The following is a 70,662-nucleotide window of genomic DNA, read 5'->3' as shown; positions in this document are numbered from 1 at the left end:
AAGTTGGGATTTAGGGAAGGGTAAGCTGATCCTAGACCTGTTTCTGAAAGCAACTTGTACCTGGAGTGACCCAGCTGACCACCAACAGCCAAATCCATCAACTGCATGGGCGGAAGTGGGCTACATACAGGTGTACATGAATAGCCAGTAACCATTAGCATAACAAGCAGACACTTTAACTGTTCTCAGCCCCGGTCTCCTCCTCACTCCCATATCAACCAGACAACGATATGTCAAGGTTCTGTCAACGGTAACTACATTTCCCTTTGTGATCCAGCCCTCTTCATCCCCTTTAGGGTGGTTACCCGTCGAGCCATGTGGCTGCGGGAACCTTAGATACACCGATAGAAGGCCCAGACACACACTCTCTCACGTACACACACACACACTGATAGTTGGCCCAGACACACACTCTCACGGACACACACACACTGATAGATGGCCCAGATATACACGCATGTGCATGAGCGCGCACACGCACACACACACACACCCTGACAGACAGGCTGAGAGGGGTGGGACAGACGGGGACACGCCACCTCAAACTGGCCAAAGATAGAGTGTCACCCACCCAGCCTCTATTCTCTCCCCTCTCTCCCCTCCTCGCTCTTCCACTTTCCTCACCCTGTCTCCCTCTCGTCTTCTCGCCCTCATCAATCGCTGCATATTGTGTTATGATATATGAAATATGAGCACCTAGATTTTCTGTGATGGCATTTTTTTGTGGCGCTGAGAGAAATATGGCTTCCAGTGTACAGTATCTCCGTATGAAGAGAGAATCATACGTTGTTCAAGTAACATGCTTTTCTTACTTTATTTAAAAAAATTAAAGATATATATATATTTTTTAAATGTATAAAGTAACACCATGCTCATGTCAGCAAATGGCTGATTATTTATATGCAAATATGACAGGTTCCCAACCACTATTCTGTGTTCTCAACGGGGATTCCGCACCACACGGTCATTAAGAAGGACAAAAGACGGAACGGAAAACCATCAGTGAGTACATTATGTACACGATGGTGTTGCATTACAGAAAACCCCATTTCATCACACTGTACAATGAATATCAAGATAGTTTGATCATAACAACAATAAAGACTGGAAAAAGCCTAAGCCGGTACTCACATGGTCGAGTTGCCTTACATAAAACAACGTCAGCGTTCTAAACATCAACACACCGTAGGCCTTTATCACTATAGCAACCATAACAATACATGACATTCCACAAACATTGCTGTAGCAAGATACTAGGCCTACTGTAGCAACTGCTCATCTGATCGGTAAGTAAGTACAAATAGTATGTTTGTGACATTCCGTGCACAGTACGGGGAAGTGTACAGTGCAATACAGAAGGCAACATTGCTGTGGCCGTATGAAGGACGGAGGAGAACAGGAGAGAGCTGGGGTGAATACTGGAGGCAGAGAGTCAAACCTGGGTTCAAAAATCATTTCAAATACTTTAGCTGGGCTTGATTGAGCTTGCCTGACACAATGGAACCAATAGAATAGTATCAGAACTTCAAAACCCCAAACATCGCCCCTCTGGCACTCAACACAGACTAGCTCAAACTAGCTTGAAAGATTTCAAATACTATTTAAACCCAGGTCTACTGAAGGCAGAGTGAATATGAGGGCTGTGCTAGGACTGGGATTGCTGCCTTGCCTGAGTGGAGCAGGCTGCCTGCAATTAAGGTGAAATCAGGGAGAAATCTGCACTGCCTTGATAATGAGCCTCGTCTGAATTATTAATGAGAAGCCGTTCCCCCGGGAACCAAACTCCCACTGAGCTCATCAGCCGCGCAGACGCATGCGAGCACTGCTATCTCTTCTCTCCCACACCACACACACACACACACACACACACACACCACACACACACACACAACACACACACACAACACACACACAACACACACACACCACACACACACACACACACACACACACACACACACACACACACACACACACACACACACACACACACAAAGGTATACAGTATGTGCACACACATATACATAATACACAGGAGGTTAGGTTGGTGGCACCTTAATTGGGAGGACGGGCTCGTGGTAACGCCTGGAGCGGAATAAGTGGAAAGATATCAAAACACATGGTTTCTATGTGTTGGATGCCATTCCATTTGTGCCGTTCCAAAAATTACTAAGAGCCATCCTCCCTTCAGCAGCCATCCACTGCATAATACACATTGACATGCACCCAAACAGACACACATGTACAGAGCCACACATGTATCCACAGACTCAAGCTCACCGACTCACTCATAGACAGACCAAGTTACTCCCAAGCACCGGCAACCTTTCATTGAACACAGTAGCAATATGTTACCAGCTGCTTCATGAGCCATTGTGATTTATCCATGTCATGAAAAGGGCTCTACAAATAAAATGTATTATTTTTCATGGTCAAGAAAGAATGGGAACAGACAGGCTTCACTATGTACCTATCCAAATGAACAGCTCCCAGACCAACCAACGCGCAAGCAAAAGGGATTGTACGTAAGCATTTCACGGTAAAGTCTACACCAGTTGTATTCTGCGCATGTGACAAATCAAATTTGATTTCAGCAGAAGCGAGCCTTGATGTGGAGCTTGAAATCGACTTGAAGGGACATCGTTGCTAATATCTGAGTCACTCCCATAGAGACTCATCTCCTACAGACAAACAAGATGGCTACCAATGTGCCTACATTTTCTGAACCGCATACAACGGAACTATAACCACAAATAAACGGGGGAAAAAATGTAATTAGACAGGACTCCGTATATCAGCGCAATGAGTTGTCTTACCGCCTTCACATTCACGTACATACACACACGCACACACACACACGCGCACACACACACATCTACATTCACCAAATCCTCCAAAACAAAGCCTTTTGGTGAGTGAACACAAGCCAAGTGGAAGGATAAATATTTGGTTTTGGATGAAAATAGAGCCTTAACCACGGGGACTGACCACATCCACATCCAGCTTTTATTGGGCACAATACAATACCACCGAAAGGACTAGCGCTCTCAGTGTCTCCTTTTTACTTGTTGTTTTCGTTGGAATATAGGCCTAGTTGCGGATGCCTGCCTATAACTCATTGTGCACCCAGTCAGTTAGCTGGATAGTTGTTGCTCTATAGAGAGAGCAACAGAAGCAGGCCTCCTACTCTTCCTCTTTACTTCCCCATCCGCTCCCCTCCTTCTGCCTTTGGACCCCCCCCCCATCCAACCCTGGCAGGGTGGAAAGAGATGTGCTTTCTCAGAGGATCCAACGTTGAGAACAGAACCCCCCCCCCCCCCCATCCTCCCTTCCTTCCCTTGACTGTGGACGTTCCAAACTCGTAAAGTTTCTCGGCACACCAAGTCCCAAGCTGTAAAAGGCGTCACCAAAAGCATTTGACTCTTACCCAAACAACGCCACACCTCCCCAAAGAGCCAATCCGCCCAAGTCCAGGAGTTTCAAAACAAAAGGCACGACCACATTTACATGACTTTCCCCTCTCATCATACCCCCACCCGCGGGCCTCACCACCAAGAACACAGTGTTCCTCCATGGGTGGTGCTCCAAGGCAAAGGGATAGTGTGTGTGTGGTTGGTAGGAGCCAGCCCAGTCACAGGGTGATGATGCGACGCTGCGGGAATGACGACCCACTTTGCCATATTTTCTATTTATTTTTTAAAAGAGCAGAGGCCACGTCCTAAAGGCCTAGCCTCACTCACAACACTGCCTTTACAACCTCTGCCTTGAGAAAATTAGAGAAAAGGTTGTTTCGTGTGGTAAGTCACTAGAGCTGCGTCCCAAATGGCATCCTATGCCCGACACAGTGTACTACTTTTGATCAGATCTCTATGGTACCGGGTCAAAAGTAGTGCACTAAATAGGGAATAAAGTGCCATTTCCAACATATTTCAAATGATACAGATACAGCTGGAGGGGGGAAATCCATGCAGTGTCATTATTGGTGAGATAAGGCCTGTGAGAGATGTGATGGCTGTAAGGAAACGCATGCTGCTTATGGCACTTTGGGTAACTGGCAGAGGCAGGAGACTCTAACGAGTAAGACATTTAACCTGAATTGGCCCGCGCTAGGATAAACCTGAGGGGAGACGTAGAGAAGGAACGAGAGAACATATTGAAATCGGCCAATAAAGAGTGTGGTATTATATCTGTGAGATAAGACAGTGGGAATATAATTGTGTAATTTCAGGGAAAGAGAAAACGCTATCACTTCACTTAGAACTGCTGCGCTGACTGCCTGAAGGTTGGTGGGAAGAGAGGGAGTCATCATCGCACCCTTAAGGTTAGGGATTAAGGTTAGGTTTAGCTGTGTGTGTGTGTGTGTGTGTGTGTGTGTGTGTGTGTGTGTGTGTGTGTGTGTGTGTGTGTGTGTGTGTGTGTGTGTGTGTGTGTGTGTGTGTGTGTGTGTGTGTGTGTGTGTGTGTGTGTGTGTGGTGTGGTGTGTGTGTGTGTGTGTGAGAGAGAGAGAGAGAGAGAGAGAGAGACAAACAGTTTGTCTTCAGTATTCAACGTTTGTCCTGGGGGGATAAATGTCAAATTTCGACGGTTAAGTTTAGGCATTTTTTTTATTTTTTTATTTCACCTTTATTTAACCAGGTAGGCTAGTTGAGAACAAGTTCTCATTTGCAACTGCGACCTGGCCCAGATAAAGCATAGCAGTGTGAACAGACAACACAGAGTTACACATGGAGTAAACAATAAACAAGTCAATAACATGGTAGAAAAAAAGAGAATCTATATACAATGTGTGCAAAAGGCATGAGGTAGGCAATAAATCGAATAATTACAATTTAGCAGATTAACACTGGAGTGATAAATCATCAGATGATCATGTGCAAGAAGAGATATTGGTACTGGTGTGCAAAAGAGCAGAAAAGTAAATAAAATAAAGCAGTATGGGGGTGAGGTAGGTAAATTGGGTGGGTAGTTTACAGATGGCTATGTACAGCTGCAGCGATCGGTTAGCTGCTCGGATAGCAGATTTTTAAAGTTGTTGAGGGAGATAAAAGTCTCCAACTTCAGAGATTTTTGCAATTCGTTCCAGTCGCAGGCAGCAGAGAACTGGAAGGAAAGGCGTCCAAATGAGGTTTTAGCTTTAGGGATGATCAGTGAGATACACCGCTGGAGCGCGTGCTGCGGGTGGGGTGTAGCCATCGTGACCAGTGAACTGAGATAAGGCGGCACTTTACCTAGCATAGTTTAGGCATTAAGGGGCCTCCCGAGTGGCGCAGCAGTCTAAGGCACCGCATCGCAGTGCTAGCTGCGTCACTACAGATCCTGGTTCGATACCGGACTGTGTCGCAGCCGGGAGCGACCGGAGAACCCATGATGCGGCGCACAATTGACCCAGCGTCGTTCGCGTTAGGGGAGTTGCAGCGCATGGACTGTAACTACCAATTGGATATCACGAAAATGGGGAGAAAAAATGTGTAAGAATCTTTTTTTTTAATTATTGTCATTATTTCCAAATGGTTAAGGTAAGAGTTAAGGTTTGGGATATTGTTTCAAATGAGTGCCTAGTACTGTGATTGAACACGCGGCCCTCGGCGCTCGCTAGCAAGCCGCAAGCCTACTTGATGGTGATAGCGCTCACCATGGTTTTGAAGGCATCTCCCGACATCCTGGGACCTGGACGAATGTCAAATATCGCCTTGGATCTGGAGTGACCTGGTGGAGTGTGCATGCATGTACATAACAGAGAGTGTGTGACAAGAGAGAGATACTGTATAAGGTGTTCATAATCAGACATCATAAATCTCTCCAGCTTGTATCATCTGTGCTCTCATTGTGTGCGTCTCTCTCAAATTACACCATTCCCCTGGGCCAAAAGAGAGGATAAAATATGAATCAGCTGATGGTTTCCAGTCTTGCACCCTCAGAATACCACCCTCAGCACACACCACACCACACACACACACACACACACACACACACACACACACACACACCACACACACACACACAGAGACACAGAGACAGCCACATATCCCTCTTATTTCCCAACTGGAGTGTTTATTCTCCTACGTTCTGCTAAGGCCTGTGTGTCCCAACAGTACTATGAGTGTCTGTGCATCTCTCCACAGAGGTTGGCACAGGTGTCAGTGTCACGTTTGTAGAAATCAATAACTAAACAGATATGATCCAATTGACTTCATCCCCTTCATGAGTAATGCCTGTATTGTAACACTGTAATAAGATTGTGTGATTGTCAGCGAGACCTGGGTCGTGTTCATTGGGGCAGGCAACGGAAAATGTTCTACAAACATTTTGCAACAGAATACAAAAATGAGTCCCTCCCTGTTTCAGTCCATTTTCTTTATTTGATGCCTAATGAACACAACCCTGTCATTACAAAATGTTACCCCCCCCCCCCGCATCCTCCTGACGCTTTCCATTTTGGCTGATTTCTGTCAGGCAGCTAGCTAGCTGCTGACCCTATCTATGCCTTCTTGGCCTGGACCGCCCGTTACCTAAAGACACGTTATAAATAACAGTCTCGTCACTTCAGATTAGAGCGTCTGTCTGACGCACCCGCTCCAACCTGACGCCAATCCCCTGGCATCTGACTGCCTGCAGCTCACACACACACACACACTGTGCGACCACACAAACATATACCTAAGTAGCACAGAGAACCACACACATTCAGAGACCAGACCCCCCCCCTCTCTCTCTCACACACACACACACACACACACACACACACACACACACACACACACACCACACACACACACACACACAACACACAGTTTGTACACACACACACACACACACACACACACACACACACACACACACAGAGGTCATTAAGAAATACTAATTCTCCTCCAAACAAAGGGGGAAAAACTAATTCCACATGCAGGCAACACACACACACAATCAACATCTTCATTAGCCCCTAACACAGGAGATTCCCTTGAACCAAATGAAGTTATAAGCCCCTGCAGGCATTACACACACAAGCACCGTTAAAACACACCGTTATAGACATTAGGAAGTCAGCGCCAAGGCTGTGCACCATTCTCTGCAGTGACACGCTGTCACACTAATCAGAGGGGCCCAAGACAACCCCTCCCCCTGCAGTATCCCCCACAAAGACACCCCACCACTCACTGTTGACCCTTTGTTGTGTGTTGTCAGCATCATGTGTATGTATGTTCTGTGTGTGCTTGCCCTCATACGTGTGTGTTCGTTTTTCTATGCCTGTGTGTTTGAGCACATGCATGTGCGTGTGGGCGCGGCCAACACCCCGAAGCACCACAAAGCCCACGCACTACAGTAGCCTCTCTAAGGAGATGATTAAGTTCAGGCCAGGGCCTCAGATTCCAGCCTTCCTAGAAGTTAGAAGAGCCGGTATTTATAGTCAGCTGTTGGTTGTTGTCAGTACTGTCTAGGACCAAGAGGTAATCCAGTGTCCATTCCAGACCAAGAGAGAGAGAGGAACTGGAAGCTGAAAAGACGACCTGCTATTGGACCAGATTAGAACTACTACATACAAACCCCTTTCGATAGCCGTCTGCCTGTGCCTCTCCTTTCAGCCGACCCCTCCCCCTCTCATCCTCCTCTGCAAACCATACCATTTCAGTTCGTTTCATCAGAGGCGTACCAATATTTTCGTCTTTTATCTTTTTTTTCTTCTCCCGCCAAAAAAAAAAAAAACTGTTCCCACATCAAACGCGTTTGCCTATTGATTGAAATGGGAATGCAGCGTATGATGCGGGCAATCTTATCCAACTCTCACACACACTCGCACGCACATTACGAATAATTAGGGTGCCTGATATGATTGTGTAAGTATGGGAATGTGTATGTGGAGGGGAGGGAGATAGCATCTACAAACAACTGACTCATAATTTGGACTGTGCTGCGAGTCTGCGACAGTATTTGCATCAAAGCAGTTGGTCAACAACTGGATGTTAAACCCCTGCACAGTCCATCATTTAAAAGTGATCATCGACTATACCATACGTTATTTATTACCTACAAATGGCTGCTGTACGGACGATGGGTTTGTGTCGCATTAAACACTGTCTCCTCAGGCCTGGGTATGCGAGTGCTTCCTCTAAGTGTATATTTACATTACCTACCACGTCTCTCAATGAAACCAGGCCAGGGCTATTACTGCAATTACGCCTTGCTTTAAAACAACTTTCCTAAACACCTTCATTACCTGGGATGGACCGCGCCTCTCGCCTCGCACCGTTCATAATAACCCTGGGTTCATAATAACCCTGGCCCTCAGACTTCCTCAATCTTCCATGGAGTAAAACCCCCTAATTTGCCTGTTTCGTAACTGTCGGGCTCGCTGACTGGGTGACACTAGTGCTAAAGATAGAGCTGGGCTGTCGCTTAGCGGTTAGAGTCTGTTAGCATGGTTAGCGTCTGTTAGCGGTGCCACTGCCGTCGAGGTACAGGGCAGGGATAACAAGGGCTAAGCCACCTGCAGACACACCTCAGCAGCGCTCACTTAAATGGGATGGACTTAAGAGTTAAGAGTCAGTCAGGCGCTTGGTGATTAAGGCTAAGCAGGCTAAAGGACTGAACTCGAACATACTCCTCAACTCGTGACTACCTAAGTGCACCCTACTCCCTATATAGTGCACTACTTTTGACTAGGGCCCTTATGGGATTGGGCGCCATTTGGGACACACAAAGGGCTCTTTTAGAAACATAGACTTCAACAGGTGTTTATGTGAAGACGACCGAACTCCACACAGGGAGACATACAGATCATGAAGACAGAGTCGCGTTTAAATGGAAAAGAAACACTTAAAACCCCAGGCCTCCAAGCATTTCTCACATGTACACCAATAAAGTGTTAGTTTCATTACTATGAGCCTGGTTGTGAAAGACTAAACTGACACTTGCCAAGCATGGAATACCTGGTAGGCGATGAACTGACGTGTGATTTTCACTCTTTTATGGGGTGGTATTAGTGCAGTTCTGAATCGTCTGTCTATGTGTTCTGGTGTTGATTACTAACTGTGGTCCTTCCAAAGCTGCTTTTTGGGCCGTGTTCCAATGTTAGCTTTGTTGAACATTGCAATGTCATGAATAGAGCCCACATTATTACTGATTCTACATGTCAGAGAGGCATGTTTGTTCTACGTAACACCTGAACGCTCCACAACGTTGTGCCCTGGTAAACATGCTCCCTGTGATACCCTGTACTAACCATGTCTATTCACAGTAAGTAGTGAGCAATCAAACTAGCCCTGACGATTTTCTCATGTTTTGGAGGATCTCACCGTTAAATTGTGAGGGTAAAACCATCACAACATAGCCTACATGTACAGTGGATGTGTTCATATGTAAACTCAGCAAAAAAAGAAACGTCCTCTCACTGGCATGGCCGATTAATTAGGGCTGATTTCAAGTTTTCATATCAATCGGTAATTGGCATTTTTGGACGCCAATTATGGCCGATTACATTGCAATCCACAAGGAGACTGTGTGGCAGGCTGACTACCTGTTATGCCAGTGCAGCAAGGAGCCAAGGTAAGGTGCTAGCTAGCATTAAACTTATCTTATAAAAAACAATCAATCTTAACATAATCACAAGTTAACTACACATGGTTGATGATATTACTAGTATAACTAGCTTGTCCTGCGTTGCATATAATCAATGCGGTGCCTGTTAATTTATCATCGAATCACAGCCTACTTCGCCAAACGGGTGATGATTTAACAAAAGCACATTCGCAAAAAAAGCACAATCGTAGCACCAATGTACCTAACCATGAACATCAATGCCTTTCTTAAAATCAATACACAAGTATATTTTTCAAACCTGCATATTTAGTTTAAAAGAAATTCATGATAGCAGGCAAGGGAAATTAACTAGGGAAATTGTGTCACTTCTCTTGCGTTCAGTGCAAGCAGAGGCAGGGTATATGCAGCAGTTTGGGCCGCCTGGCTTGTTGCGAACTGTTTCTCTTGCGAACCATTTCTTCCTAACAAAGACCGTAATTAATTTGCCAGAATTTTACATAATTATGACATAACATTGAAGGTTGTGCAATGTAACAGCAAAATTTAGACGTAGGGTTGCCACCTGTTCGATAAAATACGGAACGGTTCCGTATTTCACTGAAAGAATAAACGTTTTGTTCTCGAAATGATAGTTTCCGGATTTTACCATATTAATGACCTAAGGCTCGTATTTCTGTGTGTTTATTATATTATAATTAAGTCTATGATTTGATATTTGATAGAACAGTCTGACTGAGCGGTGGTAGGCAGCATCAGGCTCGTAAGCATTCATTCAAACAGCACTTTCCTGAGTTTGCCAGCAGCTCTTCGCAATGCTTGAAGCACAGCGCTGTTTATGACTTCAAGCCTATCATCTCCCGATATTAGGCTGACAATACAATAGTGCCTATAAAAACATCCAGTAGTCAAAGGTATATGAAATACAAATGGTATAGAGAGAAATAGTCCTAATAAATTCCTATAATAACTACAACCTAAAACTTCTTAACTGGGAATGTTGAAGACTCATGTTAAAATGAACCACCAGCTTTAATATGTTCTCATGTTCTGAGCAAAGAACTTAAACGTAAGCTTTTTTACATGGCACATATTGCACTTTTACTTTCTTCTCCAACACTGTGTTTTTGCATTATTTAAACCAAATTGAACATGTTCCATTATTTATTTGAGACTAAATTGATTTTATTTATGTATTATATTAAGTTAAAATAAAAGTGTTAATTCAGAATTGTTGTAATTGTCATTATTACAAATATATATATAAAAATCGTCCAATAATGTGTCCCTGAACAAGGGGGGGTCAAAATCAAAAGTAACAGTCAGTATCTGGTGTGGCCACCAGCTGCATTAAGTACTGCAGTGCAACTCCTCCTCATGGACTGCACCAGATTTGCCAGTTCTTGCTGTGAGACGTTACCCATCTCTTCCACCAAGGCACCTGCAAGTTCCCAGACATTTCTGGGGGGAATGGCCCTAGCCCTCACCCTCTGATCCAACAGGTCCCAGACGTGCTCAATGGGATTGAGATCCGGGCTCTTCGCTGGCCATGGCAGAACACTGACATTCCTATCTTGCAGGAAATCACGCACAGTACGAGCAGTATGGCTGGTGGCATTGTCATGCTGGAGGGTCATGTCAGGATGAGCCTGCAGGAAGAGTACACATGAGGGAGGAGGATGTCTTCCCAGTAAAGCACAGTGTTGAGATTGCCTACAATGACAACAAGCTCAGTCCAATGATGCTGTGACACAACGCCCCAGACCATGACGGACCCTCCACCTCCAAATCGTTCCCGCTCCAGAGTACAGGCCTCGGTGTAACACTCATTCCTTCAACGATAAACGCGAATCCGACCATCACCCCTGGTGAGACAAAACCGCAACTTGTCAGTGAAGAGCACTTTTTGCCAGTCCTGTCTGGTCCAGCGACGGTGGGTTTGTGCCCATAGGTGACGTTGTTGCTGGTAATGTCTGGTGAGGACCTGCCTTACAACGGGCCTACTAGCCCTCAGTCCAGCCTCTCTCAGCCTATTGCGGACAGTCTGAGCACTGATGGAGGGATTGTGCGTTCCTGGTGTAACTCTGGCAGTTGTTGTTGCCATCCTGTACCTGTCCCGCAGGTGTGATGTTCGGATGTACCGATCCTGTGCAGGTGTTGTTACATGTGGTCTGCCATTGCGAGTACGATCAGCTGTCCGTCCTGTCTCCCTGTAGCGCTGTCTTAGGCGTCTCACAGTACAGACATTGCAATTTATTACCCTGGCCACATCTGCAGTCCTCATGCCTCCTTGCAGCATGCCTAAGGCACGTTCACGCAGATGAGCAGGGACCATGGGCATCTTTCTTTTGGTGTTTTTCAGAGTCCGTAGAAAGGCCTCTTTAGTGTCCTAAGTTTCCATAACTGTGACCTTAATTGCCTACCGTCTGTAAGCTGTTAGTGTCTTAACAACCGTTCCACAGGTGCATGTTCATTAATTGTTTGCATGGTAAACAGTTTTTAAAACCTTCACAATGAAAATCTGTGAAGTTGTTTGGATTTTTACAAATTATCTTTGAAAGACAGGGTTCTGAAAAAGGGGCGTTTCTTTTTTTGCTGAGTTTATATACTGTATACACCTTTTCTATTCATATACTGTTCATAATGTCTATACACACCATCATATACATGTACACTGAGTGGACAAACCATTAGGAACACCATCCTAATATTGATTGCACCCTCTTTTGCCCTCATAACAGCCTCAATTCGTCAGGTCATGGACTCTACAAGGTGTCGAAAGTGTTCCACAGGGATGCAGGCCCATGTTGACTCCAATGCTTCCCACAGTTGTGTGAAGTTGGCTGCATGTCACTTGGGTGGTGGACAATTCTTGATACACACAGGAAACTGTTCAGTGTGAAAAACCCAGTAGCGTTGCAGTTCTTGACACACTCAAACCGGTGCTACCATAACTACTACCATACCCCGTTCAAAGGCTCTTAAATCTTTTGTCTTGCCCATTCACCCTCTGAATGGCACACATACACAATCCATGTCTCAATTGTCACAAGGCTTAAAAATCCTTCTTTAACCTGTCTCCTCACCATCTACACTGATTGAAGTGGATTTAACGGGTGATATCAATAAGGGATCATAGCTTTCACCTGGATTCACCTGGTCTGTCTATGTCATGGAAATAGCAGGTGTTCATAATGTTTTGTGTGCTCATTGTATATTCCGGACTCTGACATTGCTCGTCCTGATATTTCTTCATGTTTTGGATCTGCATTGTTTTGTTAGGTATAACTTCACTGTCGGAGTTGGAAACACAAGCATTTCACTGCATCCGCAAAACATGTGTACGCGACCAATCAAATTTGATTTGATGCGATCACACAGACAGAAAAAGAGACCACGACAGTAGCTTTCAAAACAGCCTCTTGAGAGGGGAACCAACAGGAACGACTGACAGCAGATTGACAGCAAACCTGAGGGGATACTATAGTCGATCCCACTGCACGCACGACACATGGTTCAAACTGCTATGGATATCATAAAGGTTCTAAAAGGGTTCTTCTGATCTACAGGGACAAGGGTTCTCTACATGAAACCCTTTTCATACAAAATGGTTCCTTTGGAACCGTGCCTCAACGAAAGAAAGGATTCCAAAAGTGTTCTCCGTCGGGTGAAAAGGTTCTACCTGGAACCATAAAGGGTTCCTCTACAGGGACAAGTGGCATGGCGTGGGTTTATAACGCTCCCACCTGTGACCTCATCATGTCTGGCCCTCAAGATCTCCTCTCTGAGAGGTACAATATCAAGAGCCACACTTGTGCCTCTGACTGTCCTTGTTACTTTGGGATTTCATTTTTATGTTCTTAACATTAGCTTGTATTAATGAAGAACAGCGATATGAGTGAGACGGTATAATAATGAGGCTGATACAGTAAAACGGGCAGACATCCAGGAGAGGCAGCTCTAGGCTGCTGGCGAGACAGGCGGTAGCCTCTGCGTGCGTGTGTGTGTGTGCGTGTCTGTAGAAAAGCACCTTTTGAATAGCCTAACCCCTGGGCACAGACGTCAATTCAACATCTATTCCATGTCGGTTCTATGTCATTTAATTGAAATGACGTGGAAACAACATTGATTCAACCAGTGTGTGCCCAGTGGGTATTTACACGATGGACAGCTGACCGGCTACAACTACAAGTGTCTCTCAAGTGACACCTTAAAAAAGAGAGTATAGAGTAGGTGTACAACAAATATTTGTGGTGAAAATAGATTTTTATTGGCTATATGCCTCTGTCTGGGGCCTATTTCTCCGTCTCACACACATAGAGATAGTGTGAGAGAGAGAGGCGAGAAACCAAAGGAACCAATATAAAAATGCTTGCCATGTGTGCATTTTCATGATCATAGGCTTTGAAAAGGGGGCGGTTACTCATTTACTGTATACATGTAGCCAAACTAAAGATGGAATTATGAAGGTATGCACAGTGCTTTTCCAACCTCTACCCAGCTCCATTCCATTTAGCTGTCAATGGTAGGCTACAGTAATATATCGATCGGTGCCATTGACGAGAGGGATAATTACATGGCACCATTCATGCGTAACGACCCTAAAGTGTGACATGTGGCAATGTAATACACAGTATATGTGCAAAAACGTAGCCTATAGCCCAGGTATAGCCTACCCAATGTTGTCTTGATTGAGACTTCTGGTGTGTTGAATATCGACATAAAGTATTTCCTATTATAACATTTGTAGACATGCGCTTACCTTCCATCCAGCTGAACTATTACTGTCGCCCTTATCCTTGAAATAGGGAACATAGCGGACCATCCAGTCGTAGACCTGTGATAGCGTGAGTCTTTTTTCAGGGGTGCTTTCAATGGCTCGTGTGATAAGGTCCGCGTACGACTGGTTACCCCATGCGTTCCGCCGCGAGGATTTGGCTTTGCGCAATTGTCCAGTCACGTCAAGTGCCGCGCCGGCCAAGCATGGGTGCGTCGCGCCGATGGGAGCAGGGGCGACTGCTGGATGCTTCAGCTCCGTCGGCGTGCCACCCATTCTCCCCGCTCTGCACGCTGAAACGGCTAGATTGTCATCTGGTTCCACCTTGATGGTGGTCAGTGGAAGACCCCCATTGACCTCCAGTACTTCGGGGAAATCCTCCGGACAAGGCAGTGGCCAAGTGCACGCGCGAGGCCGGTTTTGCGGCTCGAAATCCGAATCAACCTGATGAGCCAATTCGTCGTCCCCCATCATCAACATTTATCCTCAGTTGTGAAGGAATAACCGGGTTAGAAAGAAATACAATACCTCCACAATTCCCGTATTGTCTCCAATACTAGACCTACTTCAAGCCGAAATCCGTCTCGTGACGGGGATATTACAGTCTGATTCAACAAAGTAACGATCAAATCTCAGAGAAGCCGGCTGCTGTGGAGATGGACGATTTTGAATGGCTCGTCTGCAGTAGGCTATCACAACCCGCATGTAACGATAAGAGTAGCAATAATAGTAACAATAATCGTTCTCCCATTTTACCTGAAATCAAACATGTTCAATTGGGGAAATTATGAATTGCTGATTGCCTACATCTCCAGCAGCTAGAGTCAATCCAAACGCATGACAATGTCAGTTAATCCGGCTGCAGCAACAGATGATACCTCATATAACGAGAATGGAGATGCAAAGAGCCGTCGAAAGAATCCGCCAAAACATAGACAGGAATAATGTTTAAATCAACAGGATTGTCCAGACAGCACAGGCAAGCGATGATGTGTGATCATCGTACATGAAATATTCAAGTCTTCACGGAATAGGCTGGCAAATGCAAATCCATCCACAGTCACACACAAACGATTGCGAATTCAATTGCAATGATACTTTTTTTTTTAAATCGAGTCGCGTGTGTCTTTTAAAAAGCGACACACTTCCAGACAGTGCACAGTCCAGCATCAGTCTGTTCTTGTCCACTTGATCAAATGATTTATCACACGTCTTGCTCGCCTCTAGTATTTCTAACATGTAGCCTATCTAATCTCCAATCTGTTTTTCTTACTCTCAGATCCCCTCACATATCCTCATTTAATAAAAACTCGTTTCGTAGTTATGAACTGATGACGTGCTGACGCTGTTGTGTGGAATAGATGCTGCCATTGGATGGCGCGCACATTACTCCCAGAACACACTTACAACACCCCGGCCCGAACTCTCTCACATATAATATCAACCCCATCATAAAACGGTAGAAAAATATCCATGGCAAATAAATGTTTCAACATGAAAAATATGCTAAATGTCCATAATCTCTGGAAAAGCAGCTGCTGCGCGTTTTAATGCGACCTTTGGTCTCCAGATTCCAACCAGCCTTAATTTCACTCTTAAAAGAATTTGGTGCAGATATACTCTCTTAATGTCCTTATGATCAGTTTTGGAGAATCAGTTGATAATTTCCTTTTGGCGGCACGGTGTCCAAAAAGACCAACTGATGCGCAAAGCGTCTCTGATGGTGCACCAGAACAGCGGGAGTGTAGTTTTCTACCACAATTAGATAGATTTAGTTCAGATTACCAGAGATTAGGTAACCTCAGATTATAATCCGATATGAGTTGGGGAAAAATGCAATAGCTACATGCTGTTCAATTATCTCTGCTCTATTCCCCTCATCACCGGATTTTTTTTTTTAGGTTTAACACAATTTAGCACATAATTTTCTAAAATCGCATTTGCCAAGCTTCGATGCGTTACAGCAGCCTATTTCTTTCTACACTGCAGGCATGACTGTTGAGGATTTCAGACTCCCAGTGGCAGCCCCTGTTTGACCCATGTGTGCATAACTACCAGATTGCTACATTGACCGAGGGGATTCCGACCACGCCTCACTGTATGGCGCCGCCTCCTCATGTATCAAATTGACAGCTGGGCGGGCGCATTGCTCAGTTGCTTAGATGCAATTGGCTACCGCGTTTCAGACCACGTTGTCCATTGGCTGAATTTATGGCATAAGGGGTTAATTCAGATGAACGCTGTAATTAATGTAGTATCCTTTATTTTGACTGATCATTTCGAATTGTATTGGTGGTGCGTCTGCGTCACACATTTGCCATTGACAGTAGTAGTCAAGGGTGAACAAAACCAAAGAGTCATCACAGACTTGGGGTATTTACATCATGAGTAATCCAGACTTACAAAATGTAACAGTCAGGGTAATAGAGAAATCAGACACCCTGGTGTTCATTCTCATTGTCTAACTCAAAACACATGGGTCAGTGGTTTTTGAAAAACAGACACTAGCCCTATAAACTACATAAAACCAGAAAAGTAAAAATAGACATAGGGGGCTGCCTAACCCATAATGCATTTCTTAACCACACAGGAATGGAAAACATATATCCAAACGCTGTGCAACATATCTGACCAATACTGTACTTTTCACCAAATAAATACAACTTGCTTTACAATTCTATTACAGTTATTACAAACATGGACACATCTAATTGACTGTACATGGGTTGCTCATTAATACAGTGTTCAATAGAATACAGGATAGATTCAGGATTAGGGCAGTGACTTTTACATTTCTGTTTTTTAAAATGTTTTTCATTCGTCAGGAATAAAATGTCATCGTCCATCTTGAAATTGTTTAGGGTGGACCTGTAGACTGCATGTTGGCTTGCCGCCCATTGTCTAGTAAAGTAACCAACCCAGGATCAGGTGAGTAGTTGGGCAATGTCGTGGCCATTACGGAATGTCTGCACGCACCAGTTATGAGATAGGTAGGTCTACACTACCAACCCACAGTCATTGCTACATACACACACACACCTGTGAATTACTTCACATTGCATTTATTTGTTCTGTAAAAGGGGTTGTCAATGTTCTACATCATTTTACCCATGATTGAAGGTTTTGGCAGAAGCTTTTGTTCTGAGGACAATACTAGATGGTGGATCGAATAGCATTGTTTACTTGAGGGATCGACAGCACACATAAAAACCTATGCACGCTCACATATTCCTTGAGTGATATAAGTGGCCACAAAGATCCCAACCCACAAAAACATCTATTTAAAGTACAAACTGAGATTGTCTACCAAATCCCCACCCAGCACACCTACTACAGTAAGTACATTTAAAGTTGCACAGTCATGTCTACAAAATGCAGTCATAGTTGTGAAATTGTAAATGTCAAATGTAGCACTTGGTGAGTTGGAAGGATGTGTCATAGTGTGTCACGGTTTGACCAATAAATATTGCACATCCAATTAAACACAGTCATAATATTATATTGCTAATACAGAGGAAAACCTCTGAACATAAAATAATTTTATTCATATTAATTTAAATAATTAATTAACTGCTCAGAGTCTAAGCTTGGGGGGGATCTACTAAGCTAACATAAGAAATTGTTTTAAGATGGTCATACCAAGGATCATTTAGCCATTTGAGTAAGAAATGTAAGGCCCCTTTAGGTATAAAAAAATAACAAACAATTACATTTGACGAAACATTGAATTTGGCCTTACTGCTGTTAGCCCACAGAACTGCATTGAATAACAGATTCATACATGGATGAACAGATAAATAATCAAATATAATACATTTTAATAAAGTTTGTTTTGAAGTGTCTGTCCTATAATTGAGATATATAAAATCAAGAAATTATTATTATTGAACCCCCCTTTTTCAGATGAGTCTTGTGGGCATCCCAGAGCAAAACAACCAACGTGTTCGTGAGAGTCTCACCTTTCCATAGAGGGGTCATATTAGTGTTTAGGCCAAACCGTTCGGACGCTATTGATGTTTTCGTGAGAAGACCGATTTTCAGGATGTCTCCTGGTCTGACAAATACCGCTGTAGCTCTGCCACTTTTCACCGCAGATGATGAAGGCCGACATCAACGGATGTGGTTGATTGAGACGCAGCCCATGCAACAACAAAAAAACGGATACTGTATCTCCAGCTTAACAGACAGATTTTATGGGGATTTTATTTTACTATGCTATTTTCGCGGGGAGTGGACATCCACTATTCACAGAAACTGAAAAGTTACAATTTCCAAGCTATGGAGTTCCGGCCAGCATGGCATAACATGTCTCACAACAAGAACACCTACTCAGACAAAGAACAAACTAATCAGAGGTGATGAGAGACAGTGCAACCAATCCAGAGGCTTGGAAGAGGACCACGCCTAAGTAGGGAGAAGAGGGAAGGCCAGGAAGAGGTGGAGAGACAGAGGGAGGGCCTGTCACTGTCAGGAGACGTAGCCAGGCAGGCTGCTTGACACGGGTCCCCATACCAGACAATCCGAGGCAGGAGGGCTGGTTGCAGGAGCTCTCTGTGGCTGATCTTAGAAAAGCCTGTTCACCACAACGAACCATTTCAGCCGCAAGCAGGACAGCAGCAGGCTGGTCTGAGAGCTGCTCCACAACAGCACAAACTGACACACCGAAGAAGCACTCAGTGGAATTTCATTCACTTACAAAAAATATAAATAAATAAAAGGGTTCCCTCCCACTTCCCCACAGCCAAGACCCACCCATCATTCCTCCTCCCACCTCCCACCTCCAGTAACCTCACAACTTTACATAAGTGAGCCATGTACCCCTGTCGCTCTGGTGGTACTGGGATGAGTGGAAGACTGGAAGTTGGAGGCCCTGGGGAGACCAATGTCCGTCCTAGGAAAACGCCTCCCTCCTCTTCAGTCACAGTTCGCCTCCCTCACCAAGCATATGGGCTCCCAATGACACAGGAAGGAGAGAGGATCCTTTCCAAGTATCAAGAATGTTCCTGAGTAGGCAAGTCTGGATTTCACCCCCTACATGGCACCGGCCCAACTTAGGCTGACTTAAATACTTCCTGCCCTGGGCATGGAGTCAGGCTTATTGTGGCACAGATTTTGGCACGGCCCTACCTGGTATGAACATAATGCTCAGAGGCACAAAGATGAGTGGAGCCAAGAGGCTATAATTAAGACGGAATGCAGCAGAATGGAAAGGAGAGGGGGAAAAAAGTGGAGCACAGGTAACAGCTTCTCTCCTCTGTTTTGAGGGCTCCGACAGTGAGAGGTTTAACTAATACGATACTGGCCCGCTTAATCCTATTTACAAGTTAAACACTGTCTGGATGATAAAAATCTCCTTGAAGATTCTCCCGTACTAGGCTGTTTCTTTGGGTGGCAGAAGATGGTAAGGTGGCTTAGATGTGTGTTCTGGTTGTCAAATACATGAACATGGCAATTGGGGAAAACGCATTGACTTCACACTTATTAGAGTCATGGAGAGTGAGATGAGGAGTGGAAAGGTCATGCTAATGTCCATGCTCCTCTACAATGGGCATATAAGTACATTATCTGCAAGTGCATTATCCTGAAAATCCTCGATTAATACGATTCATATTTCTTAAAAAAGGGTTGTCTATGAGATGCCCATAATCTTCTGCTGAGCCACAGATCTCTATACGCTTTACTACTGACTACACATGATGAGCATTGACTATTGACTGTGTGCAACCCAAGATGCCATGCTACTACATTTATCTCATTGTCTAATCTGGTTTTTAGGAGGAACTCTGTACTCTATTTTCTAAGACACTGAGGCTCCATCGCTTGGCCTCTGCCTCCAGCAGTGAGTTAAATTAACTCACTAGCACAAGAAGAAGCCATTGGTTGGCAGGATCCACAATGGCTGAGAGGGCCCGATGCCAAGCAGCTGATTAGCCTGGCTGGGCTCTCCAGGCAGCACGGAGGAGAGGTACCCAGGGAGGGGGGGCTCATGACCATAGATCAGGCTACTAAGCACACGTTTAAGTGGAATAAAGCCAGCAGAATGTGTATGATGGGCTGGACATAAACAGCCCTGGGCAAGAGGCATCTGCTTCTTTAATATATAATTCACTTTATAGGCAGCAAGAAACACCAGACTCAGTCCTTAGGGCCATGACTCTGGTTTAGGTTGTTGGTCAAAGTGGTAAGAAGGGCTATGCCTCTATCTTGTACTTTCATTGATAAATCAGCCACTATGGAATACTGTGCACAGAAAAGAGCTGTATTTGAATAATTACAGACTAAATGGAAGTGGAGACAGACATGTTGGAAGGCAGGCCCTAACCCTAACCTTAAATTAAGGCCGAAAAGGCCATTTTTGTTTTCATTCATTTTTACCAGACAATTTAGACTTTGCAGCTGGGCCATCTAGCTGAAAACGCACAGTTCTGATTCATAACAATAAACGTCAAACTGCTCACCAACCCTGACATGCCAATAAATCAAGGAGTAGACAGCCACCTGCTTCCCAAACCCTCCTTTCAGACAGTCACCACTTCACACACAGGGTCAGTTGACATTGAACTGCCTGCCCAGTTGAAGCAGGGACATGGAATACTGTGCCCTGCGAGATTTCACAATTTAGGTCATTATTCTACTTACCTACTTTTCCATTATCGGTCTCAATGGCACTGCCCGTGCGCTCAGACACCATAATGGGACAGATACAACTTTACAATCTCTATACGACGGAGAATGAATAAGGAAGTGGATAGATTCTTATTTCTTACGATCAGTAAAAGTAACACATTTATAAAAGATCGATGACTACAGTATGTTTAGCTTTGTAGGATTATACATGACCAACCACCCAGCTTCGGAGTAGTTCGAATGTCTATTTCCCCACAGCTGGCTACTGTACCAGGAGACTTCCAGCAAATGCGCTAAACTAATGATATGCAAACTGCACGCAGAGATTAAAAATGGTAACCATGAGTTCGTCTGACTATGGGTAAGTAAAAAACAAAATATCGCAGTTTGAGCATTGGACATGATGTGCACTTGTAACAAGTTTGTTATAACACAGCCTTATTTTTAAATTTATTAAAATTGCCCCCACCCAATAAATGTGCACACAATACCCGATAATAACCCCCCAAAAAAGACAAAAAAATTAAAATTAAATATCACATTTACATACAGTACCAATCAAACGTTTGGACACACCTACTCATTCAAGGGTTTTTCTTTATTTTTACTATTTTCTACATTGTAGAATAATAATGAAGACATCAACACTACGAAATAGCACTTACGTAATTATATAGTAACCAAAAAAAGTAACAAATATCTAAATAGATTTTATATTCTTCAAAGTAGCCACCCTTTGCCTTGATGACAGCTTTGCACACTCTTGGCAATCTCTCAACCAGCTTCATTAGGTAGTCACCTGGGATGCATTTCAATTAACAGGTTTGGCTTGTTAAAAGTTAATTTGTGTAATTTCTTTCCTTCTTAATGCATTTGAGCCAATCAGTCGTGTTGTGACAAGGTAGGGGTGGTATACAGAAGATAGCCCTATTTGGTAAAAGACCAAGTCCATATTATGGCAAGAACAGCTCAAATAAGTAAAGAGAAACAGTCCATCATTACTTTAAGACATGAAGGTCAGTAAATGCGAAAAATGTTAACAAATTTGATCGTTTCTTCAAGTGCAGTCGCAAAAAAACTCTAATTCTATGACGAAACTGTCTCTCATGAGGACCGCCACAGGAATGGAAGACCCAGAGTTACCTCTGCTGCAGAGGATAAGTTAGAGTAACCAGCTTCAGAAATTGCAGCCCAAATAAATGCTTCACAGAGTTCAAGTAACAGACACATCAACTGTTAAGAGGAGACTGTCACGTCGTGTATGTAGGTGGCAGGGAAGTCAGGCGCAGGAGAATCAAACTTGGTATAAATGGAGTATTTTAATAACTTAAAAACACAAACTCCAAAACCAAAGTCCATAATAAAATAAATGTGGGTACAAGAACCCGTCACACACCAATCCATGAAACATGAACATAACAACAAACAATCTCTGACAAGGACATGAGGGGAAACAGAGGGTTAAATACACAACATATAATGAATGGGATTGGAACCAGGTGTGTAAGAAGACAAGACAAAACCAATTAAAAATTAAACATAGATCAATGATGGCTAGAAGACCGAGCACCGCCAGAAGAAGGAGAGGAATCGACTTCGGCAGAAGTCGTGACAGAGACTGCATGAATCAGGCCTTCATGGTCGAATTGCTGCAAAGAAACCATTACTAAAGGACACCAACAAGAAGAAGAGACTTGCTTGGCCCAAGAAACATGAGCAATGGACATTAGACGCGTGGAAATCTTTCCTTGGTCTGATGAGTCCAAATTTGAGATTTTTGGTTCCAACTGCCGTGAACGGATGATCTCCGCATGTGTGGTTCCCACCGTGAAACATGGAGGTGGTGTGATGGTGTTTGCTGGTGACACTGAGTGTACAAACTTTTGACTGGTACTGTAGTATTTAGACCCTTTATTCTGTACTTTGTTTAAACACCTTTGGCAGCGATTACAGCCTCGAGCATTCTTGGGTATGACGCTACAAGCTTGGCACACCTGTATTTGGGGAGTATCTCCCATTCTTCTCTGTATATCTTCTTAAGCTCTGACAGGTTGGATGGGGAGTGTCGCTGCACAGCTATTTTCAGGTCTCTCCAGAGATGTTCGATCGGGTTCAAGTCCGGGCTCTGGCTGGGCCACTCAAGGACATTACGGAGACTTAGCCCGAAGCCACTCCTGCGTTGTCTTGGCTGTGTGCTTAGGTTCGTTGTCCTGTTGGAAGGTGAACCTTTGCCCCAGATTGAGGTCCTGAGTGCTCTGGAGCAGGTTTTCAACAAGGATCTCTCTGTACTTTGCTCTGTTCATCTTTCCCTCGATCCTGACTAGTCTCCCAGTACCTGCCGCTGAAAAACATCCCCACATGATGATTCTGCCACCACCATGCTTCACTGAAGCAATGGTGCCAGGTTTCCTCCAGACGTGACGCTTGGTAATCAGGCCAAAGAGTTCAATCTTGGCTTCATCAGACCAGAGAATCTGGTTTCTCATGGTCAGAGTCCTTTAGGTGCCTTTTGGCAAACTCCAAGCGGGCTGTCATGTGCCTTTTACTGAGGAGTGGTTTCCACCTGGCCACTCTACCATAAAGGTCTGATTGGTGGAGTGCTGCAGAGATGGTTGAGGAACTCTGGAGCTCTGTCAGAGTGACCATTAGGTTCTTGGTCACCATCTGACCAAGGCCCTTCTCCCCGATTGCTCAGTTTGGCCGGACAGCCAGCTCTAGGAAGAGTCTTGGTGGTTCTAAACTTCTTCCATTTAATAATGGAGGAGGCCACTGTGTTCTTGGGGACCTTCAATACTGAAGACATTTTTTTGTACCCCTTCCCCAGATCTGTGCCTCAACACAATCTGGTCTCGGAGCTCTACGAACAATTCCTTCGTCCTCATGGCTTGGTTTTTGCTCTGACATGCACCGTCAACTGTGGGACCTTATATAGACAGGTGTGTGCCATTCCAAATCATGTCCAATCAATTGAATTTACCACAGGTGCTCAAATCAAGTTGTAGAATCATCTCAAGGATGACCTGAGCTCACTTTCAAGTCTCATAGCAAAGGGTCTGAAAACAAATTGTGTTTTAATAAATGTACAAACATTTCTAAAAACCTGTTTTCGCTTTGTCATGCTGAGGTAGTGTGTACACTGAGTAAAAAAAATATTTAATCCGTTTTAGAATAAGGCTGTAACGTAACAAAATGTGGAAATAGTGAAGGGGTCTGAATACTTTCCGAATGCACTGTATATGGGAGGGCATCAGCGGAAAACCGATCTCTAGCCAAGAATGGAGATGATACAATGGAGACAAGACCATTTTGAAATAACTGTAGATTAAACAACTGGAGGCCTCAAGTCTTGTACATACAAGAGCCTCCCTCTGCTCAGGTTGCCATTGAGGTACTAATGGGTTAAGAGAAATGAGAGGGGAAGGGAAATCAATGCTTTTGTGAGAAGAAGAAAGGGAAAGCTTTCACAGGTATATGTATAATTAAGCAATTGAAAAAGCTAATTAGAGTTGTTGGATGAGATGCAGATCTCGTGGCTAATTATTACCATGGCAACCACGGCTCCTGTGTAGATGATCGGAGGTGCAGATATAACTGGCTCTAACCAGAAAGGCCGGGTTTTTAACAAATAGAGTAGGAGAGCTCCCTAGTGGTAAACGATGGAAATGGCACCTGTCTCACATGTAGAAGACAAACTTTGGGGAATGTTGCAGACATAACTGTTATTAATAGAGCTGGAATAATGGGGCGGCAGGTATGAGAGCTGGAATGATGCGGCGGCAGGTATGGGCGTTGGGCCAGTAACCGAAAGGTCGCTGGTTTGATTCCCCGAGCCGGTGGAAAATCTGTCGATGTGTTCTAAGGCAAGGCATACCCAATTGCTCCTGTAAGTCGCTCTTTTTTTAAACTAAAGTCTGTTACAAATTCTTATTTACAATGACGGCTTACACCGGCCAAACCCGGACAACGCTGGGCCAATTGTGTGCCGCCCTACGGCACTACCAATCATGGCCGGTTGTGATACAGACTGGAAGCGAACCAGGGTGTCTGTAGTGACACCTTTAGCACTGAGATGCAGTGCCTTAGACCGGTGTGACACTCGGGAGCCCAAATGACTTAAAATGTAATGATTCATTATTCTACATGTCAGAATATACTGTGAATGTAGATTAGAACAAACTGGCCTGTCTGAACATTCCACAATGTTGTGTACTGCTGCACCCGCATCCGTTGAGCGCTGCAAACCAAGAGGACACAGTTGAGTTGAGAAAAATCATGTTTAATAAACACTATAGCTATGCATTTCTGGAAACATCTCCAACACAGAACAAAGCACTATCAGCATCACACAAAACAAATGTGCTAAGAGTTCAGCACTGAATAGAAACATTGTTATTTATTGACCCGTTCAAAGCCTCATTTGTCACAATGTCCATGTTGGCTGTGTCAATCCTCCTGTGAAGTCCTTTTCAAACACTACTAACATCCTAATGACAGGTGGTCCTGCTCCAAATGTACGAAATACACATCAAGATTGTGAGATCTAGCGTTTCACAGAGACAAAGGACTGTGGGAAAGAGCTTTCTTATAGGAATCATACAAAACTAAGTCCCATGTAAAAAGAAAAATACATTTGAATAAAAACTCCACTTTGTCCATGACTGCCAACAGAGGCTCATCTTAACACACCCCTTCTTACATGTGTCTCTTGGGGTCAATCTTCTCCAGGTGAACAAGGGGCTTGAGCTGCTCAGCAAAGCTGCGCATGTCCTCCGACATGGTATCCTGGCCCGCGGGGGCCAATACACTGAGCTCCACCAGGTAGGAGAGTGACAGCGGCTCAGTGTTCTCTGTATTCCCAGGGACCAGGATGCGTGACAGTTTACTCACCACCACTTTGAGCACGCCTCTACGGAAAATGTGGCCCTTGGCTACAAACTCGTGGTCCATGCGGAAGCCCATTTCGTTGAGGAAGTCGGGCAGGCTGTGCGAGGTGGCCACATCCACACAGTTGCGAACCAGCGCGTGGCGGGACTTGTCACCCACCTCCGGCTGGCCCAGGTAGCGCAGGTGCCAGGGAACTGTTGGGTGGGAGAGGGAGCGGCGGGCGCGCAGCAGGAACGGGTTGCCCTGCTGGCCCTTCAGGAGGTAGACCAGCTCATGGTCAGCAAACGTCTCGGGTTCCATGTTGTCACAAAGGCCCCGGAGGCGGTGCAATAGGCTTTCGAGGGCCTGGTCCAAGACGCTGCCTTGAGTGGCGACATGACAGAACAGTGTCAGCAATGTTACATTTACAAGCGTAACTTGAAAGCAGGGTAACTTGTCATTTGGACTTTTTAGAGTGAATTGAAATGCCAATTCAAAAACTTAAAAGGCCTCAATGGTAACAGACTGTACTGTTCAATTATTGAATTGCAACTGATACCGAGTTGACCAAGCCACAGCACAGGAGCTGGTATGGGGTCTTCATCTTAACATATTGTAACGACCCTGGGTTTATAAACGCGGATATCGACTCTGCCGCTCGAGCATGTTTTGCGGCACAGTCGATAGCACGCTGGACTTAGTGCTAGAAGGTTGAGGGTTCGAGACCTACTCCCTGCCTGTGTCATTACATTGGTGCCAGAAGTGGGATCGGACCTTGCATCCACGACGGTGCGTGTGCTTGGCCAGTGAGTGCGTTCCTATAAGACGTAGAGTCGCAAGCTAGCGCGAGGACGCGCTCTTTGAAAGGAGGGAGTAGTGTAACAACCCTGGGTTTATTAGCGAGGATATCAACTCTGCCGCATGAGCATACTTTTGTGACACAGTCGATAGCGCGCTGGACTTTGGGCTAGATGGTTGAGGGTTCGAGACCTGCTCCCTGCCTGTTTCATTACAATATTTACATTCAATATGATCCGGATGTTTTTTCCAAGACCCCTACAAGAACCAACCACACTTCAGACACCTAATGAAGACGCTAGAATTTCGAGCTAGGCAGACTCACCTTGCAGCAGGTACTCCATCATGTTGATTGTGCCCCCCGTGATGGGCAGCACTGACACTGGTGGGGCCTCCATCACTCGTCAGTGTCAGACAGGTAACGTTAACTAGATCAATGGGGAAAAATGAAAACACTTCGTGTTACAGACTAACGGTGACTATAAACATATATTTTTTCATGAATGCATCGCTAACCTATCCAACTTTCCTGACTGGCTAAGTTAGCAGGCTAGTTAGAGCTAATTTAGACAGACAGTAGTTAATTTTATTCAAACAAAGTTAGCTAGCCAGTTAGCTAGCCAGTTAGCTAGCCAGCCAAATAAACTACAGCCAGAAAGTGTTACAACTCACCGATAAGATAGTTACTGAGAAATAATGCGAAATGCACTAAACTTGCCTTGTGTTTGGCCTTAAACTGCCGCGTATCTGCTTCTTCCTTCCCAATCTGCACTGCACCAACTCAAGCTAACTTGCAACCTAGCTAACTTTAGCTCATAGCTAAATAAGGTTAAATTGAAACTAGCTAGCTAGGCAGCTACAAACAAACGTTCAAAAGCAGCAGCTATAAACAAACGTTCAAAAGCAACCGCTACACAGATGCCACTATCAGCAGTGACAGAACAGAGTTGATTGAGCCCGTGTGATGGAGAGGAATAGCTAGTCAGTATCTAGCGTTTCACCCAGATCCGCGCATGCGCATCACGCAGCGGGTTGGAGCATGGAGCATTCAAGAACGGAAACGTTGTAGAGTGTTCTGAAAGCAACTCAGTAGATCGATGATGAGTTCAAAATGTCACATTTCAGCAACTTGTTTACAATTATGTCACAAATCACTTGTATAGACATCTAAATACAAAGGCTTTTTGAGATAAAGAGCAGACTTTCTTCATTTTCTTTTTTTTACAGTGGTTTAAAGGTTTTAAGTACCAAAGTGCTTAACAGTGCAATACAAATTTGAAATACAAACAAAAGGTCATGCAATAATGTGATTATATAAAACCAACCATTCAAAAGCCTGCAAATAATTCCCAACAACAATAGTAGGCCTTTTTGGCATTTTGTGTGCCTGAGCACAATAGAAAAACTTGATTTAGGCTATTTATTACCCCTCTCATCAAAGTAGTATCATTCTTAGTTCCTAGACCCTGGTATGACTGTACACACACTCATTGTCATTTCTGATGTCATCTCTCTGTTGGAGTCTCCTGATAACCAAGGATGAATAAACACGTGTAGGTTCTTCCTCCTGTTGAAAGGAGATGCATAGATTTATGTGCATAATACCATACTGCTGTGCAACTAATCATCATCATCGTTTTAACAAGAATAATAATAGTAATGTCGGCTAGATAAGATAACTTACAAAGCTGGTCCCCTGGCCACCAAAGAGAAGTTGATTGGCAGAAGCTTAAACATTTGAACAAACAGACACACATTATTTTATTTTTTTAAGTATTCCCATTACAACAGATAGGGCCTCAAACTGCATACCATTTCCAAACAATCGTATTAATCTTGTGATCTTCAAATATAACAATACGGAATATTTCTCCTACCTGTGAGTATTCTCCATTTGAAATGGCATAATATAAACAGTGCCAGTACAACAAGGAAAAGGCACACAGCTGCAGAGACTCCAGCTACTGTTGATGCCAGCCATTGAGTTTCTCGGTTATCTGAAGGAGTAGGCCCATTGTCTGTAAAAGAGGCAACAGTGTTGCGTAGTGTTACTACAGAAAATGCTGGTAGTGAAGTATCTGTCAATCCTGTTGAAGTTATAGAACATGTGGAAGATCAATGAGATTGGGGTTTAAGAACTACTCAAAACTTTTGGTTCTCGCCTATGCTTTTGTTGGTGGTGTTGTTGTTCAGAGCGGAGTCAAGTGCGTAATATGTTCTGGTAATCACATTCTTTGTTACTTCATTCATAAAACCACTGCCTGGCACAGTGGCTATTACTGGCATGTGAGATTCTAAATAAAGAGATAGATGGTTAGGGTGAGCTGTAAACTAATTTAGTGTAGACGATCAATCCGCTTGCAAATGATCTCCAATTATAATAGGCTGACTTACCTTTTTCAAGAACAACTGAAGTGGACAATCCATATGTGATCTTGTCATTTTTATACACTTCACATGAGTATATTCCTTGATCCTTCTCTGTAATAGGGCTGATTACCAGTGAACGATTCCTTGAAACACTCTTTCTATGCCAGAAATCTTTGGAAAGGCGATGTAGGCCACTTTTATCCTCATGAAAAATCTGTGTGCGGCGCTGACCAGCATTGTTCGTACGGTAAAACCAGCTAAAAGATTCTGGATGACTTTCCTTACTCTTGCAGGGTATCAACAATTTTCTACCAAGCGGTATGCGAAGAGGACTTGAAGATTCTTCAACAGATTGATAAAAAACAATAAGGAAGTACAATAGCATTAAATGAAAGTACTGTTTATAAAGTGTTTATGGATGAATAAATGATGGATTGATGATTGAAATAGTTATACATTTCTCTTACGCCTATAGAAAACAATAACAACATAATGTTAATTCAGCTTCATAAATAGTCTAAACAAATCACTCAATGCATGTCCAATTTCATTAAACTGATTAGCAGGTTTTCAACGTCCAAAGAGACATTTGAATATTGAAATTGAATTCAATCAATGAGTATTCAAAAACATATTTTTAAACGTTTCTGTGGTACATCTGTATACTAATTGTTTGGCTGTATAACAGTGTACAATAAGGTTAAACACTGTATTGCCTTCTGAATTTTCAATAAAGGCCAATACATATGTGAGAATTCTAACCCCCAGGTAGTTTCACTCAGCTAAGTATTGAGCGATATTAATGTTTTTGTAAATTTCAGACACTTACCTGATGTTGGAAATGAGGCCCAAACCATAAATACAATAATTATGGCAGAGGTAGCGATCATGATTACAATGAACACTGTTGAGGCAGATTACTTTAGCATTGTATTTAAAACAACTACAAGTAATCTGCTCTAAAATGTGTAGGCTACAGACCTAAGCCGAAACTGCCACTTAATGTTGGTAATTTAAAGCAATAGGAAATTAAGCTGAAGTTACAAATCTAACAGTTGAATCGGTATGAAACAGAAATAAGAAATAATGCTTTACATAAACATTTACAAACACCTCCCACACAGATGTTTCCTCAGAACCAATGGCATAGGCTGTGGTGTAGGTGTCAGTGACACGAAATGGGGTCCTTGACTAATGTGATCGGTATCTCCATTTTCCATCAGCGGGTTTGCATGCAGCTTCTTGCAAGGCGTTATCACCAAAGGCAGAAGCTGATGTGTTAATCAAGAGCATGTCATTAGTCACTAGGCTTATCAGCCTTCATTGGAAATGTTGGTTCCATTGCGTTGCAATTGCTGTTCGATTTTTTGTATTTATTTTTTATTTCACCTTTATTTAACCAGGTAGGCTAGTTGAGAACAAGTTCTCATTTACAACTGCGACCTGGCCAAGATAAAGCAAAGCAGTGCGACACAAACAACAACACAGAGTTTCACATGAAATAAACAAGCGTACAGTCAATAACACAATAGAAAAAAAGAAAGTCTATATGCAGTGTGTGCAAATGGCGTGAGGAGGTAAGGCAATAAATAGGCCATAGTAGCGAAGTAATTACAATTTAGCAGATTAACACTGGAGTGATAGATGAGCAGATGATGATATGCAAGTAGTGATACTGGTGTGCAAAAGAGCAGAAAAGTAAATAAAAACAATATGGGGATGAGGTAGGTAGATTGGGTGGGCTATTTACAGATGGACTATGTACAGCTGCAGCAATCGGTTAGCTGCTCAGATAGCTGATGTTTAAAGTTAGTGAGGGAAATGTAAGTCTCCAGCTTCAGAGATTTTTGCAATTCGTTCCAGTCACTGGCAGCAGAGAACTGGAAGGAAAGGCGGCCAAATTAGGTGCTGGCTTTGGGGACGACCAGTGAGATATACCTGCTGGAGCGCGTGCTACAGGTGAGTGTTGTTATCGTGACCAGTGAGCTGAGATAAGGCGGAGCTTTACCTAGCATAGATTTATAGATGACCTGGAGCCAGTGGGTCTGGCGACGAATATGTAGCGAGGGCCAGCCGACTAGAGCATACAGGTCGCAGTGGTGGGTGGTATAAGGGACTTTGGTAACAAAACAGATGGCACTGTGATAGACTGCATCCAGTTTGCTGAGTAGAGTATATTGGAAGCTATTTTGTAGATGACATCGCCGAAGTCGAGGATCGGAAGGATGGTCAGTTTTACTAGGGTAAGTTTGGCAGTGTGAGTGAAGGAGGGTTTGTTGCGATATAGAAAGCCGATTCTAGATTTGATTTTGGTATAGATACAGTATGTTTCGGCCTAGATCTTGGCCTTTATGTTGTTTTTCAGAGAGGGATAGCCAATCAAAAGGTTAACAGGAAGTCAACATGTGCTACCTGACTACAGTATATCATCTATAGTTATATTATAGTAGAGGCTGATGGCTAATGTCCAATATTTGGTTGTATTTTGTCCAGCAGTGTCCTCTTCTTGGTGTTCCCCAAGGTTGTGTGTTCTCCTGATAATATAGCGCTATAATCATTCACAATAACTGTCAGGTGGAAAAACATGATTCTGATATATGCAGAGCTGAATATTTGAAGATATCATGGATTTAAAAATAAACAAGGATTAGATACATCAAGGTAAAGAATTGGTAGACAGTGCTGTATTAGTTCCCACAGGCGGGACTCCGCCCCTAAATGACCTCAAACCACTCACCCTACTCGCTTCTGCTTCTCGCAGTTGTCACTCACCAGACCGTCACCTTGTGTTGTAAAAGTTGTCAATGGTAGCCTCGGCAGGTAGACGTCCATTGCAATGGAGTTATTTGAAACGTTGAAAAAAGTGACGCTGGAGTCCTATCGCATTCATCACTTGGTTGCAATATTTAGCCTGGTCTATGTAATTCTTAAAATCTCTAAACTTATTGTCAAAAGGAATGAATGGATTCGGGCGCTCGAGACATTCCCAGGACCACCAAAACACTGGCTTTTCGGGCATGTCCGAGAGGTAACGTTAGGTTAAAATGAGAATTTCTTTAACGTGCACATTGAGTGACTGCAAAATTGTTTCCTCCGTGTGGAACTTTGTACCATCAGCTTCAGAGGCAAGTTTCGGTGTCATGCTCGTGCATTTGCTGCTTTATTTTATAAGTGCATGTTTTCTCTGTTGCCTTGCAGTTTAAAGAAGACGGGACCGATATGTATAAGGTTGTCAAATGGGGAGAGTCGTACCCCTTTGCATTTCAAATGTGGTTTGGTCCATTTGTGTCCTTCCTCAATATTCACCACCCAGATTACGTCAAAACCATCCTGGCATCAACAGGTTGGTCTCTTTGGAACGACAAGACTCACATAATTATTTAAACTAGTTGCATCTATATGTGGAATCTCACTACATGTGACAGAATACCTGTTTCACTCTCTTTCTTAATAGAGCCCAAAGATGACCTTTTATATAGATTTCTAATTCCGTGGATAGGTAAGGTTGCATTGTCTTTGCCAAAGTCACATATGCTACAAATATTGAACCAACACAGTTAGATTCTATATATTTAACTGCAGATATTTTAAGAATAGGCATTTTCTAATATTCATCCTTTTGGGTGCAGTTCTGGTTTTCAATAACATTATGACCCATGCCACAATTATACAGTTATGGTTATAAAGTATATTCTTTAGTTCTATTCTTTTGCATGAACGTACAACATATGAGTGTCTCAGGATGTGCTCTCTGTCTCTCTCTGTCTCGCTCTCTCTCTCTCTAGGGGATGGTTTACTGGTGTCTGAAGGTCAGAAATGGTTCCGCCACAGACGACTCCTGACCCCTGGCTTCCATTACGATGTTTTAAAGCCCTATGTCAAACTGATGGCTGATTCTGCCAAAACTATGCTGGTGCGTTTTGTTAGCTCTACCCTAATTACTGTGTAGATTGACAACCATAGCCTATTTGGGGGGAATTTCTGTTAACGTTACATATTCTGCCAACTGTATTAGAATGCTGTATAGTTTGACAACTGTATTTGGAGGGCAATTCTGCATGAACAAGCTAAAGGGGTAATTTAAAAAGGGAGTGATGTACTATATGTCACTGTCCATCTTGTGCAAGTTGACTATGTATGTCCTCTTTCTGTTCCAGGACAAATGGGAGACTCACTCAAAATCCGACGAGTCATTTGAGTTATTTGAGCATGTGAGCCTCATGACACTGGACAGCATTATGAAGTGTGCCTTCAGCTCCAATACTAACTGCCAGACAGTGCAAGGGGGAGAGAGGTCAGTCAGTTAAATGTTTTTAACCACTGCATCATCTGCCATGTACATCTGCTCATGTTGAATACCTTGTCTTGTCAGCGTAAATTTTATATAAATTGTAAGCCCCAACCCAATACTAACGCTTTTCTTTCTTGTCCTTTAACTAAGGCCCAGGACCCGTATTCACGAAAGTTTCAGAGTACGACTGCCGATATAGGATCAGATTTCCCTTTTAGATCATAATTAATACGAATATAAAGATAGAGGGGACCTGATCCTAGATCAGCACTCCTACAGAGACTTGTTGTGAATACGGGCCCAGAGGTTTTCGGGCCAGATCACATGATCAGGAAAAAACCCAAGGCCCTGCCTATCAGCAATGATTGAGAAGAAGTAACTTATACTTTTCTGTTGTTTTTCTCTCGTTTCAGTGGAACCAACTCGTACATCAAGGCTGTGTACGAGCTCAGTGATCTGGTGAATGTCCGCTTCCGGATCTTTCCCTACCACAGCGAGTGGATCTTCCAACTTAGCCCACATGGGTACAAATACAGGAAAGCATGCAATGTTGCACACAGTCATACAGGTGCGTTCTGTGAATGAAGGTTGAAATGATGATCTTAATCCCCTGTGCCTGCAAGTCTCACCCCTGAAAACATTTAGATGTGTGAATTTGACAAACGCAAATATACCCTAAAAAAACAGCATTATGCATTCGCCTTGTGGAGAATGCATGTATGTATTTTCCATTGATTAAATGCATACATCTTGTATTCATGTACAGCTATAGGCTTAACCATGTTATAACCATGTCATAAGAAGGAGCTATGCTGCTGCTGCTATGTCTGATGCTCTCCCATGATGTGTTTCTCGGGAGTTTCTCCCTAGCCACCATGTTTCTACATCTGCATTGCTTGCTGTTTGGGGTTTTAGGCTGGGTTTCTGTATCGAACTTTGTGACATCTGTGATATAAAAAAAAAAAGGGCTTTATAGATATATTTGATGTAAAATTTGATTGATGCCCTCTGCTTGTAGAGGAAATCATACGAAAGCGAAAAGAAGCCTTGAAGGACGAAAAGGAACTGAGCAGGATACAGGCTAAGAGAAACCTGGACTTTCTGGATATCCTGCTCTGCGCGCGAGTACGTCACACCTCCTCTATTACGCTACTACACTATTATCCACCATTATGCCATTTATGCAGTCATCTAACCAGGTCATTAGTTAAAACGGCTACATTGGCGATGGTATATTATGTCATTGAATGAAGCCAATTCGAAAAGAAACTCATCGTAGCCTCAAGATCGCCAGTGTGCCGGAGTTGATTTTCGAATCATTATATTCTTTCTCCATGCCACTGGTAACACTATAGCCTGAGTGCCAGTTTGTTTGTGCTATCCAACTCCTTGTCAGTCATTGTGTTGCCAAACACATGGCTTGGCTTGAAAATGAGCAATGGAGTTGGCAAGAGCACAAATCGATCTGGGACCAGGCTAGTAACACTATAGGTGTGTGAGTTATACCTTTTCCATAAAATGAAGCCAAACGAGGAAGAACATGAAAGGATGTGATTGTTCCTGATGGTTTTCAATCCAGGACGAGGACCAGCAGGGCCTGTCGGATGAGGCTATCCGAGCAGAGGTGGACACCTTCATGTTCGAGGGCCACGACACCACAGCCAGTGGGATCTCCTGGACCCTGTACAGCCTGGCCTGCAACCCGGAGCACCAGCAGATCTGCAGGGACGAGGTCATCAGCGCCCTGGAGGAGAGGGACACCATGGAATGGTAGGTTCCACTGTCCAGGGCCCGTATTCATAAAGCGCCTCAGAGTAGGAATGCTGATCTAGGACCAGCCCTTCTTATTCATGATGATTTAAAAGACTAAACTGATCTTAGATCAGCACTCCTACTCTGAAATGCTTTATGAATACGGGGCCTGATTTACTGTCCTAGTCATGTTGTATGTTAGATATGCATTCATTTGGCTGGAGGAGAGTGACATGGAGTGAAAGGCTGTTTTGTCCAGATTTATTGTTCAGAGATCATGCTGTGCGGTGTATGTTAGATATGCATTTAAGTTTCAAGGTTTTATTTGGTTATTTTACAGTCCGCAGCTACAGTATATATAAATTATTATTTTGTTACTTTTGGGATCATTTACGACACTGGTCTAAATCAGGGTCACTCAGAGTGATTCTTGGTAGTCTTAAACAAATCTACTTTGAAACAAAACTATACACCTCACACACATGGTTTTGGGCTTAAAGAAATGAAGACACCTGTACTATGTCAGATATAGAGTTGAAATGTATTACATTTTAAGTTTGCATCCCAATATTACACTTTATATTTCAGAGGACTGAAATATAACAAACTGGTTTGACATAGAAACACCAGATTTTCTTCCTAAATTTTAAAAAATATTTATTAATTATGAAATGATGAAAAATATGACTAACATTCCACCCATGAGGCCAAAGAGGGCGCTTTTGGTCATTGATTGCAGCTAAGGGCTACACAATCGCCAATAGGCTCCATGTTTGGAACTAGTTACCAAAGCCATTCCTTTATTTAAGATATAGAGTAAAGGAAGGGAAATCAGGTCTGTATTTCCTCTTAGATTGAAGCCCACACATGTTTACTAAAAGAGAATTGATATAAAGAAAATGTTCTATATTCTTCAGGGAAGATCTCAGTAAAATACCGTACACAACCATGTGCATAAAGGAATCCCTCCGCCTCTACCCTCCTGTACCTGGGATGTCCAGGAAGATAACCAAACCCATTACGTTCTTCGATGGGAGGACTGTGCCTGAAGGTAAATGTGTACATTTAAAAAATGTCGCATTGTGATGTACCGAAGGGGAATTTGTTTGTACATTTTATTGGACTGAGGCGAGATAGTGTTAGGAGAGTGGGTCACACAGGCAGTGGTGTCGGAATCAAACCCACGCCGACACTGGTAGGTATATTTGCTGTAGGCAGTGGAACTAACCACTACACCCACCGGACTTTTTAAATGATAGTTTTAAATGCACAATGGCTCTGCCTTAAAATGAGGCGGTAAGTGGTTGCAATGGAGTCCTCCATAACCTTTGCCTCAGTCACCGGCAATAACAAATTAAATATTAACTCATGTTTGTTTGTCTCCAGAGCTAGTTCACCAACTAGTTAGTATGTAGAGACTAACTGCAACTTGTTTATTCATCTTTTTCATAAACAATGATGTATTTCTAGTGGCAGTTTCTTTGACACACATTAAGCCTAGTCCTGGACTAAGTAAAATGTTCATTGCAGGTCCTCCATTTAAAGTGCTTTTTAGTCCAGGACTAGGCTTAATCTCTGTCCTGGAAACAGGCCCCTAGTATTTTTTATATCAAATGAATTGGTGCTGTTGGAGCATTCTCAGCATGTTCTTCTCATCGTGTTTACTACTGCCAAAAACAAAAGGTCTGTCCAGATAGCAGAGGTGCGACCAAGTCATTGTCATTGTTTTTTTCGGGCGGCAGGGTAGCCTAAGGGTTAGAGTGTTGGACTACTAACCGAAAGGTTGCAAGATCGAATCCCGAGCTGACAAAATAAAAATCTGTAGTTCCGCCCCTGAACAAGGCAGTTAACCCACTGTTTCTAGGCCGTCATTGGAAATAAGAATTTGTTCTTAACTGACCTGCCTAGTTAAATTAAGGTAAAATAAAAAATTGTTTCACAAGTAAGTCGCAAGTCCTAAACTTTGAGTCATAATGTGCTCTTCACCAAATGTAATACAATTTCATATTTTTAACAAGAGTAATAGTTAGTATATTACATTTACGCAAATCATGAAAGCTTTTAAAAATATCTATATATTTATTACTTTCTAAATAAACCTTATATTTCCATGGAAATACATGGGTAGCCATGAGAAAGACCCCCCCCCCCAATAGTGATCGACTATCGAGGATCGCTATGGGGCGCATTCGGGCGATGTAGGCTTGTACACAATCGCCCAACCTTAACACACACACACATACACTCTCTGTGTGGTTACAGTAGGCTAACATATGTCAATGGTTTTAGGAACAGCAGTAACATCAGGCAGGACTTAGGCTACCAACTGCCTAGCCAGTTGTAGCTCAATCTTGGGTGCAATGATCACGTTCCTGCACTGACTGACTGTGTGGAGGCTCATTGATTTAACGTTAGCCTACATGATACACTAGTAAAGTAATAAAATATATAGCTGTCGGCTATATTAGCCACGACTTACCGTTCTTTGTGCAGCTTCAAATGTCGAACAAAGTTGGAAATTGTTGCGCCTCCGTCTAATTTTCTTCCCGCATGTTTTGCAAGTTGCAATCCGTTTTTTGTTGATACAGCGTCGTCTTTATATCCGAAAATAATAATTTTGGGTATCATCTTTCCAAGGGCTCCATCTGAATTCACCCGCCGACGTTCCTCTGCACTGCCACGCACAACTTTTTCTTAGCTGGCACAATTTGATTGGCTGCTGTCCGATTCAAACTGTAATCCGTTAAATGAAGAGTTGATGCACTGCACACCTTTTTTTAATAGCATCATTTTTAACATTTGGGCTTGAGGAGGGTATCAAGTCAGTTTGGGGAGGGTGTCAAGTCAGGTCAAGTTATAAGGCTCAAGTCCAAGTCAAGTCACGAGTCATTGGTGTTAAAGTCGAATTGTAAGTCATCATATTTGTGACTCGAGTCTGACTCGAGTCCAAGTCATATGACTCGGGTCCACACCTCTGCCAGATAGTGTCTCTTTCTGCCTCAGCGAATGGATCCTTTTGCAGCGTGGACAATATTATCACTCTGTCCATAGGAAACAAAACAGATGTCAAGCACTAACACTGTGGAAATATAATTTCTCTCTCTTTACTCCCTCTAGGTTGTCTTGTTGGTACCAGCATTTTTGGCATTCATAGGAACGCGACCGTTTGGGAGAATCCTAACGTATGCACACCATCTTTATAAACACCATTTTCTCATGAACATTTAACTGGGTTAATATAATTAATGATTAGTAGTAGAGGAAATGCTAGCTTGAACAGCTGAACATGCGTCATAAAAGGACAAGGTCTGCAGTATTGACAGAGGAAACAACATGAGGCTGTTGCTGAGTTAGTTTGTAATGAAATCCTTGTGACCTAGCAAGTAAGTCCATGGGTCTGACTTTGTCTAATCTATCGCTTTAAGACTCAGGGTTTACACAATAGGGAACTGAAACCTGTTTCAAGGTCCCTTTATACAAGCCTGGTGGCAGTTTGTCTCACCAGCCTGGTTTGTTTGTGCCGTCTTGCCAACTCATATGGTCATGTTTGCAGTGACTATTAACAAGACAACATATTTGGGGCCAGCTGTCTACCTATGCACAGTCTTTCCCACTGTTTCAATTTACTATTTTATTTTGTATTCTCGTAGGCATTCGACCCACTCCGATTTCTGCCTGAGAACTCTGCAAAAAGATCACCCCATGCCTTTGTCCCCTTCTCTGCCGGCCCGAGGTTCGTTACCACACCAGTGCCACTATTTAAGAAAGCAGCATTTGCAGCAGGGTTTGGCTCTCACATTACTAGTCTGGGACTAGGATGGAAGCATAGAGCTACTCATTTACCTGACTGGATTTTGGAGCCCTTCGGCCCCTTGATGCCTGTGACCTAGATCCAACCTAACTATATTAACCCCAATTGTTGTGTCAGAGGGGGACAAATATGTTGTCTAGCATGGTCCCAGATCTGTTTGTACTCTCTTGTTTGGCATGACAATGAAATTAGGAGTTGGCAAAATAGCACAAACGGATCTGGGATCAGGCTAGATCCCATCCCCCTCTGACACAACAGTAGTTATTATAGGTCTGTGGAGTAGGCACTGGCTGAACTCACTTCAAAGAGCTATAGGTTCTGTCAGATGATATGGTAATGTTTTATTGTGTAAAAAAGCTATAAACCTTTGATAGTCTTACTGCATAACTTATTTATTACACAGGGTGAATGTATAGTAGTTCTACAACTAAATGCTTTCAAATGTATAGCCTACTGTGCAGGACTGGCATTAGTGATATGTACAAATAACACTTCACTGACTCAATATGTTGTCCATGTTCGTCCATGTCCTCTTCTCCCGCTATAGAAACTGCATTGGGCAGAACTTTGCCATGAATGAGATGAAGGTGGTGGTGGCACAGACACTCAAGCGATATCAGCTGACCGAGGACCCAATGAAGAAACCAAAAATGATTCCAAGACTGGTGCTCCGCTCACTCAATGGGATCCATCTGAAAATCAAACCTGTCAATCTTGAACCATAAGGAATGTATAGTTGCACTTGTTTTATCCGGCATAGGCTGTTTTATGGAATGTTCATATGAATTTGTTTTTAACATGCTAATACTCCAGGAAATGGGAAATAAAACAAATGTTAGATTTAAGGAATATTTTTCAAATATTAACTTCTCAAAGCTGTATTCAGAATTTGTATTTAAATATCCATATAGAATGTGTTCTACAAAGATGAATAACACTAATTTATGTTACTAATATTTTGCCAGCAACTAACTGCCTAAATGTTGTTCATTTTTCCTTTTGACATATAGCCTATGGTAAATGTCCCTTTGAAAAGGAATAGACAAAGGATTGAGTTAATGTTATTCTCAGTATTTCAATTAAACGTGTAGCGCAAACCACTCAGGAAAATGTTGGTGTAATCCTTTCATTTGCATTCTCTTAAAGGGACAGTGTACCTCTGTCCCTTTAAGAACAATAAGAGGTTCTTATAACATGGTTTCTCTTTGTTGTTGCCTATATGGTTTACCTCGCAAGTTTGTATGGTGTTTCCAGCACGCTACCTCAGGTAACTTAAAACACTTCTTCCCTCGCTGTCACTTGAATCTACATAGCACTTAGAGATAGCGTAATATTTGTTTCCTTAACCTGTAAGCAGGTGTGACAGCAATCCATGCTCTGGTTTAGTTTCCCTGGCACCGTTTCCACACGTTGTCCCATTCAAGTCATGGGACTGACATCAGCATTTTTCACACGTTCAAATAATCGAGAAGTGAGCTTGAGCTTCACGATCAATTTGAGATACTTTTGGATGACTTGGACATGATGCACGAAAAATTCTAATATCAGTCCCATGAATGAGATTTGTGCCACAAATGCTAAAATGGTGCCAGAGAAACTCAACCAACGCAGGAATTGCTGTCATACCTTGTCCGTAGACTGCTTACAGGGTAATGAAACCAATGTCATTTTGTAATTGAGTAAACTATCCTATTTACAATACTTATCATTTTGTATGGTAAGTCCTACCATGTGGTGATATGAATACGTTCCTTCCTTGTCGTGGTGATTTGGGGAACAAAACTGAAAAACAGATGGTCGGAAATGCATGGTGCCACATCAGGGGCCTGTGCAGGAGGATGTAACGCTGCAGAACGTTCAGATAAGTGTTTGCGTAGAACAGAAATAGTCTGAATAGGGAATCGTGTCAGCTCTATTTCTTTCTGCAATAATGTGTCTTCCAATCCATAAATACACCCAAGATGCTATGGTACAGGGTTGGAGTCAATTCAGGATGTACACTGAAATTCCAATTCTCTTCAATTAGGAATTTGGTTTACTTTCTGAATTGACTGGATTTGAAATGGAATTGACCCCAACCCTGCTACGGTGTCACATGAGTATGTAAAGCTGTCTTAACCACCCAACAGTTAGCATCCATGCCACTGAGTGAAGGGTCACCTGCCAGCTGATGGATTGAGAAACACTAAGTGCGGTTTCGGCTGGCCTTCACCACATAACCGACAGACTGGCATGCTCTGACCAACACTGATGACTGTGTTCAAAGTCCTCACAAATTAGTCTGCCTGGTCAATGTTTGTCTACGGAATATTCTGTAATAGGTTTAACACTTGGCATTCATTCATGTAATGTGCTGGTAGATACTGGTATTTAATAATAAGATGGCTACTATCCTTGGAATTAAAGAATAACTGACAAAATCCCAATTGAATCATGGTGTTTGAAGATATAGACCTACTACCATGTAAAAACGACACTATTCTGTAAACCCCACAAAAATCTATGTTTGTGACAAAATTAAGTTTTTATTTACAGTGTATTATGTGAATAAAAAAGCCAACATCATCCGAAAGTGGGACAAAAGGTCTGGGTACACGTGTCTGTCCATCTGTACAAAGTTGATGCAAATAGCATGGCTTTTGCAAGTTCTCAAATACCACAAATGTTTCATTAACCAGTAAAGGGGGCAACCTAAGAATGTATTCTGCTGGTGTGAAAACACAGTTCTTTGAACATCAAGAAATTACATTTTGAGTCATTTTATGGGTGCTTTGATGCAGAACCATGTGTACAACATTTGAAATGTAATCAATTCAAAAAGGCCTGTAAAACAACACTCAACATCAAATTGCACCAACTGAGAACCTTACAGTCTTAACTCATGTGACCAATCCATTTTATCGGTGGCTCAGATCAGGCCAATTTACATTGCGATATGTAAAATCTAGAGGACTTCAGGACTCACTAACATTCAGGCAGAGTTGCAACTCACAGGTTATACTGCTATCTTTTTTAGAATGGGAAGACAGTATTTAAATATACTCTGCGCAGTCTATTAACGGTTTATTTCTGAGCTTGATTGTAAATGTAAACTGAGTAAACATTAAATTCTCTCCTCGCTGCACTCATTTTGATAGCACTGTAAAAATATAAACCTATAGTCCTATTCAGTCTTTAGGAAAATGGACATATCTTTTTTCAGAAACTCTGATCTACTTTTGTCAATTCCTATAATAATCCCTCTTGTATAAAACAGTTTTCACATTACAAGTTTAACAGATAAAAAAATAAATGTACAGTCCATTCAGAAAGTTCCGACCTCTTGAAGTTAAGTAATTTTAGCAAATCTATATATTAAAAAAATATATAGAAATAACTTATTTACGTAAGTATTCAAACCCTTTGCTATGAGACTCAAAATTGAGCTCAGGTACATCTTGTTTCCATTGATCATCCTTGAGATGTTTCTACAACTTGGAGTCTACCTGTGGTAAATTCAATTGATTGGACAGGATTTGGAAAGTGACACCTGTCTATACAAGGTCCCACTGTTGACAGTGCAGGTCAGAGCTAAAACCAAGCCATGAGGATGAATGAATTATCCGCAGAGCTCCGAGACAGGATTGTGCCGAAGCACAGATCTGGGGAAGTACACCAAAAAAAATCTGCAGCATTGAAGGTCCCCAAGAACACAGTGGCTTCCATCGTTCTTAAATGGAAGAAGTTTGGAACCACCAAAGACTCTTCCTAGAGCTGGCCACCTGGCCAAACTGAGCAATCGGGGGAGAAGGGCCTTGGTCAGGGAAGTGGCCAAGAACCCAATGGTCACTGAAGGAGCTCCAGAGATCCTCTGTGGAGATGGGAGAATCTTCCAGAAGGACAACCATCTCTGCAGCACTTCACCAATCAGGCCTTTATGAGAGTGGACAGACAGAAGCCACTCCTTCACAAAAGGCACGACAGCCCGCTTAGAGTTTGCCAAAAGGCACCTAAAGACTCTCAGACCATGAGAAACAAGATTCTCTGGTCTGATGAAAACAAGATTGAACTCTTTGGCCTGAATTCCAAGCGTCACATCTGGAAGAAACCTGGCACCATCCCTACGGTGAAGCATGGTGGTGGCAGCATCATGCTGTGGGGATGCTTTTTAGCAGCAGGGACTGGGAGACTAGTCAGGATCGAGGGAAAGATGAACGGAGCAAAGTACAGAGAGATCCTTAATGAAAACCTGCTCCAGAGCGCTCAGCACCTCAGTCTGGGGTGAAGGTTCACCTTCCAAAAGAACAACGACCCTAAGCACACAGCCAAGACAACGCAGGAGTGGCTTCGGGACAAGTCTCTGAATGTCCTTGAGTGGCCCCGCCAGAGCCCGGACTTGAACATCTCTGGAGAGACCTGAAGATAGCTGTGTAGCAACAGTCCCCATCCAACCTGACAGAGCTTGAGAGGATCTGCAGAGAAGAATGGGAGAAACTCCCTAAATAAAAGTCTGTCATACCCAAGAAGACTCGAGGCTGTAATCGCTGCCAAAGGTGCTTCAACAAAGTACTGAGTAAAGGGTCTGAATACTTATGTAAATGTGATATTTCAGCATTCTAGTTTTAATAACTTGCTAAAATGTCTAAACCTGTTTTTGCTTTGACATGGAGTATTGTGTGTAGATGGATGAAATTGTTGTTTTTCTCATCCATTTTAGAATAAGGCTGTAAAGTAACAAAATGTGGGGAAAAATCAAGGGGTCTGAATACTTTCCAAATGCACTGTACACGCATATTTACAGTGGGCAAAAATACTACATCCAAAGATTGACTTCAAACAAATATCAAGACCTTATAGAAGGAAGTGGAGATCGTAATATGGAACTCACAGTGACCAACCATATAACGATTAGGCTGTGATACCAGTATCGCAATGTTTTTCCCATAGCAAAAATTATAACACGGAACAGGTCCTTTAAAAAACTGCTGTAATATTGGGTGCTGTAGCATGGAAAATAAATCCATGTGAATCTGGATGAGAACATAATGATGTTTGTTTCCAACATAAGGGCTGTTTTCCTAAGTTACATCCGCTTCGTGTTTGTTTCCCTGCACGATGCCTGACTATCAATTAGAGGTAAAATATCACGGCCATGGGACACCGATTTATGCCACAAAATACTCTTATCTGACCAACTGACTTGGTCTGCCAAGTACTGCCTTTTTTACATGACTTAATTTGTAAAACACATCAAACATTCATCTCCCGAAGGAGTGGTGTTCCTGTCTTCATGGAATGTACTACTGAAGACTTTCGGATAATCTTTAGGAGAATGAGGAAGTAACAAAACTAGAAAATCCCCAAAACAGTCTTATAAGTAAAATCGATCCGCCTCCAACGGGTCATGGTCCCTGATGTCTCCGCCCATACCCTGAGAGTCAGCCCTGCCTCCACCACATAGGCTCTTTCCCAATTCGACTTTCCTGGATTCCTCGTCTCCTCTCTCCTCGCCTCAAAATACATTGAAGAAGGTCCAAGAGGAGAGACCTTGGATCTTCTACAATGCATGAGAGGAGGTAAAGAATAGAGGAAAGACGAATTGAGAAAGAGCCGTAGTGTAGGGAGAGGGTTAGATTAGTAGGGAGGGGGTGGGCTTCTTGCCTGGCCATGCCTCTTTAGCGTACTTTTTCTTGCGGGGCTCGTTGAGGACCTCGGAGAGATAGGGGCCTGTAACGGGGACAGGGTTGAGGGTGACAGGTGGCTGGGGGGCATCCGGGGCCAGGTTCACCTCTGGGGCCGGGTTGGGGAAGGGTAGAGGGAGACCCCCCAGGATAGTGGCTCCGCTCGGGGCCCCGGCGGGGTGGACCTCGTGGCTGGTGGGTGGCAGGTCCCCGTAAAGGCCGCCGCCGAAGGTGTAGTTGTGGATGCGCCTCGTCACAACGTCGTCCATACTAAGTGAGCCGTGCCTCTCCATTTTCTGTTTCTAGAGTGGAAATGACCAAAGACTGAGTAGTAACTCATCTGTAGGCTATATATAGTGTTTGTTTCTGGGATATCATTGCAATTTTCTTAATTATAGGCTTCCTTAAATTGAAATGTGACTGTATAAAAGGATCTTGACACCTCATGCAATAGATGCATTTTAGTGGCTTACCTTTATAGGGACGACAGCAGTCTGCACCATGTTCCTGAAGCGCCCCACTGAGGGATCAATGTCCTCTGTAAGGTTTCAAGAAGTACTGAGTTACCGCATGCAATACATGAGTAAAGCAACAGGTTTTAGATTGGCACACAGCTCTTTATTTTCACCCAACCTCAGTTTACGTAATTACTTACAGTACCAGTCAAAAGTTGACACCTACTCATTTCCAGGGTTTTTCTTTATTTTTGTGGCATTGTAGAATAATAGTGAAGAAATCAAAACAACGAAATAACACAGGGAATTTTGTAGTAACCAAAAAAAGTGTAAAACAAATCAAAATATATATTTTATATTTGAGACTCTTCAAATAGCCACCCTTTGCCTAAATGACAGCTTTTGGCATTCTCTCAACCAGCTTCATTAGGTAGTCACCTGGAATGCATTTCAATTAAAAGGGGTGGCTTTTAAAAGTACATTTGTAGAATTTCTTTCCTTCTTAATGCGTTTAAGTCAATGTGTTGTGACAAGGTAGGGGTGGTATACAGAAGATAGCCCTATTTAGTAAAAGACCAAGTCCATATTATGGCAAGAACAGCTCAAATAAGCAAAGAGAAACGACAGTTCATCATTACTTTAAGACATGAAGGTCAGTCAACGCGGAAAATATCAAGAACTTTGAAAGTTTCTTCAAGTGCAGTCGCAAAAACCATCAAGTGCTATGATGAAACTGGCTCTCATGAGGACCACCACAGGAAAGGAAGACCCAGAGTTATCTCTGCTGCAGAGGATAAGTTCATTAGAGTTACCAGCCTCAGAAATTGCAGCCAAAATAAATGCTTCAAAGTTCAAGTAACAGACACATCTCAACATCAAATGTTCAGAGGAGACTGCATGAACCAGGCCTTCATGGTCAAATTGCTGTAAAGAAACTGCTACTAAAAGAACACTAATAAGAAGAGACTTGCTTGGCCCAAGAAACAGGAGCAATGGACATTAGACCGGAGGAAATATGTCATTTTGTCTGATGTGAGTCCAAATTAGAGATTTTTGGTTCCAACCACCGTGTCTTTGTGAGAAGCAGAGTAGGTGAACGGATGATCTCCGTATGTGTGGTTCCCACCGTGAAGCACGGAGGTGGTGGTGTGATGGTGCTTTCCTGGTGACACCGTCAGTGATTTATTTAGAATTCTGCAGCGATATGGCATCCTATCCGTTTTGCGCTTATTGGGACTATCATTTGTTTTTCAACAGGACAATGACGCAACACACCCCCAGGCTGTGTAAGGGCTATTTGACCAAGAAAGAGAGTGATGGAGTACTGCATCAGATGACCTGGACTCCACAATCATCCAACCCCAACCCAATTGAGATGAGTTGAACCGCAGAGTGAAGGAAAAGCAGCCAACAAGTGCTCAGCATATGTGGGAACTACGTCAAGACTGTTGGAAGAGCATTCTTGGTGAAGCTGGTTGAGAGAATTCCCTTGAATGAATAGGTGTCCAAACTTTTGACTGGTACTGTAAATCAGGGTCCATGTTTACAAAGCATCTCAAAGTGAGAGTGTTCAACTAGGATCAATATTTTCTTTAAAATCATCAAATTAAAGAAACTGTCTCTTAGACACTTTGTGAAATATGAAGACGGGCACAGAAACACTTTTTCCTCAACTACGGATACTGGTGCTAGGCCAATGGGGTTGAAGAGAGAGCTTACCCGGGTTGATGACCTCATCGTCCTCGTTGAAGGTGACTCTGGAGTTCCGCCTCTTCCTCTTGGGTCTCTGGATCTCTAGGTTGCCCTCCTCGATGGTCAGGGTTGAGATGCGCTTGTTGTGGGCCGTGTTGAACTCTGTCAGGTTCTGTCACAGCCCAGATAGGATGAATGTTTGGGAAAGGAGAAGTGAAACAAAGCTAATACACTCATGTGCTTAATAGGAATAGCCTTGTCTAAACACAGAGAATTGGAAACAGAGAGCTAAAAAAACACTAAAGACACTGACAGAACAAAAGATAACTCACTATGTCCTGCTTTACATAGTGCATCTATAGCCACTGTGGTGATAGTACACACCATCCTTACCAGCATGTCGAGACAAATGCCCTAGTAGACAACTACTGAAGACGCACAAAGACACACCTCTAGCTCGGTCTCCTCCTCTGGTAATCCTAAGAGGCCCTTAGACCCCTCCTCGTCCTCTCCGGCCTTGCTGTCCCCTGTGGTGGCGTTGGTTCCTTGCTGGCTCTGAGGTTTCTCCCGGATGGTGTAGGCTCGCGTGGATGCTCCAAACGACATGGTGGAGTCTATGGGGACCTGCTGAGGCTTATTGGGCTCCAGGCGGATGTGTCCCAGATAGGTACCATGCGCTGAGAACGTAATTTACAACCTTCAAGTCCACATATCATGTTGGGATGTAGTTTATAGAAAGTGAAGTAAAGAGTCAACAAAACATAATAGTTCCATAGAGGAGTGCACTGTAGAATAAAGGCTAAGGCAATGCAACTGTTACATTGAGTCCTTTTACTAGCTACAGTAAGATACAGTATTTTACAGACTAATGTACACGACAGTTCACTTACTGCTGTTGTTATCAATAAGGAACACCCTCTTCAGGTGCTTGTGGTAGACCAGGGCAGCATGCACGCGTGAACATGACTGGTGGTCGATGGTGAAGTCACACATGTCCGGGTTCCTCCCGAATAAGTAGTACTTTTTCTCGTCAATGATCAGTTTCTACAAGGATTCACCATCATAACAACAGATATGAGAAAATACATGTATTGCCCTGTCAGGTCCCATATATAATTCTGCTTTCTTGCCAACTCATCACTCACGCCATTCCATAAGGAGTCGGCAAGAGATCAAAACCAGACACCCAGGCTAACAACACTGATGACATTGAATGAAATCCTTTCCAGCTGTAAGAAACAGTTTAAAGCACTGTGCCTCTGAGCCATAACTCAGGAGTGCACCTTCACACTCATGAGCTTAAATATCAGGGCTGAGGTTTCTGTAGCACCTTTTTTAAAACCCAACAGTCACGGAACTCACAGTCGGGTCCGTATCTGGTGCATGCATGTATGATCGATGTGTTTATTTAGTTAAGTACACCATGACACCTAGCTACCTATACTGAAGTATACAGACTGAAGTAGACTATATTGTATATTGTGTATACTCTATTGAAGTAGACAGTCTAGACTATAGACATTTATGGGTAAACTACGTCATGTAAGACCACATATGGTTCTCTATCACAGCTTTTGATAAAGCTGGTACAGTTGGTCAGTACAGAATGTAAGTAAACCCATCAGTTGCGTAATGGATGATCTATTATGCAAGATATTAGCCATATTCTAAGGAACAATACAGAATATCTACCCTTGTTTGAGTGTGGCTAATACAGACAGGCAGTTCAAATGTTTGCCCCGTGAAGCCCCAAGCTCTTACCTCGACCATTTTGTCACCTTTCATCACGTCCAAATGGAGTCCTGGAGGGGGCTTGCCTGCCCTGAAAAGAACAAGTACCAAAAGCTAAGCACACCATTCAGTGAAATGTATCAGCTAGCTAGCATGTGTTAGCTAATAAGACGTGGCTAAAAGGAATACATACGTTTCCAGCTACAAAATAAAAAAAAGTTATGCTCTTTTGTGATTTTGCATGCACTTGATGTCTTTGTATAACGTAAATATCTCGGTAAATGCATTTTCTCACCATGTTGGACAATCAAAAGATGGTAAGTTTGTAGCAGTTGCATTTGTCGCCATCTTGCAGCATTATCCATTCACAAACCCGTTGAATGCTGGGTAAAATGTTCCCTTGGTTTGGGAATTGTAGTTTTTGGGGGGTTAATCCGTTGACAGCCAAATCTCTCTGTCTTTGCCCAAATGGACGAAAAGAAAGTAATACATTCCATTATCTACAATGACTTGATTCGACCCTAGAAAAAAAGGTTACCTACTGAAATGTAATGGCAACTATGAACTGTGAACATACACGCACTAACGCATACAGTTCTGCCTAGCTTTCATTATCGCTCATTCACTTGAATCAGATTGAAAAGCTTCAAGAATAGTCAATAGAATATACTATTTTTTATTGAAAAGCCACTGGACAGAATAACATAGACTACTAGAGCAACATCCTCCTTGTTTTATATTCCATTTATAGACTGAAAATTGTAGGAAGTTGCGGTGCAACATTTAATTTTGGTGCATGTTCATGTAGCTTCCCATTTATCACAGACCATACAATTTTGCAAAATGTTTTTTAATTAGACCTTTGGACTGCTATGGTGTAGAGTATATAATGTTTATTATTCCTAAGGGGCAGTTTGCTTTACAGCTGATAATGAGAAATCTATAAAAAATATATTCACGTACAGAGAAGAACATGAATAGAATAACAAAAAATCCACAATGCAATACTGTACTGCTAGGAACCATAGATTTTCCATAGGAAACATGGTGAGTTGTAAGCTTTCTTTTTTGATTGTAGGCAAATAATAAAATGTTTATGGCTGCATAAAATAAGCAAACAATAAAGAAGTAAAAGCCAGGTTCACATTTCTTTATTGGCAACACAAGCTAGTGTCACAGGGCAGAGGTTAACTGTACTTGAAAATATCTGGTTGCCTACTTCCTCATACAATCGTTGCTTTCAACTGTTAGATCAGTGGCACCTCTCTTGGGAACCACAGTTGAGCCTAGACAGCACAACATCGGGTTCTGCACTGCAGTGATGGCAGGCACTGAAGTAGTTATGTCCCTGCAAGAATTAATTGCATCCTTGGATCAAACTTGTCTGCCACGGATTCTACAGGTTTGCTCTGGTGTATACTTTCAAGGTAGGACTTTTTCATACTTTCTTTCATAAACTCCATGTGTGGGAAAACCATTTTTACATTGCCTGAAATGAGACAGACAAGCTTACTGATTAACAGTCAGTGGCAGTTTTTTAATACTCAATTCTGACATACACAAACAGAAGTAGAACAAAAGTCTCATAATTAGGCAACAGTACAGAATGTCGTATTTACAACTTAGGGTATTTTCATATACATATAATTACATTTGTCCAAATAAATGACACCCTCAAATGGGGGGACTAGATACTGTAATTTCTAAATGGTAAAATAGATATGTGTATTAAAGTAGTCAAAGGTGTAGTATTTGATTAAATAGTCCAAGCATGCATTTGCAGTTTTCTTTGGTTGTGTTTCAGATGATGTTGTGCCCAGTAGAAATTAATAGTAAATGATGTATTGTGTCATTTTGGAGTCACTTTTATTGTAAATAAGAGTACCATATGTTATTGAACACTTCTATATTAATGTGGATGCTACCATGATCATGGATAATCATGAATGAATCGTTTTGGTATTGCGAATCCAAGCCTGACATACATCTAGACTGATGTGAAAATAAGTGGCGAGCGCTTAACCAACGTGAGTTGAGGTACAACCAAAAAATGTGATCCTCATAGAAAGAAAAGCTCACCATTAAAAATTCTGTTTTATTTCAGCAAAGTTAAAAGAATACATTTTGGCCTACAATTGCCTTCTTACAAACATTATCTCTCAACTTTCCTAAAATAAAACATTGAGTTTCACCGTTTTTTTCAGTCGCTTTGTTGCTATTTTCACAAGTATGTGGTGAATCTTTTAACTCTTAGTACAAAACTCCAAACTGGTAACACTTGTAACAGCCAGTCTTACATTCAAAACCTTTCATTGTGCATTCATTTTGTTTGGACACATCTTTCACCACACAACCACTCATCCAAAATATAAGTTTACTGTGAAATATCATGAAAACATTGGTTTAATCACCAAAATACAACATAATGACACATTCTAAATTTAGTTGTTTCAACAACCAGTTGATCCAATAGCAAAAAATGCAAGATACACTATATATACAAAAGTATGTGGACACCAATTAAAATTAGTGGATTCGGCTATTTCAGTCACATCCGTTGCTTACAGGTGTATAAAATTGAGCACACAGCCATGCAATCGCCAAAGGCAAACATTAGCAGTAGAATGGCCTTACTGAAGAGCTCCATGACACCATCATAGGATGCTACCTTTCCAACAAGTCAGTTTGTCAAATTTCTGCCCTGGTCAACTGTAAATGCTGTCATTGTGAAGTGTAAACGAGTAGGAGCAACATCGGCTCAGCTGCGAAATGGTAGGCCACACAAGCTCACAGAACAGTACCACCCAGTGCTGAAGCATGTAGCGTCTGTCCTCGGACCATTCTTGATACACATGGGAAACTGTTGAGCGTGAAAAACCCAGCGGCATTGCAGTTCTTGACACAAACCGGTGTGCCTGGCACCTACTACCATACCCTGTTTAAAGACATTTCAATATTTTGTCTTGCCGATTCACCCTCTGAACGGCACACATACACAATCCATGTCTCAATTGTCTCAAGGCTTAAAAATCCTTCTTTAACCTCTCTCCTCCCCTACACCGAAGTGGATTTAACAAGTGACATTCAATAAGGGATCATAGCTTTCACTTGGCTTCACCTGGTCAGTCAAGATCATGGAAAGAGCAGGTGTCCTTAATGTTTTGTACACTCAGTGTATATCCTACTTTATACGTTTATATTTTACAAACATACATTGGAATTCTGTAGTTCTCCAAATATGTATATGGTAGACAAACCAGTTTAAAGTGTATAGGTTTACAAAAAGGTTGTGATTATCGAATAAGAGCAGTTGGATTAAGTAATAGTGAAAGGTATATTACCAAATAAGACTATCATATTAAAAGTAATGTGAGCATTGCGAAAGGAAAATTCTTAATATGAACATGTTGCAATGCAAAACATGTATTTCTAGATGAAACACTGATTGAATTTTAGTGAAAAAAGTGACTATGATTGTGTTTTACTCAGTCATTTGGAAATGTGCTTTGAGTTTTGAAACTGCCTTTTTGATAATATGTTGTAGCAGGCTCATGGGTGTGGGGTTTCAAGTTCAATAACACAACATGCACCAGTAGCACAACTAGAATGCAAAGGGGAGTTTATTAGGGATTTTTGTGCACAGAGAAAGAAGGGGGAATTCACAAATTACTTCCCAGTTCACAAGCCATTCTCGTTGTCTGTTCCGTCCTCCAGGGGAATCCAAAAACTCGGGTCCTCAGCCAATTCGTGTACACAAAAGGGGTATTCTCTTCTCCCACTCTTCATAATACACAATTCTCTCTCCAATCGTGCAGGCTGCTTCCTCCTTTATCCCCAAGCACTCCCTGGCTTAAGGAACGACAGCCTTGCCTCGTTGGGGCAGGAAGTCCATATAAGGCTTGGGGGTGGAGCCAGCAGGCTGCACTATATCTCCCCTCAATAACCACTCCCCTCACCTCTCCCTGCCGTCTGCCACACTGTTTTGAGTTTTGTACTAAGTGTTGTGAAAATGTACCACATACTTGTGAAAATTGCACAAAAGTGTTTGAATAAAACTGTAACAACCTGCTTACCCCATTGTGAATCCATCTGTACCGATAACCCTAGAACCTTCACACTATTAGATACTTTGAGCTCCAATGCAGCCCTGCCCCTCGAACTGGAGAGGGCATGGGACAGGTGGATTTCTAGTGAGGGTCACTGATAGGACCTTGCACTTGGCAGAGTTCAGTAACATTTTGCTTGCCTGAACCCATGAGTCAAAGTTGTCCAGGGCCTGCTTTGGTGTGCAGAGTTTTCCCATTGTGCATGTGTGGGCCAGACTGAAATCATCAATGTACTTCCACCTACCGTCAACATCCCAGACTGCACCGTTTATGACTGCAAGGAAGATGAGAGGACCCAAAGGAGTTCCTTGAGCCACACCTCCCTTCAGCTCCTGCCAGAGTGTTGTTTACGTCACAAAACTGACGAGCCATGCTGTGAGGGCAGGTCTGACATTATTATGTTAGCACAGCTGAAAACTGTTGTGCTGATTAAAGAAGAAAAAGAAGAAACAGATGCCTCACAAGTCCTCAGCTGGCAGCTTCATTAAATAGAACCGTTAAGAACTGTTAAATAGAACAGTGAAGAGGTGACTCCGGGATGCTGGCCTTCTAGGCAGAGTTCCTCTGTCCAGTGTCTGTGTTCTTTTTCCCATTTTAATCTTTTCTTTTTATTGGCCAGTCTGAGATATGGCTTTTTCTTTGCAACTCTGCCTAGAAGGCCAGCATCCCGGAGTCACCTCTTCACTGTTGATGTTGAGACTGGTGTTTTGCGGGTACTATTTAATGAAGCTGCCAGTTGAGGACTTGTGAGGCATCTGTTTCTCAAACTAGACACTCTGATGTACTTGTCCTTCTCAGTTGTGCACCGGGGCCTCCCACTCCTCTTTCTATTCTGGTTAGAGCCCGTTTGCGCTGTTCTGTCAAGGGAGTAGTACACAGTGTTGTACGCGATCTTCAGTTTCTTGGCAATTTCTCGCATAGAATAGCCTTCATTTCTCAGAAAAAGAATAGACTGACGAGTTTCAGAAGAAAGTCATTTGTTTCTAGCCATTTTGAGCCTGTAATCGAACACACAAATGCTGATGCTCCAGATACTAAACTAGTCTAAAGAAGGCCATTTATTGCTTCTTTAATCAGCACAACAGTTTTCAGATGTGCAAACATAATTGCAAGAGGATTTTCTAATGATCAATTAGCCTTTTAAAATGATCAACTTGGATTAGCTGACACAACGTGCCATTGGAACACAGGCGTGATGGTTGCTGGTAATGGGCCTCTGTACGCCTATGAAGATATTCCATAAAAAATCTGCTGTTTCCAGCCACAAATGTCATTTACAACATTACCAATGTCTACACTGTATTTCTGATTAATTTGATGCTATTTTAATGGACACATTTTTTTTGCTTTTCTTTCAAAAACAAGGACATTTCTAAGTGACCCCAAACTTTTGAACGGTAGTGTATGTATTTATATTCCGGACTCTGAAAATTGTTCTGATGTCTTAATTCCTTGTCATTTAATTTTACTTTCGGATTATGTGCGTATTGTTATTGTATTGCTGCACTGTTTCACTGCACCTGCAATAACATCTGAAAAACTGTGTAGGTGACCATAAAACTTTCATTTGACTTCTATTGGGCACAACATCCTCTGAAACACAACGAAAAGAAACGGCAAATGCATCCAGCAAGTTTGTAGAGTCACAAGCTTGATGTAGTCATTGCGTGCTAGGAATACGGGATTAAAATACCGCATTTTTGAGTACTTCAATACTCATAAGTGAATGTCTAAATACTGTATGACACCTTCAAATGGGAGGACTAGATATATAAAGTGCTTTCCTTTCTAAACAGTTAAACAGATATGTATGAAAATACCCTCAAACAAAAGGTGACACTGTACTGTCGCCTCATGAAACATTTTGCTTCAGTCTAAATAAATACATAGAGGAGTGTATGTAATATCACATGTTCAAAGATTAATAGATCATATGCTTGGTTATATGGATGGACGGTCAGTCAATAGACTACCTTGAAATGTTGCAGCAGACAAATAAGGAAACGGGGGAAAAAATGAGTGTACAAAGTCTCATGAGTGGTTCCTAGAACAGAGAAGTTAATACTGTGTACTGTATATATTAAGATCTACTTCCATCAGTTCAGGCATGCATTGTAATGGGACAGTATTATTGAGTTATCACCTCTGATAAAAAAATATATAATCAACAAGTTCTGTACGTGCATGTTGCTGCAAATATGCATTGTCATCAGAACTGAAATTGTGGTGTGTTGATGCTTTATAGGGTCTGTTTATGAGCTGTCGGGAAACGAGGTGTGCCTATCCACGGGGGACCTGGTGAAGGTCATCGACATCGAGCTCCTGTCTGTCAGCTGTGAGGACATCAGCAACAATGAGAAGTTTCAGCTGCCCCTCAACCATGCAGGTGAGGCTTTCAACAAATGCGCTTAGCCAGGGCTAGAAATAGAAAAACCTCTGGTCCACCTAGCAAAGATGATTGACTCTACCAAGAATGGCAGTTTTAGTAATTCTATGTAAGTGAGCCCCCCAAGTCTTTACTAACCATGGTAATATGTTTAATCAATTCTAATAAAGTCCCTTGATCAATGCTGTGTTATTCATGGGCTCATTGCGGACTCTCCCTCTCAGATCTGTTCAAGCTGGTTCCAGAGGAGATGCCATACAGCACAGTGGAGGAGATGGTGAGCCTGAGGCCTGTAGGCCTGGACACCTGCTTTCCCTTCACCTTCACCAGCCAATGTGAGCTGACTTTTGAGAATTTCACCCTCGGCGCCGGGGTGGCCGTGACCATGCTGTACATCGAGCAGCAAGACGGGGGTGAGGAGAGCTGCGTCCGCTGTCAACTCAGAGGCCAGCAGGGGGCGTTGGCTGAAGTGCTAGTCCCCTTCTCCTGCCGTGGGGAGTTCTATGAGTGTGAGAGTGACCAGACCTACACCCTCCAGGAGATCATATCCTCGCCCCACCTCTGTATCCGGCGCTTTCACTTCAGCAAGAATACCAAGCATAGGGGATCGCTAGTCTTCAGCCCCATATACCAGGTCCAGGCCATCATGCACTGTGAGTAGAACCTGGTTCTGAGTCAACAAACGGCATACTTCCTTATCCAATGAAAAAACACTGATCATGTTATAATCTAGAAGTGAGAGAAGTGTTGGCTGAGGAGCACGTCATTAAAGCTATTGGCAAGCTGTAGCCTGCATTTCTTTTTCACAAATCATTGCACATTTTGAACATAAAGCTTAGTTTTTGTGTTCTGCTCAGCATCAAGTTTAGTACTTTACTGTGTGGGTCTACACCCTTCAACATAATTTCTCAAATTTTCTCACAGTGAGGAAGAACATAGTCAAGTTCCCCTCCAGCTTGGAGGTGGATGTAGTTGACGTGACGACGCAATCCCAAGACTTGACATTTGTGACCCCGCTCACTCTGCCCGAGGTATTTGCCCAGCCAGACGAGGCCTTCCCCACCATGGCTGAAATACTGGAGCACCATGAGGGCCAGCCTTTGTTCCGCTGTACCTGGCTGGCTGAACTACACAAGGGCCATCCTCTAGTCCTTCACAAGCGTGGTTCCTCAGCCATGGTTCTGGCTTCGGGTATCAAGGGGCGCAATGCCCGCCAGTACTTCCTAGTGTCGCAGCGCTACGGGGGACGCCTGCGACGGAGGCCGCGGGAGTTTGAGTCAGTGTACGAGCTGTACGCCGCCTCGACTCGGGCACTGTTTCTCAAGGTCAGGGTGACGCAGCACAGTGAGGAGCTGGACGAGGAGGGGTTTCTGGCGCTCAGTGTGGGCGAGCAGCTGGAGGTGCTGCGCTGCGAGAAGGTGAAGCTGCCTGGTGGAAGAACCAGCCAGGAGAAGAATAACCAGACCATGGATGTCCTTGTATGTAGACGTCTCCAAGAAGTGGGCGATGACGAGGAGGATGAAGAGGAGGAGAGCGAGGTGGTCCACTTGCCCCTGTACATGCAGAGCCACTTTGTGGAGAAGCTCACGGACAACAAGAAGTACAGCCTGAAGGACTTGGGCAAGGCCTTTGCCCTGCCGTTGGACGTTAAGGTGGCGAGCCGTGACGCAGAGCTGGAGACAGATCCTCTGGTGGGGTTCTCATCCCTGAGGCTGGAGGCTACAACTATACAGCCCATGATACAGGCCAGCCTTCCAGGAAAGCCAGAGAGGTGCTTTGAGATACCCACTCACTGGCTTAACATGTCTTTGTCCTTAACTAATGACCCCTTGCCTTTGGCCCAAGAATATCACCTGGAGACAGTTACAGAGGTGACGGACTCATTCTATTGCGAATTTCGAAAGCTCACCGCATCAGATGAACCCCCACCACCACGTCCACCAAAGCCATCGTCAAGATCAAAGCCATCGTCAGGCTCAAAGTCTTCAAAGGCAACCCCTTCACCCTCACAACCAGACACCCCCTGCCATCCACCCAAAAGTGGCACCCTTTCCCTGTTGAGTGGTCTAAGTCTTGATAGCAAAAAGACTCACAGGCCCCCTGCTCCTCTGCCTCCGGTAAGCTCTTCCTTTCAGACCTTATGTACTTTCTAGGCAGGATATAGCGCTGCTCATCTCCTGTTGTCACTCCTGTCTTGCTGGACTCGTTTACTGTCCTACATGTCCTGCCTACTGTCTTGCATCCCATGTATTGCCCTTGTACTCTGCCTTGGAGCCCCCACATTCCTTGTCTTAGCTGTGAAATTGTCTCGTTTTTTTGTCACTGTACTGTCTCTGTCTGCTGTTTCAACTTTTTTTTTTTTAAGTATCTGTAAAGTGGTGTTACGTACGCCTCTTGGAGGGAACGCAACACCCCACTACATCTCTTTTCCCCGTGGAGTGAAAAAATGATGTGATCGTAGGTGCGGGGAAGGATGACAGAAGCAGAGAAAAATACAGTTTACAAAATATGTATTACTCCTACACACGGTAAGGTGGGGAAAAGGGGCTGGATGGAACCAAAGCAAAGAAAGTAAAAGTTAGTCCACTCTCCTACCTTACCACTACTTACCTAACCTTTAGCACCACCTGGCGCGCTAACCAAAATACAGGGGGTGGTCCGCCCAGGTCTTACCTAGTGTGCATAGACATATTCAATACTACAGGTTATGTATGCCCGCAGGTCTTTTGCCTAAACACTCCCAATGTGCGTTCCCCTCCCCCCAGGAACAATTACTATTACTAATACTTAGTGAACAATTTCAATAATCAAAAACACTAAATCCTATTGGCATACATACCTTGGAAGGAGCGGCTACAAAATAATATCCACAAAACTTTTACTGACTGCCACAACAATCAACACAGAACATCAAAAGCTCTCTTCTAACAAAGGAACACTGGATTTGATCAAGCTGGAGAAGGAGTTGGTAAATGCAGAGACAGCTGTATCCCCTGACAAGAGGGAGGGGTCAGAGCTCCAATCTGCGATGGGGTCGACTAATCAGCTGCTTAGAATCCAGGAAGCTATTTCCTGAAATACACACACATACAAACCCACAACAACACAGAACCTGGGGAAACGTGTGTTTGTGTGTTGAGATATTGTGAAATACACTTTAAATAAGTGGAATAAGTTGTGACTTGATTTGACTAGGACTAGAATGCTGCCTCATATAATAGGGTCTTGGGTTGTTCAATGTCTTATAAAACATTTACACACAACACACTCCACATATGTTACTGTAGTCTCATCAGTTATCATGTGAAAATGTTATTTGATTATGCAGACACCTCGCCCCATGCAAGTATGTGGTTCCTGTTTTTTCAACATAGCATGTACACTCCTAATATAACGGTAGTTTCATTTTCCTGTTGTCATGAAGGCTATCACGGATGCCCCTCCGCTGAATCCAAGAAAGCCTATGACCGGTGTCAAGTCAGGAAAGGCTCAGCCAAACACTTATGTCACGTCTATAAGTCACAAGCCCAACAATAAAGGTACAGTATGTCCTACATTGGAAATTACTTGTGAGCTATGACATCAGGGAAGTAAAAGTCAACACCAAAAAGTATCCCATTCATCGTTCTGCATTTGGTGTAGCTTTTTATAAAACATTTTACTGTTATCTGTAGTTTTATTCTTTGTTAAGATAAATGTTTTTGCACTGGGTGACCACTTCACACAAAACCTAGATTATACGGTAAGCCTAAAATTAACTTGTCTTTCAACAGTGCCGAAATATGAAGTGCAAGCAGATGAGGGCAGCGACCATGATTATGAGCAAGTGGACGACATGTTGAAAACAGCACAGGACAGTTTTTTACTTTACTGAACCAGCCACATGAACTACTATTAAAAGGCTAACTATTCAAGTAACCAAGTCTCATCGCATAAAATAGACTAGACTATGGGGTGCAAGACAACTGAATGTCAGAACTATGCAGACTGATAGCCAGCCACTGTAAATGTAAATACTTGGGGACTATGGGATGGGACTATGCAAAAACAGGATACATGTCTTATTGTACCCAGATTTTGTTACTTGGTTTTCATTTTCTCTACGTTGCTGCAATCACAAGCAACACTTGCCAACCGATTGTCCCAAATGCTTATAATAGCCCATTGGTGTTTAAGGTCCGGTTACATTTCATAATTTAGCAGTGTATTTTGTAACTAAATTTCCCCCCTCATTTTAAAACTGGAGGTCCATATCAGAAAGCCAGAGTGATAACAGTGGGGATCTTCATTCGCAATACAAAGCTTTACTGGTGCATATGTATCATTGCTTTGGTTATCAATACTGTATGATCTTATATTTCTGAATTCTAAGGATACACATTGTAAGAGATACTTCCCAATTGACTATATAAAGTAATATTAATATCTGGGGAACAAATATCTGGAGAACATTTTTCTGAAAATATGTTTAATAGAGACAAAAACAAAACAGAGACATAAAAAATTCTGAATAGGAATGGCATTCTGTTTTGCATTCTGTTCACCATTTTTAAATGACAACTACCAATACCAATGATTCAGGAACTGGTCAGTCACAGATTGCATTCACTGTGAGAAAAACCATTAGCCTGTGATGCACCCTCTCATACTGTAATATAATTAACGAAACGGAAGTTGAAACAGGATGTGTCAGTCAAACCAAGAAGGCCTAATTTCACAGAAACCCTCAGGATTATATAGACATCCCATGATGTTACTCAGTATGAATCATGGTTCCAATAATGACTACAGGTTCTATTTTCAGAGATCTTAAAACTCTAAGAGGATTTTGGGCGTTATCCTTATATACACAATCGTCCGCTCATAGCGCAGTGTGTTGAGAATGATCCCAAGACTATGATCATGTTCTTAGTGCTAACAGGGAATGGAGAGATGCTTTATTCATCATTGTCCGTAGACTTGAAGTGGTCCTCGTCGATGGTGGAGAAGATGTGTCCTTCGTTGCTGAGGAACTCCACTGCTTGCCTATGATTAGACAAAGGACAGTAAGACTGGTGCCAATGCAGCATGCTTAATTATGCAGTCTACTCTGTTATGCCTTGCACATGAGAGTGCACTGGGCCACGTTCAGTAGGCAAATGTTGAACATTGCAGATAGAAATGCAATGAATAGAGCTGATATTACTTATTCTTCATCCCAGAAAAGCATATTTGTTCTATAAAATATTTGTATCTGAATGCTGGCCAACGTTGTGCCCTGCAGAACACGACCACTGTTGTGGTCAAACAGGACACATTCAAGCATATCAAGAACTTCAGAGCCTGATTTGAGGACGGAGGGAAGGGAATGTCTTACTTGATGACAGCCAAGCTCATGCCGCTGAGACTCTGCTTCAAGTCCTGTGTGCTTATACCCTGTGCGTCTGGACAGCTCCTTATCAAGCTCAGCACCTTATGAGAAGACATGAGAATAACACACATTCATATAGAATATTGTACCAATCATATTTAGAACAACTTGAAGACTTCCCAATTGTTCTGTCAGTTCTACAGATGGCAGTATGGTATGTTTGGTAAGGCATTTTTAATAAATAGAAAAACTGATGAGACCCAATAAATGTTCCTATCATCTAGTGCTGGATTTTTAAATTAAAAGTACACTTTTTTTCTCCATTCACCTGGTAACAGGTAAGGTATGCTGGTTTACTTTCTAATTGATATGGTAGGTGAGTTTAGGCTACCTATTGTTTATCCTACCAACTATTTAAAGTTTCCAGCACTTTTCTTTAGTCCATTACAGACTCACCTGGTTTTGGCTTGGGCTCAGGCCGTTAGTGGACATGTCGTTAGCACCCGAGTATCCACCTCCCATGTTGCCACCCATTCCCGGCCGTAACATGGGCACCATGCTAGTGTTCATTCCCCCTCCTCCGCCCATCTAAAAGGGAACAAAAACTGTGTGTGAGTGGTGACACACAGGAAGAGACTCGAAACAAAACTTGTTTTGATTGTGGCGTTACTGAGCTTGAACGGCCTTATTCAAAGCTAAGTTTAATGATTCATTCATCTCAATTTAAATATGTGGCAGTTGGGCCAAGGCCAACTCGCATGACAGTAGTCACAGAGTGGACAGGTGGAAAATAGTCAGATATTCAGGCATAGTGGTGCTTTTCAGGGCCTAAAATGTACTTTTTGGTCTACCACACAAAACATTTTACCAGACAAAATATCCCCCTCCTATAATTACATCAACAAAACACAAAAAAAAGATGAGCATGCTTTGTAATGTTGCTAAAACAATAAATGTATTACTAGTAAGAAGTAATGTGGTATATTGTTTAATTTCATATTTTTTGTGACCTGAGTGTTAACCAAAATATCACAGATGTTCACCTGCCCCTTCACGGGCGGGAGGTTACTGTGGTAAAGCTATGCAAGAGTCATGTGTTTGAGATTCAGAGTCTGACTAATAGCCGAATTGTCCACTCTGCCCTACTAGTTGAAACTCAAACATTGAAAAACAAACTAGCTTGAAAACAAAACAAAGTAAATTGCCAAGAAACTCAAGGACAAAGTCTCACATAAATAAACTTCAGATTCAAGTAAATTAGACACATTTTTATGCCTGTTCACAGCGCTACCAATAAACAATTTTTCACTTAGCTCTTCATGGACGTACAGGTTCTTTAACTTTGTGCGCTTAATTTACCAGCTATGAAACAAAATGGCAGAAATACTTAGAAAACAGCTACTGCTTCATTTATTTTGCTATAAATGTGATCATACTTGACTTTTTATTAACAAATGCGAGTGAAACGCTCAAAGTGGGAGCCCTGACCAACTGCCAACGTGGCTTGTGAAATAGGCATCTTAGCCAAAATCTACCCACATTTGGCAGGTGGCGGTTGTTTTTTTAGGCCCTGGTGCTCTTTGTCATGCGTGAAGAAAGTTCTCACCATAATAGTCTGTGGTTTGCTGAGCAACATGTGTGCCTGCACCACCTCCAGCATGTGGGAGGTGATCTCGTTCATGTCCTGAAGGGGCCGGACGTTGAACGCCACCACGGACCTGTGGTTCTATTGAAGACAGGAAGTTACACACAAACAGTACATCAGACACACACACACACACACACACACACAGAGAGAGAGACAGAGAGAGAGACAGAGACAGAGACAGAGAGAGAGAGAGAGAGAGAGAGAGAGAGAGAGAGAGAGAGAGAGAGAGAGAGACAGAGACAGGACTGAATGTGCAATGCACACTTGCAGGCGATATGAATGCATTTGCACGGATTAGTGGAGGCTCCTCAGAGAAGGGGGGACCATTCCACTCAGCAGATTTCATTTTTTTTAAAGTGAAAAAAAGTTTGCAATTTTAGATAAAACTATTCTAAATATATCCACGGCAACAAATAACTGATTAAAACACACTGTTTTGCAATGAAGGGCTATAGTAGCCTCAACAGCACCCGCCAGGGTAGCACCAGGGTATAGCTGGAGGACATATATTTTCTGTCCTCCTCTGGGTACATTGACTTGAATACAAAACCTAGAAGGGTCATGGTTCTCACACCTTTCCATAGGCTTACAAAGTAATTTTGAAGACTCCGGAAGACATCCTCCAACCTATCAGAGCTCTTGCAGCTTAAACTGACATGTTGTCCATTCAAACATAGGAGCAGAGAATTAATATAGTACTGAAAAGCATATGCTACAGCTAGCTAGCACTGCAGTGCATAAAGTGTGAAAGATTGAGAAAGAAAATAGTTGAACATTTTGAACAAATTCAATTCTTCAAAAATGGACTAACTCTTAAACTGGGTTAAATCAAGGTTTATCTATCAATCTTCTTGCACCAAATGTTAAATCTAGTTTAAAATTAATCCTAGTTAAATTAAATCATTCCTCTAATCTTAAATTGAGTTTTCACTTAACTTAGATACATTTTAAGCCTGTTGTTCAATAAATTTAAAATATATATTTAAACTTAGATTGGAGATTCATTCTAAACTGCCACTTGAGGTGGTTTAACTGATAAAATGGCAGCATATCTAATGTGGAGAGACCAAAACTAGTTCCTCAGTGAATAATTAGAGACCGGTTGAATCCTGTTGAGTTTTATGATAATTAACTCATTATTAGTTGGCTATTTACATGCCCATTTTGTACAACAATTGAATTGGGGCTTACGATATGCCCAGCCTTGGTACGAATGATGATGTTATGCAACATGCTGTAATGGGCCTGATAACGGTAACATTGTAGTGAAGTAGCATTAAAGTTTTAACGTGCATTACAAGCATTGATATTTACCAGTTATTTATGCTTACTAAATATTGGTGGATCAAGTTGTCCGTCGTGATCATAGGGGTTATGGAGAAGGGCAAACTGCTGGGGAATCATCTTGCATATCTTCTGGGTGATAGGATCAATTCCCTTGGACTGAGGCCCCCCTCCGGCTCCGGTCTGAAATAGCCCCCGCCTCTCCTCTGCCGCATCCTTTTTGGCTTTTCATTTTTTCCCTGCACGCTTTCATCCAATTTGGGTCCCTCTTCTCTTCAATCTGCGTCGATCCATTACATTTGTCGCATAAAATGGCCCAGGTGTCTTCCTTCTTTTTAACAGTCGTGCTTGTCTGTCTTTTTATCCTCCAGTACGTTACTAAATTTCTACGTTTTCCCCCCCCATAAGCGGAGAAATTTGAACTTCTTTGACGTGTCATGATCAGGTGGCTAGCGGACAAATAATAAAATGGCTAAATAACGTTAAGTAATGACAATAATAAATAATATTGTGTGCTAGCTAACTTGGTTTATAAACTAGCTAGCGAATTAGTTCTGTCTAGTACTGGCAAATAACAGATTTTATTTCAAATCAGCCAACCAATGAGAACCTTTCACGATGGAGTTGCAGTAGTTCTAACTTTACATTGTTATTATTATTATTATAATAATATCAAGGAACAGCAACTTTGTGGCCTTATTTGTCAAGTAGGCTAGCTACTTCGCTTCAACTCGAAATACCTCATATTGGTGTAACATGTCACTAATCATAGTTTAAAACCGTTAATCATAGTTACTTATCCATATTAAAAATTAAGTGGCGCAACATCTCTGATTAATTATATTTACAAAACCTAGATTACTCTAATCCTAGATTCATTTAAACCATGTAGGTGCAACCCACCCTGAGTGTACAAAACATTAAGAACACCTTCCTAATATTGAGTTGCAGGACCACTTTTGACCTCAGAACAACCTCAATTCAGTTCTTGACACAAAGCGGTGCTTCTGGCACCTACGACCATACCCCGTTCAAAAGGCACTTAAATATTTTGTCTTGCCCATTCACCCTCTGAATGGCACACATACACAATCCATATCTAAATTGTCTCATAACTCCTTATTTAACCTGTCGCCTACCCTTTGATGGGTTCTGACTCCTAAACTTTAAATATTGTTAAATATCAGGTATCTATCCTATTGAAATATTGAGTGCCATTGCCTGTTTTCTACAATAGAAGTTAATGGTTATCTGTAGGAGTGTATATGGTGGAGGCAATTAAGCGTGGAATGTACTGAGTAAAGGAAAGGCAATCACATGTTGACAGGCACTGATGGAGAGATGTGGTTTTGTGAGGAATGTGGGGCTGAGGTCAGGTCACATTAAGGGAGAAGGAACAGTTTGTTGCCCGCATCACTTAACTTCCTGCCTAGTAATAAAGATGTAATGTTTAGAGAGGAGACTCCACCCAAATTGGGTCAATAAGGGATCATAGCTTTCACCTGGATTCACCTGGTCAGTCTACATCGTCGAAAGAGCAGGTGTTCATAATGTTTTGTACACTGGCTATTTCGATGTATTTTTGAATTCTTAGTTTACCTTTGACTTACTTACCTAATGCAGACGATTTAGTCTACACAAGAACCTGACAGAGAGAAATGCAATTTATGTTGGCTAGGTGGCTAAGGCTATCCAACACTGCAACTCTTCCAAGTCAAGGTGAGCTTTCTGTTTTATTAATATATCGCCACATCGGCCTGCCGGTGTAAATGCTAAACTGATTGCTGTACACTGTACTGTGTGATTGTACACAGGGATTGATTGTGGGTTTACTAGTTCTACTTTGTTGACTATGACGTTAGTTAATATGGTGACAACGATGTAGGCTGTGTAGCAGTTATAGTATGAAGGTTTGGCTTGAGGAGATTGTTGCACCTGGTCATCAAAGTGATGATGTTGTATGTGGCTGCTATGAAAGTGAACCGTGTGTGTGAGTGATCAGCTGTGTATTCACTCGCCAAGTCTGTTAGAAAATGTTTCTTAAACGGAAGCAAACGGAACTAAACGGGGATGACCTACCCAAATTTGTCCAATAGAAACTTGTTTTAGTTGCAAAACAGAACATTTTGCAACTGTTTGGACAAATGATTAGACACCAGATCAGCTAGATGCAGGCAAGAGTGTGCAAGGCAGTATTTGATGTGTCACGGTCTCACCTTGATTACTCCAATTTCTCTTGACCTGTGTACCTACACTATAAACGTTAATTTGTAGGTTAGGTTGTAGCAACCTCATGGGTATAGGGCAAATTTGCGTATTATGCAATAGCCTAAACCTATTGTGATACATTGAGCTGGGTGAATAGAATACGAATGACAGTCATCCTAAATTCTGTAATAGAAATATGACCAGCCTCATAAAAATATGACTCGTCCACCCTAATCTTAAACGGCACCAATCGCCACTGGCATGTGTGTAGTTTCCATTTGTGAATCAAAATGCCAAAGAGACAACTCCCTGCCCTAGATGCATATAAAATAAAACATCTCAGGTTACACATAGCTCTCCATTGTTTGAAAACCATGTGGTCAGGGCTGTGATATGACCTATAGATAAAGGTATGTACTTGTATGGGAATGATGACCTCACCTGGAAGGAGCGCAAATTGCCCGAGACCTTAACGTAAGTGCCTGGGGGGATGACAGTGCTGTCCACACTGGGATCCTATGAGTGAGGAGAGACAGCAGGACAGAACCATAGGTGAGCAGATTAGCAGTTGAACTCCCATTTGAGTGTAGCATGTTGTCACAAAATATCTGTTAATTTAACATTTAGAAATTATACTGCAAGTGTTGACTGTACTGTATATCCTTGCTGATCCTAGTACTTAGCAGTCTCAGTTGCCCTGATGAGGATTACCTCTGTATCTACCCACTGCTTCACGTCCATAGGGGCCCCTGTCATGTCATCGACTTTGTACTGGATGTTGGTCATGGATTTGTCAGTGGTTCTGATGATGCCCACAATTGTAACCTAGCACACAAAAAGAGAATACTGTCATGGGATACCAAGGCACTCATCACACATTTCCTTTGTACATGGAAGATTGAAATCCTGATCAGTCTATGAGTCACTGTATCACAACGCACCACCATCCTCATATTTACACATGTAATTTGGGTTACCTGGGCAACCTCTACCTCTCCCACTTTGAAGACATCCTCCGCTTGGGCAGCAGACATGAGCTGGGACACTGTGCAGGGGACAATCTGTTGGGCACGTTGTCTCTGTAAACATACATACACAGTAAGTCTGAATAATTCACATTGAGCCAACTTTATCCTACAACAAAAAAACAAACAATGGCAGACAATAGTGCATGGGGATGTTTACTGTCCGTTTAGCTATTATTTAACTGTTGCCCATAGGTTATGCTACTAATATAACGATGACAGACTTCCACCTACTGTTCGCTAACTGTGTAATATATGGAGTTGGTGAGTGACAAATACAGACCCCTTTCTTCTCTCCTCCCTGGGAGGCAGCAGGTGATGCGAATCCTCCCGGGGACTGAGTGTATCCACCACCCATGTTTGATTCACCGTATGATCCCCCTACATGAAATGACAGTGTTTTTTTTATTTAGCTAGGCAAGTCAGTTAAGAACAAATTATAATTTATAATTACGACATACACCGGCCAAACCCGGACGACGCTGGACCAATTGGGAGTCCCATAATGCTGCGCACAATCACTGCCGGTTGTGACAATGAGACAACTGCAGCAATAATCCACTCTCTGACTAAAACCATGTAAACAAGCTTGCATTACTAGCTAACGACGTTAGGTAGCTTATAGATGGAGACTACACACAACGTTAACTAGCGAGCCACATAAGTTAGCTAACGTAAACTCACCCCATTCCGTACAAATGTGCACAACCGCAACATTCAAACGAGGCTACAAAGAAAACTAATGGGACTGTAGCGACTGTGTTGACTTCAAAATCGGGGGTGTGAACCAGGTTTCTATTCAAGCGTTGATCGACATGGTAATGGCTCTATAGTATTGGAGAAAAGTTGAAAAAACGGACCCTCCGTTACATCGTGACGTGTCATGTTGTAATGTACAGCACGCATAAAGGAACTATTTCTGTCTTACAATCTCTCTCCACCAGGTGTAGCACTTCTCTCATCGTTTAAAAACAGGAAATGGACAGTGACGGAGGTATGGGGGGATACCTAGTCATTTTTTGCATCATCATTGCATGCGATCATCATTCTCAAAGCCGCTGTTTACTTCTAAGATCACTTTAGCACTGCCCTAAAAACCCGATTCAAATTCGACACAAACCTTCAAATAGGTATGTAACGACACATTATATAAACTCTTTATAGTGTTTTATTTACATTTTAGAGGTGATAAGTTGGACAGATCGAGTGAAAAAAAGCTATTTTCCCACACAACATCTCTCCTTCTCACTATCACGCATTAGTTTCGCTTCCCCACCCGCCATTTTTAAAAAGACCGACCCGACGTGGGCTCATTGCCTGCTTGAATTATGCAGAAACGGGCAGCGTTTAGGTCATGTAATTGATAATGTTGGAAAGGGGAGAAATTGTGCTTTACAATGGTATTGACATTACAGTTGATCTGGAAGTATTACGTTTTTGAGGCGAAAATAAGGGCAATTGTACGGACCAATGCGATGTACGAGTTTACGTGAGTTTACGTTAGCTGACAAAAGCACTACAGTAACTAGCTAACTACAGTAGCTAGTTAGTTAGAGTTAACGTTACCTAGCTAACGTTTGCTACTGTTGTTTCCCGTTACTGTACGACAAAAAGCTCGGTGCCTTTTAGTTTACAGAAGAAATACAGCCAATTCAGGTACCGTAGCTAGCTAGGCACACAAACTGCACAACAAAACAGAGAGCTGGCTACAGTAACTGGCAACAGTAACTAGCTAGCAAGCTAACGTTATTTACAACAACTAGGCAGCGCTTTTGAGCTATTGTTGACAGCCATAAAAAACATTGCTACAAGGACAAACTCACCTTGGTTCCACATGGTGCCGTTAGTTTACGTTATATGATAAAATAATGTTTAAACAGGTGGCAAGACAATAAAGTGTAAAACGTATTCACAACGATTCCCTCCCCTGTACAATTCCGCGCGCTGGAAAGTTGACAGTATAGAACGCATGCGCCCTACAGAAATGCCGCGAAATCCATTGTCCAATGAGATTCTCTGACTAGATTTGGTAGCTACACCAATGAACATGCGAGATTGCTAGACGCACTAGCTTACCCAGAGATACACTACACGGGTTTGTGGACACCCATCTACTTCCATGACCATGACCGAAGTCTTTTCTTGCAAAAAAATATCTTTAGCTAACGATTTGATGTTTTCAATTAGAGTAGTATCTTTAAGAAGAAGTGTGTTGTTTAATTTCCAGTATCCTCGAGTACCTTTAGATTTTTTAGTAGCTTGTAAATTCAGGGAAATCAAGTGATGATCAGAAAAGGGAGCCAACTGATGATCTACATCTATAACAAATTGTAACAAAAAATAGGAAATTATGAATAAATCTATTCTAGATTTACGTGACATAGTTTTGTTGGTACAGGTATAACCCGTTGCATCCGGATTGAAATAACGCCAGGCATTCTCAACACAGAGAACGTTGCATAATGTAGTGAAAATATTGCTATTTTGAGGGCTTTGACTCGTTCTAGGAGGAAAACGATCAACAGATGCATCAGGTGTTCCATTAAAATCCCCTGAAATAATTAGAAAAGCCTCTGAGTATCTGTTGCTTAAATCCTGTACTTTCCTGGTAAAAAGGGTCTTATTAGGAGCATGTGAGTTATGTCCGTATACATTACAGATGATGAAAATAGCATTGTCAAGTTTAACAGTTACTATGACCCATCTCCCGTCTTGTGAAGATGTGGATTCTAGAACGTCACCTTTAAACTTGTGAATAAGCTGCGGCTGCGGCTGGAATAAGTGTCAAAACACCAGCAGAATGATTTGATCCATGACTGAAATAGGCCATATCTCCCCATTGTGCTTTCCAAAATTTCAGATCACTTTCACCCGAATGAGTTTCCTGAAGAAGAACAAAATCTCCGTTACTGCGTTTACAATATAAAGCTTTCCTATTTGTAAGATTTCTCAAACCCCTAGCATTCGGAGTGGTAGCCATTAAACGCGCCAAAGAGCTGATGCAATTAAAGAACCTTAGAGAAAAGGAGATGATGAGCAAGCTTGACAGTTTTCTAAAGAAAGATAATCTCTCTGAAGAAGAGGAGTCTGTACTCAAGTCTTTACAACTAGAATTAGAACAGCTTTACACGGATATGGCAAAGGGYGCCTTTGTAAGGTCAAGAGCAAAATGGATTGAAGAGGGGGAAAGAAACACGAGTTACTTTTTTGCGCTTGAAAAGAGAAACTACAAAAGAAAATCTATAACTGCACTAAAAATTAACGATGTTTTATGCAAAGATCCCATTACAATATCATCTGTCAATTCCTTTTATGAAAACCTTTACAGATCTCAATTTCAGGAAGGTGGTTGTGAAAGGTACATTTGCCACATTCAGAATTATGTCCCTGTAGTTGAGGATGATTTCCACTCAGTTTGCGATTCACCTGTGTCAATTGAATAAATTAGAGAGGCTCTGAATTCAATGAAAAAAAGGGAAATCACCTGGCCCTGATGGCCTGTCAGTTTAATTCTATAGACAGTTTTGGGAGTTACTAGAAGACCCGATTTTTAATATGTTTCAAGATTGCATTAAAAGTGGGGAAATGGTCTCCACTATTAAACAGGGTCTTATTTCATTGATCTCGAAGCCCGATAAAGACCCTTCTCTCATTGACAATTGGAGACCAATTACTTTATTATATATTGATTACAAATTGATTTCTCTGGATTATGCCAAAAGATTAAAGAAAGGAATATATACCATTATAAATGAGACTCAAACAGGATTTATAAACTCTAACATTCGTTTAGTCTTGGACCTTATAGATTATTCAGATGCAATTGACTCAGATGCGATTGTCTTATTTTTGGACTTCTGTAAAGCCTTTGACACAATTGAACATTCATTTCTCTTTAGGTCTCTTAAACTTTTTTGATTTGGTGAAAATGTTATCAAAGTAATTCGCATGTTTTACAAAGATATAAATAGTTCTGTGTTACTAAACCTTAATAGTTCCAAAAGATTCAGTATCATCAGAAGTGTACGACAGGGATGCCCAATTTCGCCATTTTTATTCATTTTGGTTGTGGAATTTCTATCTCTAGATATTCTGAATAATGCAAATGTCTATGACTTAACCATTTTTAACAAAGAAATCAACATTTCCCAACTGGCTGATGATACAACTCTTTTTTAAGAGACAAAGACCAGGTCGCCCATGCCCTTAATGCTATAACTGCCTTTTCTATTGCATCAGGATTAAAACTGAATGTTTCTAAATGTGAAATCTTATGTTTATTTGACTCTGTTGATAA

General features: G+C 42.4%; 6 protein-coding genes and 1 non-coding gene across 12 annotated transcripts in view; 2 read left to right on the top strand and 5 right to left on the bottom strand.

Annotated features, from left to right (window-relative positions):
* LOC111958529 (forkhead box protein O6-like) overlaps positions 1 to 15,968 on the bottom strand; it is a 60,385-nt gene extending 44,417 nt beyond the window's left edge. Inside the window, exon 1 of the mRNA XM_023979779.2 lies at positions 14,294 to 15,968. Within this exon, the coding sequence (XP_023835547.1) occupies positions 14,294 to 14,788 (495 nt within the window). The 5' untranslated portion in view covers positions 14,789 to 15,968. The remainder of the gene's footprint in view (positions 1 to 14,293) is intronic.
* A 9,227-nt stretch (positions 15,969 to 25,195) lies between these two features.
* Positions 25,196 to 38,131, bottom strand: LOC111958777 (mediator of RNA polymerase II transcription, subunit 18 homolog (yeast)). 6 transcript variants are annotated; one of them, XM_070437266.1, is made up of 7 exons: positions 29,796 to 30,045; positions 28,759 to 29,308; positions 28,474 to 28,614; positions 28,281 to 28,324; positions 28,082 to 28,163; positions 26,922 to 27,024; positions 25,196 to 26,181 (listed from the first exon to the last, which is right to left on the bottom strand). In XM_070437266.1, exons 6-7 carry the CDS (start codon positions 26,992 to 26,994, stop codon positions 25,628 to 25,630), a joined length of 627 nt encoding a protein of 208 aa, XP_070293367.1. In that variant the 5' UTR covers positions 26,995 to 27,024; positions 28,082 to 28,163; positions 28,281 to 28,324; positions 28,474 to 28,614; positions 28,759 to 29,308; positions 29,796 to 30,045; the 3' UTR covers positions 25,196 to 25,627. The 6 variants fall into 6 exon arrangements, with proteins under 6 accessions (XP_070293367.1, XP_070293368.1, XP_023835814.1 ...); XM_070437267.1 differs by lacking the exons at positions 28,759 to 29,308; positions 29,796 to 30,045 and adding an exon at positions 37,489 to 38,131; XM_023980046.2 differs by lacking the exons at positions 28,759 to 29,308; positions 29,796 to 30,045 and adding an exon at positions 34,764 to 34,853.
* cyp4t8 (cytochrome P450, family 4, subfamily T, polypeptide 8) lies at positions 31,724 to 39,920 on the top strand. Its single transcript, XM_023980044.2, has 12 exons — positions 31,724 to 31,994; positions 32,165 to 32,309; positions 32,421 to 32,465; positions 32,752 to 32,879; positions 33,124 to 33,260; positions 33,671 to 33,825; positions 34,276 to 34,382; positions 34,837 to 35,027; positions 35,927 to 36,060; positions 38,127 to 38,191; positions 38,660 to 38,742; positions 39,368 to 39,920. The coding sequence occupies exons 1-12, from the start codon at positions 31,803 to 31,805 to the stop codon at positions 39,543 to 39,545; spliced, it is 1,560 nt and encodes a 519-aa protein (XP_023835812.1). The 5' UTR covers positions 31,724 to 31,802; the 3' UTR covers positions 39,546 to 39,920.
* Positions 39,921 to 41,321: 1,401 nt separating this feature from the next.
* LOC111958741 (nuclear inhibitor of protein phosphatase 1) lies at positions 41,322 to 48,968 on the bottom strand. Its single transcript, XM_023979991.2, has 7 exons — positions 48,654 to 48,968; positions 48,389 to 48,449; positions 47,518 to 47,671; positions 47,078 to 47,304; positions 46,655 to 46,799; positions 44,954 to 45,018; positions 41,322 to 44,782 (listed from the first exon to the last, which is right to left on the bottom strand). Exons 1-7 carry the CDS (start codon positions 48,704 to 48,706, stop codon positions 44,429 to 44,431), a joined length of 1,059 nt encoding a protein of 352 aa, XP_023835759.1. The 5' UTR covers positions 48,707 to 48,968; the 3' UTR covers positions 41,322 to 44,428.
* Positions 47,877 to 48,012, bottom strand: LOC111959214 (small Cajal body-specific RNA 1). The gene has a single exon (XR_002876631.1). It is a non-coding gene; the product is annotated as a small Cajal body-specific RNA 1 (non-coding RNA).
* A 577-nt stretch (positions 48,969 to 49,545) lies between the features above and the next one.
* LOC111958740 (protein THEMIS2-like) lies at positions 49,546 to 58,764 on the top strand. The gene is made up of 6 exons (XM_023979990.2): positions 49,546 to 49,785; positions 54,710 to 54,850; positions 55,075 to 55,503; positions 55,775 to 56,967; positions 58,275 to 58,389; positions 58,624 to 58,764. The coding sequence occupies exons 1-6, from the start codon at positions 49,680 to 49,682 to the stop codon at positions 58,722 to 58,724; spliced, it is 2,085 nt and encodes a 694-aa protein (XP_023835758.1). The 5' UTR covers positions 49,546 to 49,679; the 3' UTR covers positions 58,725 to 58,764.
* Positions 58,765 to 59,134: 370 nt separating this feature from the next.
* rpa2 (replication protein A2) lies at positions 59,135 to 68,355 on the bottom strand. Its single transcript, XM_023979992.2, has 9 exons — positions 68,189 to 68,355; positions 66,649 to 66,746; positions 66,318 to 66,419; positions 66,052 to 66,165; positions 65,782 to 65,856; positions 61,807 to 61,926; positions 60,657 to 60,788; positions 60,207 to 60,301; positions 59,135 to 59,875 (listed from the first exon to the last, which is right to left on the bottom strand). The coding sequence occupies exons 1-9, from the start codon at positions 68,199 to 68,201 to the stop codon at positions 59,788 to 59,790; spliced, it is 837 nt and encodes a 278-aa protein (XP_023835760.1). The 5' UTR covers positions 68,202 to 68,355; the 3' UTR covers positions 59,135 to 59,787.
* Positions 68,356 to 70,662: the final 2,307 nt, after the last annotated feature.

Source organism: Salvelinus sp. IW2-2015, linkage group LG35 (genome assembly GCF_002910315.2).
Source record: "Salvelinus sp. IW2-2015 linkage group LG35, ASM291031v2, whole genome shotgun sequence".
In the NCBI taxonomy this organism is placed as follows: domain Eukaryota; kingdom Metazoa; phylum Chordata; class Actinopteri; order Salmoniformes; family Salmonidae; genus Salvelinus; species Salvelinus sp. IW2-2015.
The sequence above is the reverse complement of the archived record's forward strand: the minus strand, read 5'-3'. Positions and strand labels throughout refer to the sequence as shown.

What these genes read in the sequence shown, in the direction of transcription:
- rpa2 (XM_023979992.2), bottom strand. An exon ending in AGGGAGGAGAGAAGAAAGGG is followed by an intron (nt 66,420 to 66,648) that starts GTCTGTATTTGT and finishes GTATGTTTACAG; the next exon opens with AGACAACGTGCCCAACAGAT. An exon ending in ATGAGCTTGGCTGTCATCAA is followed by an intron (nt 59,876 to 60,206) that starts GTAAGACATTCC and finishes GTCTAATCATAG; the next exon opens with GCAAGCAGTGGAGTTCCTCA.
- LOC111958741 (XM_023979991.2), bottom strand. Translation starts at nt 48,706, where the DNA reads ATGGCGACAAATGCAACTGCTACAAACTTACCATCTTTTGATTGTCCA. An exon ending in TCTTTTGATTGTCCAACATG is followed by an intron (nt 48,450 to 48,653) that starts GTGAGAAAATGC and finishes TGTTCTTTTCAG; the next exon opens with GGCAGGCAAGCCCCCTCCAG. An exon ending in CGATGAGGTCATCAACCCGG is followed by an intron (nt 45,019 to 46,654) that starts GTAAGCTCTCTC and finishes GAAACCTTACAG; the next exon opens with AGGACATTGATCCCTCAGTG.
- LOC111958740 (XM_023979990.2), top strand. Translation starts at nt 49,680, where the DNA reads ATGGCAGGCACTGAAGTAGTTATGTCCCTGCAAGAATTAATTGCATCC. An exon ending in CCCCTGCTCCTCTGCCTCCG is followed by an intron (nt 56,968 to 58,274) that starts GTAAGCTCTTCC and finishes GTTGTCATGAAG; the next exon opens with GCTATCACGGATGCCCCTCC. An exon ending in TCACAAGCCCAACAATAAAG is followed by an intron (nt 58,390 to 58,623) that starts GTACAGTATGTC and finishes GTCTTTCAACAG; the next exon opens with TGCCGAAATATGAAGTGCAA.
- LOC111958777 (XM_070437267.1), bottom strand. Translation starts at nt 26,994, where the DNA reads ATGGAGGCCCCACCAGTGTCAGTGCTGCCCATCACGGGGGGCACAATC. An exon ending in GATGGAGTACCTGCTGCAAG is followed by an intron (nt 26,182 to 26,921) that starts GTGAGTCTGCCT and finishes TCGCCACTCAAG; the next exon opens with GCAGCGTCTTGGACCAGGCC.
- cyp4t8 (XM_023980044.2), top strand. Translation starts at nt 31,803, where the DNA reads ATGGAGTTATTTGAAACGTTGAAAAAAGTGACGCTGGAGTCCTATCGC. An exon ending in ATTTCTAATTCCGTGGATAG is followed by an intron (nt 32,466 to 32,751) that starts GTAAGGTTGCAT and finishes CTCTCTCTCTAG; the next exon opens with GGGATGGTTTACTGGTGTCT. An exon ending in TGTTGCACACAGTCATACAG is followed by an intron (nt 33,826 to 34,275) that starts GTGCGTTCTGTG and finishes CTCTGCTTGTAG; the next exon opens with AGGAAATCATACGAAAGCGA.